Source organism: Canis lupus, chromosome 1, assembly GCF_048164855.1.
Source record: "Canis lupus baileyi chromosome 1, mCanLup2.hap1, whole genome shotgun sequence".
NCBI classification, from domain to species: domain Eukaryota; kingdom Metazoa; phylum Chordata; class Mammalia; order Carnivora; family Canidae; genus Canis; species Canis lupus.
The window spans coordinates 11,123,431-11,195,519 of NC_132838.1; the positions used below are offsets into that span (position 1 = coordinate 11,123,431).

The 72,089-nt window shown below is 35.5% G+C and overlaps 1 long non-coding RNA gene across 1 annotated transcript; it reads right to left on the minus strand.

The window, feature by feature from the left end:
* Positions 1-5,215: 5,215 nt before the first annotated feature.
* LOC140611840 (uncharacterized) lies at positions 5,216-26,655 on the minus strand. The gene is made up of 4 exons (XR_012013107.1): positions 26,444-26,655; positions 14,062-14,290; positions 9,120-9,240; positions 5,216-5,613 (listed from the first exon to the last, which is right to left on the minus strand). It is a non-coding gene; the product is annotated as an uncharacterized lncRNA (long non-coding RNA).
* Between the last annotated feature and the right edge of the window lie 45,434 nt (positions 26,656-72,089).

The following is a 72,089-nucleotide window of genomic DNA, read 5'->3' on the forward strand; positions in this document are numbered from 1 at the left end:
GGAACTTATGAATAATTAAACAATTACAGGCATCTGTATTTAATTATACAAGTTGCTGCCTGATTTTTACTCAAATGGGTGTTAATGAGTAATCGATTAATGAAATGTTGGAAAACTACTATTTAAAACATAATTGAGGACATTATTTCTTTTATGGGAAAAGTTCCAAAGAAATTATGTATTAAAATATTAGATTATATAAAGTGTAAATATACATAGTTTCTATATGGAATTCATTTACTCATTCTACAAATTTGAAAGGAACACCTACTACGTGGGAGAAGTTGTAAATACCTGGGATATATTAGTAATCAGACAAAATTTCTTCCTTTACTCTAGAAGATTGGGAAATTAGCAATAGACCATGTAAGTAAATTATGTCGTGTGTTAATAGATGATGAAAACCAAGGTCAGAGTGTTTACAAGCAAAGGTATGGGATTTGCTTCAAGTTTAAATAATGAATGCCATACCAATGTCATTCAGAGACAGAGGCCAATGAATTGTTTCCAACATACACCAATAATCATCAATGAGAAATGCAGAAAATGAGGTACACATTTTTTCTCCTGGTTTCATTCAATATTCATGAATAAAGAAAAACATTGGTTTTAAATTTAAATCTCTCTAAACTTGGCTGAGTACTACAGGCCATTACTTTGAGAGTAAATTCCATTCTAAAGAAAATTCAAGTTAGGAAAAGCCTTAAAGACATCATCATCATCATTTCTAGGTGAGCCAAGCAAATGCCAGACTGACTGACATTCAGGGAAGGTTTAAACTCCTCTCTTTCACTAATATTTTCATATTAGCTAGTTACATAAGACCAAATAATCCCTCCCACAAGGTGTAGAAATTTAAAAGTAACGAGTAATATTATCTCAGCTGGAAGAGATCTTTAAAAGGAGCCATCCCAGACCAGAAAATTAAATCACTTGTTGGCTCTCACTTCTCAGGCTCACTCTCTGACCAGTACTTGCCCAGAGAGAAATGGGTGTGAAGAAAAGAGATGCACCCTTCTCTGCCTTCTCATGTCTCCTCTGTCCATTCCGTTCTTTGTTTTGACTGGACCTCCTCTTCATTTGTCCAGCTCACCCTCATCTTTCACCCCCTTAATATTCTCTCTTCTGATACTTTTTCAAATTTAGTATTTTATGTTTGCCACCTCTTCTCTTTAGTTAATCCTCAAATAGTAAAGGAGTAAAATAATGAGAGAGAAGAGGAAACCAGACATAATTTAATGTTAATGTTCTAGTACTGGGCAAGGCCATGGCTTCAGATATTCAACATATTAATTTTAAGAACTAAAAAGAGAAGAAGGGAGTGAAAGGAGGAAGAGAAAGACAGAAAAGGAAAGAAGGAAGGAAGGAAGGAAGGAAGGAAGGAAGGAAGGAAGGAAGGAAGGAAGGAAGGAAGGAAGGAAGGGCCATGTGAGGACTAATGACAGTTTGTCATAAAACAAGAATTGTTATTGTCAATAATAATATGTATCCAAGGTAATTTATAAGAAGGAAGGAGAAAAGGATGAAGAAGAGAAAGAGGAAGAAACTAGTCTGTTGAAACACAAGACTAATTTTATCTTAAGAAATGGGCAGCAACAACATGGTTATTGATATTGAGTGATCAATAGCAATGTTGAAGTTCAGTAGGAAATATATCACGGTTAGAACTAAAGATGTTGGGTTGATTTAACTTGAAAGTTTTCACTGTTTTCTCATATTGGTATGCAAATCTAGTGGGCAATTACAGGAAGTAGCTATGGAGTTTTACAAAGCAGTAGAATAAATTTGAAAAGCTTTCAAAATCTCTTTGCCAACTGAATCAAAGAGCTTTAATCATTTTTCTTAACTGCAATACAGAACAAATCATTCTGTCAATTGAAATGACTCTCATACCATTTCTGCTTAATTATGGCATAAGCCCAGTAGACTGGACTTACTAAAGTCTTGCTTTTTCGTGTTTTTCTTAATAAAAACTATTAGTATTTGCATTAACCATCAATGAATTTAATATATTAAATGTATTCCACATTATCCAAATATTTTGTGTCTTGGCAATCACTTTCAGAATCTCCATCAAGCAATCATGCTCACCAGAGGATACAAGGTGAAGCAATACCTCTCTGTTTATTTTGCACCATTTATCATCATCAGTTTAATGCAGAACCTTATAAATGATAGATTATGTATCTCGTTTTTAATTGCCTAATTTCACAATACAAAGTTTTAATATCCCTTAGGTTTTGCAGTTTATACTAAGTTTCTTGCATAAAACTTTTTAATCATCTCTAAATTCTCTCTGATTTTCTTTAATCATGTAGATGAAAGAATGAATACACATTAAGTTTATCAGTTACCTATTGACCTCAAGAAAGTTAAAGTGGTTAAACTTAACAGTCTGACTAAAGACAGAATATTTAGAATTTGAAAAACTATTAGAGCTTTTTAAATGTATATATTTGGTTTAAATATATTTTTTATTATTTTACTATTTTTAATTTCAGAAAGGAACATGTCAAGAAATCTATAAATGCATTATGGTTCCAAGAGTTCTGTTAATTAAAAAATATATGTTGGGCAGCCCCGGTGGCACAGCGGTTTAGCGCTGCCTGCAGCCCGGGGTGTGATCCTGGGGACCCGGGGTCGAGTCCCACGTCGGGCTCCCTGCATGGAGCCTGCTTCTCCCTCTGCCTGTGTCTCTGCCTCTCTCTCGCTCTCTCTGAATAAATAAATAAATTTTAAAAAAATTAAAAAAAAAATATTTGATGGTGAAACTTATTGACCTGATCATTTGAGCCAAGATGAGCAAAGACAGGACACTGTGTCTTGAACTTTCCACAATAAAAAAAGGGAAGCATACTATATGATAGGCTTCTTTGAGTTCTGGAGACTTCATGTTTCACATTTATTTAGATGTGTGCCTGACCTACATGATGGGTGATGTGAAAGGCTGCCGGCTTTCAGCGGAACAAGACCCGGATATACTCCACGGCAGGGCTACACTGTAGCTTGGACCAGATGGTATATACCCCATGTTACTGACACTATCAATCATGGGGAAAGATGCCACACATAGTAAGACCCAATGGAATAAATCACAGCATGGATCATGAGAGTTTTGATTTAGAACGTGACATCCACAATAGAGTTGAGTACCTTTTGAAAGAAAAAAATAGTTCTTGCCATGTTGCTGGGCCTGGGAAGAATCAAAGATTTTTGGCCATGTGGCATACTTCAAATTTTAAAATATATTACTGAGTTTTATTAAAGGACAAAATAAATCGCAAACCATATCAAAGATATTTAAAGGCATTTTCCATAGAAGAAAAAGAGAAACAATCTCTTTTACATTTCTTTAACCTTTATTTTATAGGTAATCATGTTGCAGTCAGTGGTTTCTGAGCCTTTATATCTGAGCTGCTCATATTTCCATGAAGCCCTACAGTGAATGTCACAATTCAATTTTTAACATGCATTGATGGTCATGAATGTATAATTGATACCATTGAAATGGTGACCCTTCTGCTCCTTCAAAGCTCTTTCTTGTTATAAAACATGTAGAAGGATATTATAGTTTATTAGCGATCATTTTCTACTTTAAAAATTTAACACTATCTAGAGGAAATTTCATGTGAAACTAGTAGCAGTGAAATCCTTCCACAAGGATAACTAAACTTTCTTTCATTATAATTGCCTTTTATTTCCTACGCTTAAAAATCATGATCAGCAAACTATACCAGGAGAAAACTTTAGCATACATTAAAATAGCATCTGCCATTTAAGTATTTAAACTATCAAATTTGATAGGAAGTAATTAAACAATTTTCTTTTCCCAGTGACATTTTGGTTCTCTGTAAAAGTTGTACATTCTTCCTTGTGAGGACTTCATTTTGTTCCCACAAAAACAACTTTAAAAAGTCTAACACAAGGCCAGAGGCAAAGTTTTATTTGGTAACTTAGGAGTCCACCTAGATAAGGGTTATAAAAAGAATAAGAAAAATCCATTTTAGGGCAAATAATGGACTTTGAAGAATCTCATATCGATCCGCAGGCTTCAGGACACAGCCAGGTGCTCTGATGAGTTAAAAGATCTGGTAGGTAATTAGAAGTTAAGGGATTTCCATTTACTAAAAATATAGTCTTTGATATGGATGGAAGATTTCTATATCCTAAGTCCCTAGAATCAGATCTGGTCTACGGAGCACTCGATCTATGAGTGTTAATATATTTTTAAAAATTTAGAAAAACAAGCTCTTGGGCACCTGGGTGGCTCAGTCGATTAAGCATCTGTCGTCAGCTCAGGTCATGATTCTGGGTTCCTGGCATCAAGCATCATGCTCTCCACTCAGTGGGGAATTTGCTGCTCCCTCTACCTCTGCCTGCCAGTTCCCCTGTTGTGCTCTCTCACTCTTGTCAAATAAATAAATAAAATCTTAAAAAAAAAAAAGAAAAACAAATTCATTCTTCCCATCCTCAGAGATGATTCTAGTAATTTCACTCTCCTGAGCTATTGCTAGGCACCAATATTAAAAAATAGCATAGTTAAGTTTTATTAACTTCACAAATAATACTTTTAAGAAACAAAGAAACAATTGGTTCTCAGTTTTGTACTCGTTCACATATCTCCTTTTCCTTTTAAATGTTTGATATACCATGGTCATTACTATGTATAAAATTGATATTCTTAGAAATCGTTTCTACTACGTATTGTTTATTTCACTTAAAAAAGTTTTCATCCCTTTGAGTTCCTTGTTGGAGTGCTGGAGGGGTCAAGCTACTAGGTCCACAAAACAACTTTTCTGAATCCTGAGTTGGCATTGAAGAATGTAATTGTCCACATAGATAATCCAGAAGCTACAAAAGAGATGCAATTAACTTTAGGAGCTGTAATATATGGTTTCTTGATGTCATCATAACGGTCATTGCTACAGCCCAAGAATCAGTGTATTCCCTTTATGCAGAACAAGAATGGTTGTTAACGCAGAAATATTATTGGCAAAGTTAGTGAAACTTTATATTATTTTTAATACTGGCACTTCAAATAGCTCAGTAAAGTGAAATTACTATAGTGATTTTCTCTAGTAAGGCTTACACCTAAGGAAGGAATTTTTAGTAATAATGTGAAAAAAAGGCAAAGTCAGAGGTATATAATCTTAAAACACAGTAAAGAGGAAATGTATGACTAAAGGTATGTATATATATATATATTTTACTGTACAGCAAACGAGAGTGCAGCATAGAGGAGAATACTTTTCCAGTGGTTTTAGGGGAACCTCTATGTGGTACTCCTATGCATTTTCCAAATATCTTGTGTTAGTAGTTCATTTCTATGCACACCGATTGCTTCTAAACTTCTCCAAACAAGTTTAAGATGTGGAGTAGGTGCAACTTCCAATTCTTGTTGGATGTGTGGTTGAGAAATAGGTATCCAAGGAACAACTTCTCATTATTTAACTTCTGTATTGGAGACAGGAGTCATTGATAAGGTCTTTTCCAGCAGGTTTGAAGGTAATCTCTCTTTGGTGGTTTCTCCAGGATATTGGTTCATCTGGTCTTAGGTAATGTGAGGGGCTGGTTCGGTGATTTTTGAGGAAAAGCAACCTCTACCTGTTAATACTAGGACCAATTATATTTGATTATCCCTCTACAATGATTAATAAGATCAAAATTTAAGTTATTGGAATCCAATATGACTGGCAATATTTCTATTGCAGGGGCCTGCTTTTGACTGACTTATGAATAGATGATCAATCTATGAACACCCAAAAGGCAAGGCCACAGGGTCACATGAGTTAAGGGTAGCAATTTAGGCCATGGAAATTCAATAGTATCTGATCAGTTAGCTAATTTTAGTTTAAACATTTATTTTTTTCCACTTTTTGGCAGTATCGGGAGTGATAGGACAATAAAGTTTTTGAGAGAGTGATAAATCTTTTCATAGTTTATAAACAACTGTCACAGTAAACTATGTACCTCTCTCACCAGGTAGATACATTTGAATGTCCCAGCTAGGAAACATAAAATCTTTTTTTAGGCAGTGGGGTGGGGGTGGGGGTTAGCCATTGTGAGCATAGTAGTTTTACTTGGCCAGAGTAGCCTATTTAGCATGATAATATGCTCAAATATTGTGTCTCAACTCCACATTCTCTTTTTTGTTATTGACCTTTACATTACTGACAAAAGACATCATCACATAATTATTACTGCAAATATGTTTACTTTCAGTGTTTATACTTATTCTTTTATTTATAGCAAATTGACATACTGTAGAAAGGGCCAACTTTTGACCATTCAAACCCATTTTGTTCCTGGTTAGGAATTGAATTCTACAAGAGTCTAACTATGTGTAGCGAGGTTGGTATCAACTCATTTTATTTTTAAGATAATTACCATGAAGAAACACCTATGTTGGTGTGCTGACAAACACATCTTTCTCTACAAAATCACGATCATGATATTCTTCTTTGTATAAGATTTATAGAGTTGCTTGATTAAAAGTATTACAAAAAGTGAATGGTAATATGAGAAAAAATATAATCATCATTTATAATTAATTAATTAGAAAAAAAGTTGTGCATTTTTCAATAGCCACAAAATTCATTAAATATACAAGATTTGGAATTAAAGATGATCCTAGTAGTAGACATGAAAATGCTTTGACTAATTTAGTGGAGGATTCTAATTGCTCTGAAGCAAGAAGTGGAAATTTTGGCTATTGGATCAAGGATCAGTTTTCATAGACATTGGGTCTTTGATGTGGGCCTTGAGTTAATGCCCTAAGAGAATAATATAAACTTCCTTATATTCATACAAAAATAAAGATTTACATTAATCTAAGAAGAATCAATCTGGATTCTTATGGTGTTCTGTTCCATTTATTCTATCTATGCCCATTAGCTTTTTCCCCCCGGGATTCTGGGATCCTGGGTAATTTTTTGCTCATTTTTTTTGGTCTCATACATAATGTAAGCATTCTAATTCCTAGATCAGCTATAATCTGATTATGTGCAGATAAATTAAAGGAAGTTCTAATATATTTTATCTGGCAGTTCTATTTGCAGAGTAAATCCTGCTTATTAAATTTTTACAGGTTATATCAAAAAGAAGAAAGGAATACTCTTTTGATAATAGTCCTCAAATTGAAGATCCATGTTAGAAATTGAAAATATTTTGGATTGTTAGGAAATTCTATTACTTGAGTGGTTCTAGTAAACTAGAGAAAATAAAGTTAGCGTCTACAGGTTTATTTCTCCCCACACTTTCTATACGCAAAAATTTGTCACTTGCTCTTTTCCTGTATTTTCTGGTACAGATAGATATTTTACTTTAAAACAAACTTAACTCTCTTTTCTCCTTTTATACTTATTATAATTTGTCTTCATTCTTAGTTCTTCTAAACAATCAGCATAGTCTTTAAACCATACACTAATCTATAAAATGCATATTAATTGTGGACAGCGTGAACTCTAAACTCATGAATATATTGTCATATGTCTATATTTGTAGACAATGCCATTTGGAAGTTAAGAAAAATGACAAGAAGTTTTTTGAGTACTAATATTTTCCTCAAAGGGATGTAACTGAATAGTTTTTGATGGTCATCCAAGTGTTTCTTATCAATATCATAAACCGGATCGTCTAATAGCCCTTTTATTGCAATAAATTCACATATATCCTCATCTCTTGGCTCTTAATGTTTAGAAGAGGAAATTTGGTATTATATTTCATGTATAAGCTGATTGTGTTCCCTAGAGTTAAAAGCTGTTTACTTTTTAATAAGGATCTCTAAAGTTTTGGTTATTTTCCAAATTGTAAATTGCATTTCAATTTATATTTTTCTGACTAAATTTTTTTTCACACTTGAGTTCATTCGTGAAAAGAGTGCACCTGTTTCCTTTTAATTAAGCTGCTGAATCTACCTGAGCTTTGAGTCTACCCGAAGTCTAGTTTTTAATCTTTATTGAGTTTATTTTTGAGTCATTGTTTGGTCTTTGCAAAACGAACAAACAAAAAAATGCTTCCTTCTTCTTAACACTACATTATGTAGTGATTTGCTTTCCTTTGTAGGCAACAAATAATTTTATACAATTAGATTATTTAAATCTTACTTCTACAATTCTGCTTTTAACATTCTTTTCTTTGAGTCTCACTAACTAGACTAGTTGCTTTATATCTATAATGCAAAATAATACATCTCCAATAAAATCCTGAATTCTGCAGCAAAATTCTGTATTTTTTCTTGTGGCTTAGGAAAATTTGTAATTACAGTCCTTGGTTTGACTTGATGCTCTGAGTTCCAGCAGACATTTTATTATCAGAGAATAACCTTTGGCTTATAAGCAAAATACTAACGATATTAGAGGAGAAAAATAGAAAAGTCTTTGGTTAATGACTTCACAGTGTTCCCTATAATACCAGCCTTTGATCAGTTACCTCTGGGCTCCCTTTACATGATAGAATAAACGTGATTTCTGAAGTCACCAAAATTGGGCCAATTCACTAGCAATTGAATCTGAATTCTAACAATACAAAATTTAAAAATAATTATAAGTAAATGTAAAGTGAATATAAGCAAGAATGGCAGGTTAATAAGTTTAAAACACAACAAAACAGCAACAGCAACAAAACAGACATCCTTTGGGCAGCATACATGAAAAGAACAGATAAATTGCTCAGGTTACTTCATATCTAGTGGGGGAATTGCATGAAGGAGTGAAGAAAAATCCATCCTAGCAAAATACATAGAAAGAGTCTGCAACTGGAAATATTTCAGTGATGCTCATCTTTCCATGGGTGAGAACACTGTTGCAAAGTATAAACAGAAGTGAAGATATGAATCTTTGCTTTCCTTTTTTTTTTTTTTGAATCTTTGCTTTCCCTAATGAAATGAGAAGCTCTTTTTTAAAGAAAGTGTCTTTCTTTATCATTTTTTTTAAGATTATGAATGGGATATGTCTGAATATTTTTGAAAATCTTCATTCAGTGTCCTGGAGTAGTTGAAAAATTAGGAGAACTTAACAAACTTCGCTCTGTGATGTACAGTATGCAATGAAATGAAAATCATAATTTCTCTCTTTTTCTTCTTGCTCCTTGTCCCCCATTCTTGTTAATAAGATGCTTACCTTAGTTATGTGATTTCCTTTTAGGTTGATAACTGTTTCTTAATTGTAAATTACAGATTTGAACAAATTGATCTTCTTGAACTCCTCTAGTTCTGACATTTTATAATGTTACGTTCCATATCTACAATTGTGATAAAATATGAAAATATTATCGTAAGTAATAATTAGAAAAAAGACTTCTTTAAAATTTATAGGATATAATGGAAACTGTAGCCCCTCCTCTTATGCATTACTAAGTTAGAATGAGTGGTGATAAGGTACTTTTTTAGATGGGGCACTTTTTTATATGGATTTTGCCATAAATCTAATTTAAATAGATTTGATTTAAATAAAACCACTTGGTATGCTTTTTAAATACTATATATATATATATATATATATATATGCTATATATGTGTGTGTATATATACACATACACACTATTATATAGTTTTTAACCACTACATGTGTTATATAGAATGTAATATGTTGTATATATGACACATATATGCTATATATTTATATATATATTTAGTATATATTTAAAATTCATTTATTCATTAACAAATGCAAATTAAACACTTCCTGTGCCCTGGATACTATTCTTTGCATATTAGTCACTTTTGTAGAAAGGAACACTTTAGGACCTCTAGATAATTTCATAGTAGTTTTTAAAAGCTTTCTGGACTTTTTTCTTATTGGAAAGGCATTGAAAACCTCCAGTACTTGTGTTCATTTCCTTCCACTTTCTGGACAGGTAACTGCCCTTCTCTTTGCCCAGACACATCCATCTCTGTGACCTCTTATACACCTTTTTCGATAATTCTTGCTTTCCTGTTCAAGTGAAGAATTCATCTTCTATTCTATAAATAAAGAATGACAGTCTCTTAAAAATAATCCTAAATAGTCCCACCTACACCTTTTTGATTACCTGAGGAGAAGAATATTAATATAGTTACTTTTATTTTAATCATCACAAGCACATCGTTAGTATACTGCTCTTTCATTAAGTCAATCTTGCATCACAAAAGAAAAGAGCAAAGTGTTGGTACATTCCTGGTTACATATTTAATATGTTTTAAGGATTTTATTTATTCATGAGAGGCAGAGAGAGAGAAGCAGGTTCCCTGCAGGGAGCCCGATGTAGAACTTTATCCAGGACCCTAGGATCACGACCTGAGCCAAAGGCAGATGCTCAACCACTGAGCCCCCCAGGCATCCCACATATTTAATATTTTTAAGGAAATTAATTTTATCAAAACTTAAAATATTTTCCATATTTAAATTTGTTATTCAAAGTGTTCTTTTGTAGTCCTATTTCCTGATCAAAATGCACAGATAAAAAAGGAATGAGTGTCTGGGGTGAGGTGTGTGTATGTGTGTACATTTGTATGAAAGTTGTGCTTTTGTTTTGTTCACATTTTCTTCACACAGGCTTTGCTAGTCTCCTTAGATATGCACACTTTTTCAGAGAGTTTCTATAATTCTTAACTTTTGAAGTCTTAGAAAAGAAGGAAAAATAATATACTTTAAAAGTAGCCTATTTCTTAGAGACCTTTTAGATGCCTATCTAAGTCCTATGACCATATTTTTTGCTACATTATAAAGTTCCATAATTTATTCATTTCAAAGTTCTAGGATTTAAGTAGTATTTTTGTCAAAATAAGAAGAATTATTAGATTGCATACCCATTAACAGTGAATCTTCAGTAATGGAACTCTTTGTAGTAGATCCATCTATCATTTGCATAGATTTCTACAAAGCTTCCTAACTTTGTTGGTTTTTTTTTTTGGGGGGGGGCGGTTTTATTTTGTTTTGTTGTTTTTTTAAGTAGGCTCCATGCCCAGGGTGGAGCCCAACAATGGGCTTGAACTCACAACTCCGAGATCAAGACCTGAACTAAATAAGATCAAGAGTTGGAAGCTTAACAGATTGAACCACCCAAGGACCCCATAACTTTTTAAAAAAACAATAGGCTATGAAACTACTAAAACTTACCAAAGTGACACACATAAAACTTTAATGAATTCTACATTTATGCTGCTGTAATGCCTTTTTATTTCACAAAGTCGACTTTAAGATATTAATTTCTAAGGGGAAACCATTAAGCTTTGGACTGAAGTTGTGGTTTTCTACACTATTACAGATAGGTCTTCATAAATACTCAGGCTTTACTAGTCTCTAGGAACTAATGAAGTCCAATTAAAATTAATGAGCAGATTGCATTGGATAACTGCAATTTTCAAACTTATCCCTACTAGGACTTCCAGGAAACCAGTAGAGTTTTGCATCAGAGTGCGTGGTTCCCTTCTGCCACCAGTCTGCCGTTAATTCCCGATCCCAGACTACTTTTTGATTCTGCATTTCTTAGCAAAAATATAGAATACAGGTTCAGATCCTTGGTAGTCATTATGCCTACCAAGACTTTCAATGCTGAGACTGACCAGAGCTATGGCAAATTGAGCAGGAGAATAATTATCTTTCTTTTTTTTTAATAATTGTCTTTCTTTTGTGTCTCCCTATTGAAAGGGTACACGGTGTCACTCAATTTAGGAGACAATTCTTTTAGATTTGCTTTCACTTATTCTTCCCAAGACACATACACACTTCTGAGGTGGCAGTGCTGGACAGCGTTCAGAGAGCAGTAGCTAGGTTGTCAAAATATCAGCCTGTTCTGTGTTCCATAAATTTTATTGCTGAATCCTATTTAATTTTGGCCAATTTCTTGCCTTATAATAAAATCTTTTTTTGAGAGGCACCTGGGTGGCTCAGTTGTTGAGCATTTGCCTTCAGCTCAGGGTGTGATCCTGGGGTCCTGGGATCAAGTCCCACATCAAGCTCCCTGCAGGGAGCCTGTTTCTCCCTCTGCCTATGTCTATCCCTCTCTCTGTGTGTCTCTCATGAATAAATAAATTAAAAAAAAAAAGTCTTATGAAACCGAGTTTCTGTCACTCTGCTCCTCCATTTTTCCAAGTGATTCCCAATTATAGATCTACCTTTCCATTGCTAATTTTGTTCATACATCTGTTCCTCTGGTGAGTGTGTTTACATATTATATTTTTTGTAGGACCATATGAATTAAAGTCAATTGTTTCATAAATTATCTCTTTTATGTATGCATGTATGTACTCATATACTATTTTAAAAGTGTGCATGTGAGAGAAAGACAATAAGATAATTTTAGGTGCTAGTTCACATACAAGTGTGTGTATGTGCATGTGTATGTATGTCTGTGTATTTTCTATTATTCTATTCTAGGAAAACACAGGTTCTCTAAATGAAATCAACAATAACTAAATATAGTAGTTTCACAAATTAGCTGGCTGTAGTATCTTTTTATTAAAACATCTATTGTTTTTGGTTATTTATGTTTAGATTGCATTTCAAGAGAAATTCAGATTTCTACGTAACATATAGTATTTGAGGTCCCAATTTCCAATTAATAACCCCTCAAAATATAAGTATGTTTCTCACTTTGTAAAAACTCATTATTACTCTTGTGAAAATGAGGCACAAATTTTAATGTTTTTAAGTAAAGTCTATCCACAACATGGGGCTCAAGCTCACAACTGAGATGGTGCATGCTCTACCAACTGAGTCAGCCAGGCACCACAAGTTTTTTTTTTTTCTTTTTTTTTTATTATTCATGAAAGACACAGAGAGGCAGAGACACAGGCAGAGGGAGAAGCAGGCTCCCTGTGAGGAGCCCCATGTGGGACTCGATCCCCGGACCCTGGGATCACGACCTGAGCCAAAGGCAGATGCTTAACCACTGAGCTACCCAGACATCCCCAGGCACCACAAGTTTTTTGTTTTTTTTTCTTTTTGAGAGAGAGAGAGAGAGAGAATGGCTTGAGAGGCACAGAAAAGGAGAGGGAATCAAGCAGGCTCCAAACGCAGCATGGAGCATGATGCAGAGCTCCATCTAACCACCCTGAGATCATGATCTGAGCCCAAATCAAGAGATGAATGCTTAATCAACTGAGCCCTCCAGGTGCCCCTCACAAGTTTTGATTTTTCAAAAATATCTTCCAACAGCTAATTCTCAATAAAAAATGTTAGGGATATTGTGTGTATTCTAGTTTAAAGCCGCAGGAACCAAGAAAAATGAAACAAAATAAAATATTTTTATTACTTCTTCAATAGAAACAGTATATCCATTAAAAACGTTTATTTCTGCCAACAAATCCTTCATTAGATTTTGAGTCTCTGTCTTAATATTAGCCAGTAACCTATTTGAATGCAAAAAATGATAAAACTTTTTGGCCAACTTTGATTCCTCAAGGTGAATCACGTGGGTAGAGACCCCCAGTTTATACACTAAAATTTTCATTCTGTAACAGCTAAGAATACACACACACGCACACACACACACGCACACACACACACACACAAACACCACCCCATATCAATTTGGAAGATCTGCAATCTGGTAATCAGAAATTATTCACAGCTTTGAGAGTACATCAAGTTTAGCTCCTGACACATATTCATAGTCAGGTAAAGTATCCTTGAATAGAATCCTGCTTCCAGCACAGATTCCAGCACTCTGTAAAAGCAAAAGAAACTTTCCCCGTAGACCTTTTTATTTCAATGCCTTTCAATATTGAAATTTCCCTTTATCCCTGGAAAACACACAAACAATATTTAGATTTTAAAAAATAATATCATATTCCCGAATGATTAAAAAAACTTATGAGAAGTATGGAAATAACAAAAAATATACAACTTCTTTGCTATCCTGTACTCAAAAAATTCTAATGCCCCGGTATTAATTATTTTTTAGATTATCTAAACTTAGACATTCATGTAAAACAAATGAGATAAGGCATATCATTTTTCCAGCTTCATTGAGATATGACATACAACAAAGTGTCAATTTAAGATGTACAACATGTTGATTTGATACACTTACAGGTTACAATATAATTACCATTTTAGAATCAGCTAACATTTTCCTCACCTCACATCACTACCATTACTTTCTTGTAGTAAAAATATTTAGGATTTTCACTCTTTGAAATCTTCAAGTAGGAGCACCTGGGTGGCTCAGTCGATTAAGTGTCTTCCTTCAGCTCCGGTCATGGTTCCAGGGATCAAGGGTCCTGGGATCAAGCCCCACATGAGGCTCCCTGGTTGGTGGGGGGCCTCCTCTTCCCTCTCTTTTGTGGTCACTCTTGCTCTTGCTCTTTCTCTCAAATAAATAAATAAAATATTTTTAAAAAAAGGAACTTCAAGTGCTGTTGTTATCTATAATCACAATGCTGCACATTAGATTACCCCAGAAGTTTTTCATCATCTAACTGGAAGTTTGTACTCATTGAGCAACACCTCCCCATTTCCACCTCCCAGCAGCCCCTGGGAACCACTTTTCCACTCTCTGTTTTAATGAGCTAGAGTTTTTTCAAGTTTTCATCTGCAAGTGATATTATGCAATATTTGTCTCTCTCTGACTTAATCTGCTTAGCACAATGCCCTAAGCTCCATCTATGTTGTTGCAAATGGTAGAATTTTGTTCTCTCCCAGGACTTAATACCATTCCATTGTCTGTGTGTATGTGTGTGTACTAAAATAGTACAAATTCAGGTCTAAGAATTGGAAATAACATTTAATATATTATTGGTTATTGCTGCTTGAAATGATTAAAAGGTACCTTTAGATCTATCGCTCTAGAGATAGTTTTCTGTTTAATATATGAGATTTCACTGAAGAGAGCCGGGGTGGAGTAGTATTCTCTGGTTAAAAAATTGTTCAGTTTTGTGATTATATTTTTAATTTAGTAAGACATAATCTCAGAAAAAATTAAACAACTCTGACAGAGTAGAAGAAACTTCCAAATTAATGGAAATATTTGAAAATCTCTTGAGCTGTAAATTGGAAAGAGGTAGATAACCATTTGCATAATAAACTTTGTGTATGTTTACTTTTTAAAAAAAAATCAAATATATATAAAATAATGTTTGATGTTCAAAAGTAATCAGCCATAAGTTTGGGAAAGATAAAGCCAGTGATAGCTGATTTTATCATCATCTTTTTCTCCACTGGGTTAAATATAGGAATAAGTAAGTCTATGGGGACAGAGGCTTCTCATGCAGTTATATTCTTTTGACTTCTTCGGAAATTTACCACAAATTGACTTCAACTTGGTTAAGAGCCCTTTGGACAATATGATTGTTCCTTTAATGTAGCTCAAATATTATTTCCCTTAGCTCTTCCTAATAGTGATAAAATCAGGCCCAGAATACACAAAAGGAACTATATGTATATACAGATATATACATAGATCATTAGGTGTGGGGAGTTTTGAATTGTGTTCTTTATCGAAGGACAAATTAAAAGTGAAACCTCTTCCCTAGCTCTCTCCAATCAGAAAAGTACATGTGTCCTCCATGTCTCTGTGCTGACGATGAGCATGTCATGAGCAAGTCAGCTAGGTCTTCTCTAACCACTTTTACCCGTTGGCATAGGCATGTTTGGAAATGAGCCTGCCTTCATTTTCTGTACCATACATTAGAGGATGCAGTTTTATGAAGGTCATTGTATGAGTTTTGTGCCAAATTTTTATAGATTCCAGCAGCAATTGACACTTAAAAATAACTCCCCACTAGCCCAAATCCATTGATCTATCTTTGGTCATAAAGAAGGTGGCATTCAGACAAGTGCCTTTGATAAGGAAATGAAGTAATGCAGGGGATGAAAACGTTTTATCGTAGAATAATTAAATGAATGAATATTCAAAATTGGACTAATATGCTAATGGAAATTTTCACTTCTAAAAAAGTGGCATAACTTGCTTTTATGCTATAGGGCTTTTGCTGAAAACTCTTGGATTTGACAGTACCTTGGCTACTACTAACAAGGAAATTGTCTGGGGTTCATTGCCTTGTTATTTCTGCTGAGAAATTTAAAAAATACATAAATAAAGAAAAAAATAAGTGATGTTCTTGACCTTCATCAAATCATTCAATGTTTTGCATTTAATGAAAATTTCTGAGAATGTCCTATTTTATACTTTACTAGTTTTGCATTATGGTACCCCTCTGGGGCATTTCAAAGAACACATTCTCTTCTAAGGTTTTGTCCTTTTTATTCACTAACTTTAAAAGACTGATTTCATATTATGAAACTCATCCAAGACTTGAAAACCCTTAAAGAAGACTCTCTATGTATGCATTGTATGCTTCTTTGAAGCTAAATTTTGCCTTTGAAGATGTTTGCATCTTTGAACATAGACCTTGCTAATATATTTGTAATCAAAAGAGATTGAAAGTGTTGGGTGTCTTTCATCATGGGAGACTTTCCACTAAGAATTACTTTATTGAGACTATATACTAAATTTATGGTTTAAATTTTTCATTAGTCGCCTGGATTCCGTTTTTAAAAAGTATTCCCCCCGACATGCCATGGAGAATGCAAATTTATATATTGCTTTTTTTCCCCTCTGCCTAATATCAATCCATCACTCATTTTTAAATTAACTTGTTAGAAGATATTAACTAGGGCCACTCAGTGTCACAGTTTTAGCTGAAAATAAAGAAGACAGGTATAAGGAGTAGTTGCAGATGACAAAGGCAAAGAAACAGAAAATTGCAAAACAGTGCATAAGGTTTACTCGACTTGGGTATGCGCAGGATGCTACATGAATAGAAAAGAGTTGAACATTCTCTGTGGACCTCTTAAGTTTCTGCACATCTTGCAAAGACTGCCTCTGTTTTCGATCACCTTTTCAAGGCTACTTGCAAAGCAAACATCCTTGTAAATTAGAAACTGTCTCCTTCTGGAGTAAAGGGCAGGCTATTTGATGTCTAAATATAAAAATACTAGGTTAAAAGTCAGGCATGCTTACTACTGAGTATGTAAGATTTGGGTTCTCTAAACTCAGGGATCTTGTCCTGTAACCCAGCTCACTGTATATGCAGGTGTCTTCCAGGCCTACTTGTTTCATTTTATTAGAAAATGGCTGTGGCTATCATATTGTCTTTCATCTCTGGGATCTCATGTCTTCTGCCAGTATCCAGGGACCTCAGGCAGACTAACATGTTATCCTGCAAGTACGGCAACACATATCTGACCCTTCACAGCTTTTGACAACAGAGCATAGATCCTTAAATTCTGCTGTTCTTGAATCTGGAAGTCAATAATGGCTGCTGAATCCCATCTGCTGTTATTAAATTTGTATTATACACTTTTGAAATAGAAATAAATTGAGTATGCACAAATTTCTTTCTTTTTTGTCACCTGAAATTCAGCTTAAAACATTTACAAAGGGAGTATGGTTAAACATTGAGTTTTAATCCTTAATTTGTGTTGAAAACACAACTAGTTTAAAATCTTTTTTAAAGCATTTTTTAAAAATCAAATTAGGATGCATGTAATAAAATGTTAAGGCATTGAAAATGGCAGCAGACAGTTACATTGATATTTCATTCTCATTTTGGCTAATACCTGAGTTTTTCTTCAAAATACTTTTTTCACATTGCTTTTAATTTTGGTAGAAATATTAATCAGACTATCTTTCTGGAATTTATACCATCAGCATAATTATTCAAGACCCTAAGCTAATTCATTTGCATATTGCCATCCTGAAGAATTAATTACCTATTGTTCCTTAGAAATTGTTTCTTATGCCAAATATAGAATAATTTCTTAATTCCTGGCCTTTCTGTTACTTGCCTGGTCAGCTTTCTCTTTTCAGTAAAGTAAATCTATTATTATTCCAATAAATACCAGCTGTTCCCTTCCCCCTGCTTTTTTTTTTTTTTTTTTAAGTTGACCACATTGATTTTAAATGGTTTTTAACCAAAGATTCTTAAGTGACACATTGGGAATTTCTCAAAGTTCTGTTTGTGTTATCTTACTCTGATAAATTATAAAAAGAATAAATTAGAAACTGAACATGAATTTCAATTATGATAGGAAAGATATACTTAAAGCCCAGTACTAATTATTTAGAAGCTAATAACAAATTCTTTTGCTCTCAGTGTTTTTAAACTTCATCCCCCTAGGGTAGACAACACTTTTGAGCCCAATTAGTGTCATGTTTCTAAAATGAGGAATTTAGGAGTAAATAAGTCAATGAGAACTCACATACCTGTTTCTATTGTAAAACTACTTGGAGATGTAACAGCAAGATTCAGCAGGTGCTTCAGAAAATAGAACTGGAGTCGAGGAGGGGGGATGATGACATGTGAATGGAACTAAGGTGACAGTTACTGCTATAACACCCTGCTTGTTTGTATGAGACTGATACCCAACTACATTATGTATCTTTTCCACTTTAAATAATCACCAAAACCTTGATCCTGAAGATGCTGCTAGTATTTTATCAAGTACTTAAAGGATAAGACCTAAAATTAGAATGGAGGGGAAAAAATGTTTGGGCATTTGGTACCACTGTTTTCTTCTTTGTTCTTTTATATATATATATATATATATATATATATATATATATATAATAAGACACTTTTTCTTTATAAAATCTTGGGATTAAAAATGTTCAATTTGGAATGCCTGGGTGGCTTAGCGATGAGCATTATCCTTTGGCTTGGGGTGTAATCCCAGGGTCTCTATAAAGGTATAAACACAATATTTCTTTCTACGGTTAGCCCCATTTCTTTCCCAAAGATAATCATGGTCGGGATGCCTGAGTGACTTAGCGGCTGAGCATCTCCCTTTGGCTCAGGGTGTGATCCTGGACTCCAGGGATAAAGTCCCACATAAGGCTTCCTGCATGGAGCTGCTTCTCCCTCTGCCTATGTCTCTGCCTCTCTCTGTGTGTCTCTCATGAATAAATAAATAAAATCTTTTGAAAAAAGATAATCACAGTAAAACTAATTTGGTTTGCATTAATTTTGGCCTATTTATGCAAGTGCCCCAAGAACAGTGATTGACCAGATAACTTTTTTTTTAAAAGACTCTTTTGCTGGAACTTTGTAAGCAATGTACCAGGTCTATTTTTTCCAACAGACTTTATTGACTTCATAAAGTCAAACTTAGTTTTTTAAAACTGCCTGGTTATATCTGAGTTTAGGCATGCCTCTCAAATATAATATTCCAGTCAAAGCCTTAGAAGTATAACTAGTTTCCAATTGTGTCCTGTTATATGGAGAATAGATTCTCATTGAATCTATGTAAATAACTATTTTTCAAAAGAAAAAAAAAAGAATACTCAAGATTTGCTGAATTGTGGAGAGATCAGGTGGGGAGAAAAAGTAAATGTTCCCTCTTTGTTTACATGGGTATACTTACTAAATTGTTGTGAGTCAGACATAGCTTAAGAGAAGTTTTCTTAAATTTGGAAAAACAACACATTCAGCAATATTTCAAACAAGAAGCTGCAAATATTCTATCCTACGCTTCAGCTCATTCAGCCCCATATTATTAATTTTCATTCTGTTTGAAACAAGTTTTGCCCATTAGTTCTAGGGATTCTTATCCAGTTTACTTATATGATCTTAAAGGGCCCTGGATTTACCAGTTATCCCTTCCATAAATTTCCTTGAAGAAACACCTTTGCGGGAGTATTTTTGCAGAAACATCTGAGTAAAATATCACTGCCTGTAAATAACAAAAAGACTCTTTTAAAAATCTATCATTCAGTATTTAATTAGGGTTCATTATAATGGACTTGAGAAGAACTTTGGTTATTTCCGTGACAGTTCACATTAGAAAATAACTGGAATTAGGATGATAACATTATACTAGAATATATTGGACTTTAGGAATTTCATACAGTTTCTGGAACAGTTATGTATCTATACAAATACAACCACGTGCCACCACACAGTCCCCAGAGCCTTTGGAGAGTTCTAGGTATAATAAATTGGGTTTAAGAGCTCTCCCACAGGACATGTGAAGATATAGGTTGTATGTCTTAGGTTTGCCATTTATCTCTGCTTTGGCTGAAGACATTATCATTGGGGGAGAAATATATGCAGGTGGGTATATATTTTTCTCCAAACCAATCTATATATTGATTTGAATTAAACATTTGTATTGTATTGTATTAAGATTTTATTTATTTATTCATGAGAGACCCAGAGAGAGAGAGGCAGAGACACAGGCAGAGGGAGAAGCAGGCTTCCTGCAGGGAGTCCAATGTGGGACTTGATCCCAGGAGTCCAGGATCACACCCTGAGCCAAAGGGAGATGCTCAGCCACTAAGTCACTCAGGCATCCCGACCGTGATTATCTTTGGGAAAGAAATGGGGCTAACCGTAGAAAGAAATATTGTGTTTATACCTTTATAGAGACTAGATTCAAATCCTGTTAATTGTCTTTGAGGTTTTGTAATATGCCTGTAAACTGAACTTGATCTTGAATTCTTCCAGATTCCTCAAATATTCAGCTACAATCCCAAACTGTTTCCAATTTTCTCCCACTCTTCTGATCTGAAATCTGAAAACAAAGACAACCCTTAAACCTTAAAAGGGAGGATACCAGCTTTCCTCTCTACCCACATAGCATCCAAATTTCATGGACTAGAACCTCAGACATGGAATTTACAGTGAAAGAAGGTTTTGCCTGACATCTGGTCCCATGCAGACCCAGGAGACCTTCACTTCAAATTGACAAGGAAGAGAAATAGCTGACATCCATGTAGACCACTTCCTCCAAGACATGGAATCAAGACTCCATAATTTAAACCTTAAAACATTTGTTCTTTTATGTCTTGTCTTTCTTTACACAGGCATTTCCCTGAAAGATACCACCATCGTCTGTATGTCAAGACCATTGTTAAGGTGTGGGTGTGGGGTGTGTGGGGGCAAACTTTTATATTGCAGGATTTTTCGTCAAAAATGCTAATCTGTCCATGATGCTAGAGACCCCCTGTTCCATTTCCCTGTCTCTGTTAACAACTCCAAACCTGGGGAGATTTGTACCCAGGCTCTGTACAAAGAAAAGAACATAGGCAAGGGTAACTAGAGCGAAGCTAGAGACCCTTGAATTTTACTGACCTCCATGGTTGTCACCTTTCCAGTCCCTAGTCAAAGACTCAAAACAGGAATTACCAGGAGGCATTTATGATTCAAAATTAGTTTCCTTTGGTAGATCACTGCTCCCCTGGCTGGGAATAAATGTGAAGGAGGCTATGATCAGAAACCTCTCCTTAACTTTTGAAAGCATTGTGGAATTTGCTAATAAAACAACAGCTGTTCAACAAAAATCCTTAGGCTTTCTGGCCAAAATTGTTCTTGATAATAAAACAGCCTTTAATTATCTTGTAGCTGAGCAAGAAGCTGTCTGTGGTATAGCCAGCACAACCTGCTGCACCTGGATTAACCCTTGTGAGGAAGTTGAAACTCAGTTCCATAAGATCACTGAGCAAGCCATTTGGACGAAAAGGGTGACTCCTTTGATATTTATTATTATTATTATTATTTATTTATTTATTTTTCCTAAATTATTTATTTATTTATTTTTAAATTTTTTATTTATTTATTTATGACAGTCACAGAGAGAGAGAGAGAGGCAGAGACACAGGCAGAGGGAGAAGCAGGCTCCATGCACCGGGAGCCCGATGCGGGATTCAATCCCGGGTCTCCAGGATCGTGCCCTGGGCCAAAGGCAGGCGCCAAACCACTGCGCCACCCAGGGATCCCTATTTATTTATTTTTGAGAGACACAGAAAGAGAGGCAGAGACACAGGCAGAAGGAGAACCAGGTTCCCTGCTGGGAGCCTGATGTGGGACCTGATCCCAGGACCCCAGGATCACAACCTGATCCAAAGGCAGATGCTCAACCACTGAGTCACCCAGGTGCCCCCTGACTTATTTAATTTTGACTAGTTTAGGCCTTGGGACCAGAGTTCCAAAGTATACTCCAAACACTAAGAATTATTCTGCTTATAATCATATCAGTCTCCCTGGCATGCCTCATTCTCTTAAAAGCTTTCAATGCACATTTGCAGCCTCTAAATACCAAGCAAATGATCTCCCTAAGATTGAAATGTCATAAAAGGAGGGAAGAGAATGACCAATTTAAAATTGTGAACCTAAAGCTGTGGCCCATGAATATCACAGAGGTTAAGAAAAAATCATTATAACCGGTGAATACCATACAGAGGATCAACAAAAACTGTGAGATCTCCAGAGAGGTAGCTGCTAATGTCTTACATTTGGATCATATCTCTCAGTTAAGCCAAGAGTCTGATCGAAGGGCAGAAACCCTTTTAAAAAAGGAAGAAAAAAAAAAAAAAAAAGAACAGGCCTAAAATGGAGTCAGTTGTGCTAAGCCCCATATCAGCAAACCAAGACTTGCAAACCAAGACCTAACCTAATTGTAGTTTCAACCTCTCCCAGGAATGTAATCTTAAAATATAAATCTGGAAATTCCTGGTCAGCACCAAGAAGGTAATCCACCCAACAGACCCCTGCCAAGCCCCAAAGAAAGAGGAGGGAATCTGATCTTTCCTTTCCCTGCCCCATTATGCCTATAAAAGTCTTTCATTTGTTCAACTCTTCAGAGCTCCTTTCTACTTGCCCATGGGATGCTGCCCAACTCATGAATCATTGAAGAAAGCCAATTTGATCTTTAAATTTACTCAGTTGACTTTTGTTTTAAAGCAATATCCTCTATTATTTATTTTGAAGCTGCTTTTTGTTGCCTTTGTAAAGGAACCGTCTAAAGGCTAAGGTTTGGTAGGGTAGTCTCAAAACAGAAAATGAAATCAGATTCTTTCCAGGCAGGCAGCTCTCTTAATAAATATTAAATTGCCTTTGGGTACAAGCCCTGTTGCTTTTTGTTCATGAAAAAAAGAGTGTCCTCTGGCGGGATCCCGTTTTTCTGGCTGTGTCTTTCTCTTCTTCTAGGTCTTTGTTTAAATACACCCTGTGAATTAGACCCCCTCACTGTTATGCTCTATCAGAGCATTGTACTTACAATTATTAATTATTTTAATAATCATAAATTGATGCTCCCACTTCCACCCCCCGCCAACACACACACTTTGAAATGTAAGCCCTAGGGACACCTGAGTGGCTCAGCAGTTGAGGGTCTGCCTCTGGCTCAGGGCATGATTCTGGAGTCCTGGGATTGAGTCCCACTCCTCCTGCATGAGCCTGCTTCTCCCTCTGCCTGTGTCTCTGCCTCTCGTGTCTCTCATGAATAAATAAATAAATAATATCTTTAAAAAAATAAATGTAAGCCCTAGGAGAAGAGAAACCACCTCTCTTCTGTCCTTCATTCTCCCTAGGCCTCAGGGATGTGCCTGGAAACCTGTTAGGTGTTCAATACATATTTACTCAACACTTAAATGAATGAAATACTTTCAGAATATTTTTCTATTTTAACACCAATTACTTTATAAAGCAATTTAGTCATGTGATTCCCACATTTTGTTAATCTAGCTGCTCCTATAATTAACTACTATTTTCAATATGAGAGTTTTCTTTATATAAATGATACTATATTACTTATTTTCTTGGCATTTTTGTTGAGAGCTCTCCTTCAAGAATCTTCTGTTATCTGGTGGTTGTACAATGAATTATAAGCAAAAGTTGAGGTGGGGGGCTTGGGCCATAATATAATCTCTTTCTAGAGAACTTTCCATCTTTGTTTCAATGAATCAACAAGGCATTACATCATATCCAGATTTAATTATGCATTTTAGCTAATTGGATATAACGTGTGAACATTTATAGAGATTTACTAAATCATTGCTATTAGTATTAGTAAAGATTTAATTGAACATATAATTAAGCTAATGCTTGCAAATTAAATGCATGAAAAAAGACATTCTGTATTTTTTCCTATAGAAATAAGTTTCCCATAGTAAAAATTAACATGTTTGGGGAAAGAAATTCTTATTATTTTACCATGAACAATAATATGGCTAATATTTTCCCAAACTTGGGGGTCTGTTGAAACTCTTCAGAACAGACATTTATGCCTTCCATTTTTTATAACCAGTTTACAATCCATACAATACATTTTACCTAATAGGCACCTAAAACAACAACAACAACAACAACAAAAAAAAAACAAAAAAAAAAAAAACAAAGAATCACTGAATAAGTGTCAATCAAGAGAGTAGCTTTCCTTCTTAGGTTATACATATTGTATTAGGCAGGCGATTGTTGTATCTGCCTAATTCAATAAGGAATTTAAAATGTTACGTTTAAACAGAGGCAAAATAAAGCCAGCTGTCAAGCAAGTTAAGTTTTTTTTTTTCTTTTTTCTTTTAATCATCACATAGGAAAGACTTAGAAGAATAAAAGCAGCAGAGGTTGGTGTTTGAATCCACAGCATGGTAATTCAGTAAACAACAAAATTGAAATTTGACATTGTTGACTTAAGATTACTGGTCCTCAGCTAGAGGGGAAAAAAAACAGTATGTAACATGTTTCCCTACCTGACTTATGGTTCTAGCTCCTGTAAAATGTCAAATTGACAGTGATGAGGAGCAAGCTTCCTACTCCAAAATGTAACAAGAAAAGGCTCAGCCATGTGGCCTACAAAGATTTGCAGAACATCATTTTTACTGACAGCATAACAGACTTTTGTTTTGTTTTCATAAAGCCAAATCCAAATAAACCTATTGAATTTTTATTACATTTATTTTCAAAAAGTCAAGTTTACTGTTAATATCTTTTTGGGATATAGCTGTTACTCTATATTAACATATATATGAGATATTTGCCTCAATAGAGGAACCCATCTAATACTGATTTAATAGACTGTAAGGGAGCAATAGTTCAGCTATTTTGACAAATAATTTTTTTCAAGGTGGTTTAGAACACATTCTTCCTAAACATATTTGTTTTGTTTTGTTTCACTTATTCCTCCAGAAAAAGAAAAAAAAAAAAAAGAGAGAGAAGAGTCACTTGGTATGTGCTAAGCTTTGCACAGATCTGCGGCAAAAAAAAATAATGTAATAAGAGGAAGTCCCTGTCATTAAGACACTGTTTGCTTAAGGAAAAATGTTATCACAAGACAGAGTAATAAATACTTAAACAGGGACATATGTGAGCACTGAGGAAGGACATTTACTTCCATGGTGTGTGAGGGAAAGCTTCCCACAGTAATGCCAGATTTAGAGAGTAATCATGAGCTTTGCCAGCAGAGCAGCTACCTAAATAAATTATCCCCTGTAAGCCTAGACCTTTTTTTTTCATTATTTTGTAATTATTGAATGTTTAGTGATCAGCTATATTTTGACAATTTAATGGTCTGTATTATGAACTAGCATATTAAGAACTTTGTCCTACAATGATCTGAGGAATTGTTGTTGTTGTTGTTGTTGTTTTTTAATATATTTAGAAAATAAGGTCAGCCATCTAGTTAACAAGACACTTTAAGTTAATCTTTTATTTATTCAATTTCCATATTAAAACAGAAATTTTATTGGGTTGGAGAGCATATATACAATTTTTTTTCCTTTTTTCAATTAAACTAGACCTTTTAATTTTAGTTTTATTGGAGAAGATATTGTCTGTGTGTATATATATGCACGCGCACACACATATATATGTATATATATTCCTCTTTCAAATAAACTAAATCACAATACATAGTCTTACATTTAACTTATGGGATGAGGAAGTATAAGCACAGAATGTATCAATTCCTGCTCTACTTTTATACGTAGAAGCAATACTGTCATGTTGGCTTCCCTTCCCCATTGTGTTAACTGCCAAACCCTAGTAAACTAAATGTGAGTCATCTCACTTCAAACAGAATCAGGGAGGATGATGAATCATATACCTGTTTCCAATAAATCCACAAAAGATTCAGCTCTTCCCCACATCTAATTACCCTAGTTTAGGGGATGGATGTGTATAGCCTTCAATCCCTCAGGAACACGGGGGACCTTAGAATCACCTTCAATTATCTTTCCCCCTGAAAGCAGCTGAGGTAGTGCAGAGGGAGGACAGTATACTGGACAGAAGGAGAGAGCAGGTCTGCTCAGTGAGCAGCCCTGACTCACTTCTAATCCTTAGCAGCATGGTGGTTGCTTGCAGTTTAGCTAGTAACTTTCTAATGCTTTTGTTTCTTCCAAAGCCATATATTGAGTAGTTGGTTGGTAACGTGGCCATTCCAGACATCCTGTGTTTTTTACCTTTAGGAGCCCCTTGACTCAACAAGACAAAGACACAGCACTTTCCCCTCTAGGACCTTGGAGTTCTTTCCCTCTAGATATTCAGAGGGACTCTCAGCTTGTTCTTTGGGGAGCTTCCATTAGCACACAATCTGAAGCATCTGCTGTCTCATCAGCATGATAACACCTCTTAAATATATGCCTGGATTCAATTTAAGAGTTGAGGGAATTACCCAGAGGCATCAAATCAACAGCAAGAATTTATCTAGATTTTTGGAATCTAGTTTCTTAATTGCCAGTGGCTCACCTTTGTCAGCCTTGTAAACACAGTCCACCGCACTGAAGCTCAAATGCCAGTCAATGGCTAGTCACAGATGGTTGTACATAGAAATCTGTGTGTTTCTGGGAAATCTTCTGAGAGACTCGTTTCAAAAAAAAAAAAAAAGTCTGAGATATTTTACTGTAACTGGCGAGTACATCCAAGGTTGGCATGGTAGGATGGCAGGAGACGCTGAGCTCCAAGATGGCATCACTGTTGCCATTCCTACACAGCAAGCATCAATCCCCTGCACTGTCTCATTTCTCTATGGAAACACCCAAAATTCTAATAACAAACCTGGTTACTGCCCAGAGTGGCTATGAGTTTCCCTCCGTTCTCAGTGCTCATCTATTTAACATTTCATTTGTTCCTGAATTGGAAGCTTTCTGTCCCTACCCACTAGGATGGATCTTACTACTGTTATTAAAATAGATAGACCCAATGCCACCAGGAAGTTTGGTGAGGAAGTTTTCATTCACCCGAAAGGGAACCAACAACAAGTAGGACAACTGGCAGGTAACTGTCTCAGAAACTACTTTCTCACAGGTAGGAAGATACCTTATTACCTGATTGACCAGACATTTGGGTTAACATGTTTATTACCAATTCTCTTGGACTTTCCTCACTCCAGGTCAACTAGCCCATGAATTCCTCATCCTTTCACTTCTAGAAATTTGTGTTCCTTTCCACATTCCATGCTCACCACCAAAATTGCTAAGAACTGTGGAGGACCAGGATTCTGTTTGATTCATAAGCTGACACGTCAGGCTGCTATAGTTTCATGAATGATGGCAGAAAACAGGAGAGTCCTGTCAAAGACCAAGAACTTTATTACTCAGACGAACAGCCATATCCAAAGTACTAGCACGTCATTGTGCCAGTTCTTGGTGCGCTCAGTCCCAGAGGGTGTTCTAAAGAAGGCCAGGTGAGTCCTGCACACACCGTAGATGTATTACAGAGAAGGAACCCTGAATCTTTGGTAACAGTCATTCAGCCTGACTGTCTTCTCTTCCAGAAGGAGATGTTATATTTATTATACTGGTCAGTAAGCACGCCTACACTGAGCTTCAGAAGGACACTTTTACTTTTCAAGATTGACTCTTTCCTATCAGTTCAGCATGGCATTGAGTTTCTCCTCAACAATGGTATCCTGTATCCCTGTTTTCCTCATCTAAGGTAAACTGTCACCCCTTAAATTCTCTTTAGAGATTAGAGTTTTGGTCGGCCACATTTTTTACCACTGGCCCTCATCTCTTGAGACAACAAATTGTAAGTTGATCTGGTTTCAAAATATCCGTCCAATATGATGGTAACTTTTAGCAAATACTATTAGATCTCCATCCTCTAAAAAAAGAAGAAAGAAAGAAAGAAGAAAGAAAAGAAAGAAAAAGAAAGAAAGAAGAAAGAAAGAAAGAAAGAAAGAAAGAAAGAAAGAAAGAAAGAAAGAAAAATGAGGAACGTGGAGTAAGTTTGAATCAATAGTAGAAAAAGAAGGAAGAAAATGCAAAACAATATGCATGTGAAACCACTTAAAAGCATAAAATTGAACAGAAATCAAAATGGCTGCACTCATGCATCATCGAAGCTTGGTTTTAAAGTAACTGTTGTCATCTCTTCTGCAAATCCCACCTCTTCTTTTCTCAGCCTTTTGTTTCAGGAACCCAGTACCACCCTAGAGACCTAATAAAGGAGTCTGGTGGCACAGGCTCAATTACTGTCAAAACCAGTTAGATGCTGTATTTTCTGTGAGAGCCCCCCCCCCCCCCCACTCCCATCCCCCTGAGGGCTTGCAGTTTTTGGAGGCCTTAGCCTGCTGCAGCTTTGTATGCCTGACAAAGCAATAAAGTCATTGTTCCTCTTTTTCCCAAACTCTGTCTTCATGTTACATGATTACATTCTGGATCCAGAAGCATGGAGGTGGGTTTTTGACAACACATACAATAAAATTTGTGAGTGTTGTGTGTGTGTGTGTTTGTGTGTGTGTTAGAGAGAACAAGACGACAGAAGGGAAGGGGAAGAAAGAAGAGGAAAGGAGAGACAAAGATTGCAAATCTGCTGATGTAAGGAGGACACATAAAGCAAAATCCAGAACTGTGTTGAGCCTTTTGGTTCCTGATTTTCAGATATATTGGATTCTGTAAAGTTAGGTATTTGGTGTGAGCTTGGATTCCCTCAGATGTTTATTTTTATTATTTAAGAATAATAAATTCTTTATTTTTTTAAATGATTATTTTTTTTAAGATTTTATTTATTTATTCATAGAGACACAGGGGGGGAGGGGGCAGAGGCACAGGCAGAGGGAGAAGCAGGCTCCACACAGGGAGCCGGACATGGGACTCCATCCAGGGTCCCCAGAATCAAACCCCGGGCTGCAGGTGGCACTAAATCGCTGAGCCACCGGGGCTGCACAAGAATAATAAATTCTTTAAATGACCTTTTATTATATGATATTAATTAATAAATCACTATTTCTTACAGAAAAAAAAAAAAAAAAAGAGCCTAACATGATGGGCAGCCTGGAGTTACCTTGTTTTTTTGTGATAGTCTAGCTAAAGTTGTTACCGCGGGCATTGAAAGAGAATTGGTGAAATTGTTTACATCACACACTTGCTACATGTAAAAAAAAAAAAAAAAAAAAAAAACAATTAAACACTATTTTTTCCAAAGTCTCTTATGCTTGCATAGCCATCTAAGATTTTTTGTCTTCCTGTTTTATTTCCAGTGTGGAGCCTTTTTTTTTTTTTTTTTTTTTTTTTAATATATATTCTTAGCTCTGTCCTAGATTCTTCACTTTAATAGTTCATGTTCTTGTCTTTGATACTTATACTCAGTTCTTACTCGTTTATTAATCCCAATACTTTAGTATAATTTGTTCTAGGTACTCAGCCAAAGGTGTTTCTAGATTCTTCTTGGAAGGCAGTTGAGAGGTCATTAGTATTACATCAGTCATATGGTGTTGTACATACCCAAAGCATATTGTCACAATATTTCTTCCAAAGCCATACAGTTTTTTCTCAAATAGGAATTTTTGAGGGTGAATTTTTCTTTATGTCATTATTCATAAAAATATATGTAGTTTTGAACTTTTAATGAAATCAGTTTATATTTTAATAAATATGTTTTTATAAACACTATAGTTGATATTTTATAGTTAATATTTAAATATAGTTTATATTTTATGTGGTTTATATTTTGATAAAAATTAAAACTGTATAGTTTATATTAAATAGTATTCATGTTTTAGCATATTTTAATAAAAAATAAAATTTTAATATTTGCAAGGAGTATTTCAAAAGGAGTAAACTCAATGTACTGAGTAGAATAAAAAAAAAAAATCCCCTCATCGGTTCTATACATTTATAACAAGATAAAAATGAATAAAACTGAATAGAGGAACTTGGGAAAAACATTGATGTTGAGACTATTTGACAAAGATGTATTTGAACTGTAAGAGGAAACTAGAATCTGGTGGGATTTCTCCCCTGAGAGAAATGTGTGTTACCATGTTACAGAATACTTTGTAGGAAAAAATGATTACAAAAGAAAATTATTTATTTAAATATTATCTAAGCTAGTTATGTATTTCAATTGACTTAAGAAATGAATACCAGACATGAAAAAGATAGGAAAAAAGTCCCTTTGATTTGGGTGAATGGATGGAAAGGAAGAGAAAAGAACATTACTCTTTTTTTTTTTTTTAAATTTATTTATGATAGTCACACAGAGAGAAAGAGAGGCAGAGACACAGGCAGAGGGAGAAGCAGGCTCCATGCACCGGGAGCCCGACGTGGGATTCGATCCCGGGTCTCCAGGATCGCGCCCTGGGCCAAAGGCAGGCACCAAACCGCTGCGCCACCCAGGGATCCCAGAACATTACTCTTTAACCCTAATCTCCTTCCTTACAATCTACTGTAGAAAAATCTTAACCATCCATGCAGGCATATTCTCTTGGACAGAGACTAGTGTCTGGGGTAATTTTTTATTACTTGCCTAGTTCTAGTGAGGAATACAGTTTGTTAAAAAACAAATAAACAAAACCAAAACACTGCAAGTTACTTAAAATAGCCGCCAACTTTTGGGGCTTCTGGATGGCTCAGTCAATTAAGTGTCTGCCTTCAGCTCAGGTCATGATTTCTACCTCCTGAGATCCAGCCCACACTGGGCTCCCTGCTCAGTGGGGAGCCTGCTTCTCCCTCTGCCCCTCCACTTGGTCCTGTGCCCTCTCTCTCTCCCTCTCAAATAAATAAAACCTTAAAGAAATAGCTGCCAACTTTTTGATTCAAGGGTAACCTCTATTACTGTTGGTCCTCCGAGAAGTGGACCTTAAGGTAGGAATAAATATATAAGAGATTTATTAGAGAAACTCCTGTGAAAGGTAATGTGTGGGGGCCAGAAAGTCAAGGGAAGCCTCTAACCACATATTCTTGGATAGAGAGAGAGAAGGAAGAATTGGTTAGAAAGCTTCAGACCACAGCACATTTCCTAGAAAGTTTTTGGCAGGTGTCTGGGGAGTATCGGAGTGAAGGCTGCCTGTTGGAAGAGTCTCCTGTTGGGATGGGGTGGCCAGTAATAACACTCTTGCTGTGATCCATCAATGGCTAAAAAATCCCAGGCTTAGCTGGAGGCCATCAGTCAGTTTACTCTCAGAAGCAGGTTCCCTTGAAAGAGATCAGAGTGAAGCATATCCATAGCTCCCACAACCCACATCAAGAGCTAGAGCTTTCCCTACCATGTCCTGTTTATTCTATTAGAACTAAGTCTCTCTTATGTGATGTTCTGGCTTCCTTTGCTTCTTGATTTCTAAGATGTTCTGTTTTTTTGGTCAATATCTACAGCGATACAACATAAATCTTAGTCCTTAATCAACTTCAGTATGAACTACAAATGTCATTCACACCAAGCATTTTGGGATTTTTGTAGACTTTACAAAAAGTACTTTTTAATGGTCTTGAAGAAGATTCACTTTTCATGACAATGTCCCTGGGACCATCCCCCTGCCCGCCATATCTATTCTCTACCTCCCCACTTTTAATGGCTTCCCTCCGGGTTGGTGTCCTACATTCTCCTACTTCAATTATCTAGAAAACTGTCTCCTCTCATTGGCACAAACCACAAAAGACTGAGTGATGTTGAAATTCAACCCAAAGCCATTATTAATTTGTGCATCCCAGCAAACTTTTTTTTTCCTAAGAGGACCTCTGTCACAATTGCTAATACTATCATGCTCAACCAGAGACTTGTAACTTTAGAATTCTAATCATACTCATAATTTTCACCTCTGTAAGTTTTGTTCCATTTCATGGCTAATTTAAATTCTTATTCAGAGTTTAGACAGTTTTGGGTCCTAGATGCACATGAAAGCAGAGATAAGCGCACTTTTTGTTGCTCATTTCAGCCTTGAAATAATTATTTTACTAATTAAATTTTTATTTCCAACTGTAAGACCTGTTATTCCATTCCAAATAGCATACATTCTACTCCCTGATGTGGAATATCTGCTGCTCCTGTTGCTTCCTAAAACATATAATCCACAAGAAATAATAAGAATGAAATTAAACATTCCTGTTGGTTCATCATGGAGGAAAGCAGAGGTTCACTTCAGTCATTGGAGATTTGTAAAAACGAAGTATCATCGTTAGTTGCTTGGCAACCCATCTTGATATTGAAGTACTGCATGTGTAGCATATTCACGTTTCAGTTCTTGTTTGCTACAGAAGAATCTCTCCTATGGATGGAGGTTTAAAATCCATACTTTTTAATATAAGTGGATTATGAAAGTCATGGAGAAAAATAAGCTTCTCACCATTTCCTGTTCTTCAAAGACTGAGGACAGTTAAGTTCTTTTACCCTGGACAGTCAAAACAAGCAGAGTTATGGTGACATTGGGAAATCATCGACATGGCACCACTGATGTGACTCCTCATTCTGGCATACTTTGGTGATTGTTAGGGTGGGACTACCAGACAGAGAAAGAGACAGTCCCATGTTCCTTAGTTGCTCACTGTTTCCTAGAACCAACGGTTCTTTTTTTTGAAGATGGAAAAGGGAGAGAAACATTTGATGAGGGAAGAGACTTTTTCAGTACAAAAAGAAACAAAATCCCACTACACTGTCCTCTTACTCTCTCAAAGTTAATAGAATCAAGAAAAGAAAATATTTTTGGATGTTTTATTTAATTAAAGTTAACCAGCTAAAGGTCAGAGTTAGGAAAATTTTTAAAATCAGATGTGTTCTAAAATAGTACTACACAACTGTCAATTTCTATATTAATGTTGATAACTTAGAATTCTCTGTTATTGTAACAACAGCTTTTCCTCCTTTGGTGTCATTATTCATTTCTCGTGGGAGCAAAATTACCATTTACCTAAAAGAAAATTCAAACAATGAATAATTCCCTCAAAATTGAAGCCTACGTCAGAAACAGTCTTGCTCATACAGTTAATATACATCGATGCCATCATTATTTACTATAGATTCATAGTTTTAATATGGAAAATTATTTTTAAAAACTTACTAAAATAATTGTTACAAGTAAACTTCAGATATCATATTATTTTCTACTTATGATAATAAAAGATATGTTGCCTCCATGGTTGAACAATATTTGGACATGTGACAGATATTTGAATGCCTCCATGATGCTCAGAGGATATACTTCCCCACTGGCCATGAGGCAAGTGCCAGAAAAATCATAGCCTGAATATTGCTTATCTCCTGGAGATGTGATCTTATTATCATGCATGTTACTTGAGAATGGAATTGATAAATGTCTCCTTCACAGACTATTCTTTAATTTAGAAAATCAAACAGAAAATCTTAATAAATTCTCCACTTTAAGAAAATTACATAATTCTAAAATCTGAACTCACATCTACCAAATACATTTTAAGCACCATGTCAGAGTGGAAATATCCATTTTGGGCACTGGAGTAGTAGGTTTGAGTGAGAATGTATTTCAGGCAGCAATGGAAGTGTGAACTGGAGTGGAAAAGGTGATGTTCAGGACCCAATGTTTGGGTGAAAATAAGTGTGTCTGGACCATAATTTCAGACAAGAAATAGCCTTATAACTGTCATGTCATTCAATCACCCACTTTAGAGGTGAAGAAATTGAAAGAGTCTAGAATTAAGGTATGAGCCCAAGATCATTATAATTAGTTATTGCCAGAAAGGAATCCAATCAGACTCCTTGACTCTCACTGTAGGGCACAATTCTGAAAACTAATGTCTTTGTGCATGTGGAAAAATCATCTCCAACCTATCTCTCAGTATAGTTATATTAAAAAATGGTTTCTTATCAAGACAACAGTACTTATTGAATGACAAAATGTTTTATTTAGATTTCAAGAAGGGTATACATTCTCAGCATTTAGGAACTTGAAACTGGTTTTAGAGTCACCAGGCTAGAAATTAGGTGGCAGATTAGGGCAGAGGAGAAGGTGGAGTTCGCTATAAAGGGAATAAATGAGACAGTAGGAGAGGGAACAACACATATTCCCAAAATACTGGAATAGCTATACTATAGCACTTATGATAGAGACCAAGAGAGGGAAGGCATCCACAGGGAGTGGAGTTGATGGGATAAATAGGGAAAGACACAAACTGAGTTTTTTTCCTAGACTATGTTACAGAATATTTTATAAAAATAATGGAAGCAATTATATACTGCTTTCAGGAAAACTACTTTATAATACTTAACAGAAATATGATAGTAGCATTATTTCCACCATGAGTCAATATCATTCTGTAAATGTAGACAGTGCAATAAACCAGGATAATGTTGAAATGTAGAAGATACAGCATTATTTTTATCAGATGATAAAACTGTTTACCGGACAATAATGAAAAGTGATGTAAAACTGTTAGAACTAGAGAGGGTTTAGTAGTCAGATATAAATAGTAAATAAATCAATAAATAACCAAAAATGTCCTCCAAGTTCTTTAAAGCTCAATAGGAAAATAATTAAAACAAAAATTTTATTCATACTAGAAACAGATATAGAAATCCCTAAAATAAACCTAACATGCGGCTTTAGTAAATTGAGAAAATATTTTATTGGTTAATAAAATTTAATATAATAATATATAGGTTAATCTCAAAGTGGTAAGTAAAAGAAGAGCAAAATATAAGAAAATTTCAAAAAATGTTAAATAAAAATGATACCACTATACACCTATTAGAATGGCCAAAAACCAACGTCAAATGCATGTGGAAATTCTCATTTATTGCTAATATGAATGCAAGATGGTACAGCCACTTTGAAAGAGAGTTTGGTGGTTTCTTACAAAACTAAATATACTCATCATACAATCTGACAGTCACTCCTTGGTATTTATCCAAAGGAGTTGAAAACTTATTTCCACACAAAAACCTGTACACAGATGTTTATAGCAGCTTTATTTATAGTTGCTCAAACTTGGAAGCAACCAAAGTGTCCTACAGTCAGTGAATGAATAGTGTTATGTCCAGACAATGAAATAGCATTGAGTTCTAAAAAAAAAGGAGCTATCAAGCCATGAAAAGATGTAGAGTAAACTTAAATACTTATTAATAGATGGAAGATGCCAAAAGTTACGATACAATGTTAAGGGAAGCATTATTAATTGTGATTTTTATTATAACATACCTTTATGAGATGTGAGCAAAAGAATCAGTTTGCCAGCATTATGTAAATTACTATACATTTTTTTTGTAAAGTGAGATATACTAAAATAATAAACATTGTTATCTTTGGGTAGAAATTGTAAGTGTGGAGTTTTCTATCATTCTGTTTCTTGACCTGCAATTCTCTCCCCTTAAATCAAACACGTACTGCTTTTATATCAGAATTATGCATTTTAAATTAAAAGTAGTTTTATTTGACTTATCTATTGAGAAACTAAGTGAGGTCACTTGAAGAAAAGCTTTAGGTATTCATAAGGGATCTAATATTAACTAAAGAGAAATATTCATGATACAGAGATGCTGGTGGGTGTTCTAGGTGAGAAAACTTTTAAAAAAAAAGTTGAATTATGGAAGCTTGGCAGAAGCAATAATATCAACAGGAAAAAATCCTCCATTACACTCAATTTTAATGAGCATATATCACCCATAACATCTGAGGTATAGTAGTTAGAATTCTAAGTAATATAATATGCAAGATGAAAATTATTTTTTTAAGATTTTATTTATTTATTCATAAGAAACACAGCGAGAGAGAGAGAGAGAGAGAGAAAGAGAGGCAGAGACACAGGCAGAGGGAGAAGCAGGCTCCATGCAGGGAGCCTGACATGGGACTCGATCCTGGGTCTCCAGGACCAGGCCCTGGGCTGAAGGTGGCGCTAAACCCCTGAGCCACCCGGGCTGCCCCTGAAAATCATTTTAGATAAATAAGATAATAGTTGAAGATAGCTAGTAATTTGTATCCAAGCAATATCACAGATTTAGACAAATACCATACTAGAGTCTGACCAACAAACCAATACGTCAGTGGAAATTGAATATATTATAAAGCATTATTCAAGGGTGTTTGGATTAGAAACAAACAAACAGCAGTGGAGTTCATAAATATCCAGTTCTACACACTCAAAGATAAACTTGATACCTCATTTTATCACTGATGTTAATTAAGTGCCAATTACTCTGCTCATTCCCATTTAAACATAGGTTTCTTCAAATACTGATTTCCACCACCTGCAGCCTAAATCAAGCACTCTTCTGGCAGTTTGTTTTCTCTTTTAAATGGGAATCAATCGTTTCTGTACTGGAAATGGTTATTTACTACAGGGCCGGGAATAGGGTGAGACAAATAAGGCAGTCACGTTGGGAACAAAATTTTAAGGGCTACCAAAAAACTCCGTAATCAAGGGAGCTGATATATATATATATATATATATATATATATATATATATATATATATATATATTTTTTTTTTTAGGGGGTGAGGACCAGAAGAAGGAGAAAGAGAATCTGTTTTAACTTTCATGTATTTATTTGAGAGAAAGAGAGAGAGAGAGAGCACAAGAGCTGAGGGTCAGACAGAGAGAGAGGGAGAAGCAGGCTCTCCACAGGGAGACCAACCTATGTGGGACTCGATCCCAGGACCCAGGGACCATGGCCTGAGCCAAAGGCAGACACCCAATCATTTGACCCACCCAAGCACCCAGAAAGAGAATCTTAAAGCAGGTTCCACACTGAGCCCCACGGGCTCAATCTCACAACCCTGAGATCAAGACCTGAGCTGAATTCAAGAGTCAGATGCTTAACAGATTGAGCCATCCAAGCGCTCCCAAGTAAATGATATTTTAATTCATTTTTTAAAAATCTAAATTGAGGTAAATCTCTATAATGAACAAAATATCAACATTTCAAATAAACTATTAGCAAGTGCAGATAGTTCTGATGCCTTTCCAGTTTTCTTAACGGAAACTGCTTTCATTTCAGTGGCTAAAGAAACACTGCAAAGAGAGGCTCCCACTTATTTAGACGAGTCTGTAGCCGAGCATGTGCTGGAACTTTAAAGTACCAGGGGAGAGAGCAAGCACATCTCCCCTAATACGCGTACTTGCCACTCTGTAATGGGATTCCTTGTAGCATCACAGTTGCACATATCTGTGTTCTGTTATTTACCACATGATCAGGCCTAGGGCAGGCTGTGCTCTGTCCCCACCTACATGTTCTCTAGCAAATTGATAAGTATATCAAGAAAGAGAGATCTGTGGACAAATTTTGCATATATACATACTCATGGATTAAAATTACATCTAAGTTATAAGAGCTTAGAAAAAATTAGCAACCACCTCACCAAAACTTCAAATCCATCACCGGAAATAACAATATTCACAAGAAGCAAATTGGCATAACAAAGGTTGAACATAATCAACCTCTGAGTAACTCACTGAGAAAGTAACCTTAGCTTTATTATTAAAATTGACATTAATTTTCAATCTAATTTTTACCTCATATGTAATTAATTGAAAATAGTCTAGTATGTAGACATGGATACATTTTTTTTTAAAGATTTCATTTATTTATTCATGAGAGACACACACACACAGAGAGAGAGAGAGAGAGAGAGAGAGAGAGGCAGAGACACAGGCAGAGGGAGAAGCAGGCTCCATGCAGGGAGCCCGACGTGGGACTCTATCCTGGGTCTCCAAGATCAGGTCCTGGGCCTAAGGTGGTGCTAAACCATTGAGCCACCTGGGCTGCCCAACATGGATACATTTTTAATAGATGCATCAAAATGATGCAATCGAAGGTCATTCTTAAATTATTCTGATGCTCTATTGTTTGAAATTAGCGATAATTCACTTTTTATCTTCTCTTTACACACAACTTATCTAGGAGAAAGTTAAAATATTTAGCATAACACATTCCAATTATTGAGTCATTAAAGTATCAGAAGCTTATTCTGAAGAATAAATTAGTTCTCTTTACAATATTTATATTTTTAATATATTTTATTTATTATTTTTTAACGGTTTTATTCCTTTATTTCACAGAAAGAGGGAGAGCACAAGTAGGCAGAGCCACAAGCAGAGAAAGAGGGAAAAGCAGGCTCCCCACTGAGCAGAGAGCCCAATGCAGGGCTTGAGTCCAGGACCCTGGGATCATGACCTGAGCCCAAGGCAGATGCTTAAACGACTGAGCCACCGAGGACCCTTCATCTGTATTTTTTAAAAATTCTCACTTTCATGGATGCTTCCACCATTTTGAGAAATATTTACATATTTAAAAAAGCATTTGTTTAATAAAACAGATTTCCTTTTTGTCTCAATGCTTTCAGTAGTCTCCAGAATCTCACTTTAAGTTTTCTTTCACTAATTAGATATAAAATAACACTTAATTCCTCCAAAAATTACACAAGGAGTATCTGTAGATGAGTTAAATGACCTAATGGACACGGAAGAATGATATGTCGTTAAATTATTATATGATATTCAGTGGCTTTTTTGCAGAACCCCAAAGGCATTCTAAGACTTTTGAGAGTAAAACCTGTCATGAATGAAACAGGATGGTAAATTCTATAACTTCATAATTCATTTGAAAACCTGATTTTGTTAAACAAAAGTGTTGTGACAAATGGTTCAGTTCAACCTGTGAGGAAATGCCAGGGACTGCCTGTCTTGATCTATATCTCTGCATCGGGTTTTTATCTTACAAAGGTAATAGAACTGGACTTTGATTATTTATATCTCCTACTTGTTCCTGCTTTTAAATAAATCTCTATCTTGGTTCTGTCTCTTGTTTGTGATTCTTCCCATAAACTAAAGGTAATGCATTTGAAATGTTTCTTTCATGTCCTGGGAACTCCAGTGTGGGCTTTCCCTTCCAGGATTCCCCACATTGGACACTTTCCAGTGTGTGTGAAAACCTCAGTTCACACTTTGGCACAACAGAACTAAGTCATGGAAATAGTTATATTTGAAACTGTCTCACTCAATTTGAGGTAGAGATTTATGGGTTTGGGGGCCATCTTTGGCTGCACCTATGGAACTGTGTGGTTAGAATGATATATATGTGTTTTGTAGACGGCAGTGAAAGTGTTGAAAATGATATTAATATTCATTTTTAAAAGCTTTATTTACCCTTTGAATCTAGGAGGGCTGCTCCTCAAGAAGTGACCCTTTATCGTTTCCTCATTGGTTTAGAAGCTGTGGAACTTTGGTTATTTTGTTATTGTTAAGAGCTTCAAAAATTCATGACCCTGGTCTAGGACCAGTCATATAATGCCATTGTCATCTTGCTCACTAAAGTGGTTCTCTACAGTGTTCAAAGCAGTCTGGCCAAAATGATGATCTTCATGAAGTTGTAAACATCAAGTCTATCCATCCTGCTGAATTCTACCAGAAGACAAGTCTTCCTTCTCAGAAAGCTTCTCTGCCACATGATATTGAGGATGATAACAATTTTGGTGTCTTGGAAGGTGATAAGATTGTCTAGTGGTTCCAGTATGGCATAGTAGACAAGTTGGATCAACTGAGCCACAAGCCAGGGCCCCACAGCTACATATCTTAGGACCCAGACTTGCCTGCTCTGGATGGAGGACTTGGGGCACAAGCCAGAGTGGAGCAGCACTCTCAGCATGCCTGCATCGATGGCCACCTGGGTCTGGTGATCCATCCCAGTGACTATGTTTCCTGTGGTGTGGACAAAGGGGGTTAAGACATCAAGTTCTAAGAGCTGTTTATTAGTTGGCCAGCCCAGGCAGGACCCTGTGCCAAATACTTGACCAAGCACTCATTGAAGCCATTGGTGAAGTGGCACAGGGGCCAGCAAGTGTCAAGAGGATGTTGCTGTTGTAGTTGTGCAGATGATGGAAGAGGATTGGAAAAATTTGCTTCAGTGATTTTTTGAAAGACTTTGTGTTCTTACTGCGACACAGGACTGATATAGAGTCTATGAAATTTTCCACAGAAACATGATTGGTGTGGTTGCTGACCACAGGGTCAGCAAATGAAGGACAGGATTGCTTGAGACCACATCTCTGTACTCTGAGCTATCTTCTGCCATGTTACCAACAACCCACGTTGCCTGTGAACATACAGAGTCCCCTGGAGGGAAGACAGCAGCTCCATGAAGGACCCTCTTCCACAATGGCTAACGTCTGCTATGAAGTCCCTGAAGCAATGCTGGTCACAGTTCAAACTATAAGCGGAGGTGAAGTGATGACTTCAGGAACTTCGCCAGGCCTAGGAATGAGTCCTCCTTCAACAGTCCATTTTAGAAGAGGGTTCCTTTCCCAGGACAGAATTTTACTAGCTGCCTGGGTGGCCTAGAAACGTAATTCTAGATGTGAGGCATTCACACTGTTGATTACTTCACACATGATAAGGCTGACTGGTTTGGCTGGCTCTTCAGAAGCTGCCTCAGGGGAGAGATTGCTAATTCTCCTTCTCTTTAAAACCTCTTCACCCTTCTTGGCCTTCTACAGCTTCAGGCTGACAGCTGTCTGCTGTTGCCACCTCACACATGTATCTCTGCCTTTGTACTTCTGTTTTCTTAGCCTCTCTTCTGGAGCTTCTGAAGTCAGCAATACTGAGAGGACGAAGTAAACCACCTGTCAGGAGGCTGCTGAGATTGATGATATAAAAAGAAAGCAAAATATTCAAAGCCCAAAATCCAAGTTCCAATTTATAACTGAAAATCTAAATCTAGATTATAGATTTTAATATCATCTACAATGTTACTTAACTTTCTTAGGTGTCAGTTCTTTTGTCTATGGATTAGTGGTAATACTTGACTCTTAAGTTCAAGGCTACTTTGAAAGAAGAAAATTATTAATGCATTAAAAAACTTTAAAAATGTATAATTCCTATTAATAGTCCTTAATTCCCTTTAATTCCTTTTTTTGTTTTTTAAAATTTGTCCTTATTTTTATTATTTATAAAGTAATAAAACCCATGAAACTATAAAGTAAAATTATAGAGCAAAAAGTTATTGTCCTCTTACTGTAGTCCTCATCATACACACACATCCAAATTTAAACAAAAAATACACACACACACAGACATACACACAGGATTCATATTCATAATACTAGTCACATGCATTTTTCTCATTTATCATAAACATCTTTTCATTATAAAATGTCTTTTAGTAGCATCATACTTTTCATTAGTATTTATTTTGTATATTTTTTTTATTGGAGTTCGATTTGCCAGCGTATAGTATAATACCCAGTGCTCATCCCATCAAGTGCCCCGCTCAGTGCCCATCATCTACTAATAGTCCATTAGTAGGCAGGGCAACGCATTTTTATGATTATGTCAGCAAAAATTCTTTGAACTAGATATGCTAAGAGTGAATGACCCCAGAAAAGAAAGGTATCCTCTTACAGTGAGATTTTTGAGTTTTTCAGAAGTCTGTCAGGGGCAGTACTTGGGGACTTAGTATTTACACTTGCACTTATGTATACATATTCTCTCATGTCCCATTAAATATTGATTAAGCATTTATATTTATTGAGTAAAGTAATACATAATTCTAACAGTAGTATCGATTTTTCAGAAAGATCATAATTTACATGTGAGATTGTACTGCCAGTCATTATACAGCCAATGACATTTTCTAAATTTAGTGCAGCAAATATATTAATGATTGCTCAGCTATGCCAGTTAGCAATCTCTCTTCTCTGTTTTCTCTGAGACCATCCATGCCTCATAATTCTAGAATAGCTATGATTTTATGCTCTACTTGTTATTTGGACATGTGATCAATACTCAGGATATTTCAGAGCACATGGGAGGAGAAAAATGGTAAAAGCATATATGGAAAAGTCTGTCCAGCAGAAAATTGAACATTGAAGATAAATAAAGAGCCAGAAGAATATAGATAATGGAAGAGAGTTTTCATTCAGTTAGTTAGTTTGTTTATTTTGTTTTATTTGAATTCAATTAGCCAACATATAGTATATCATTGTTTCAGATGTAGTTGTAAATAATTCATCAGTTGCATATAACACTCGGACTCCTTAGTGTCCATCACCCAGTTACCCCATCCCCCCACTCTCCTCCCCTTCAGCAACCCAGAGTTAAAGGCCTCTCGTGGTTTGTCTTCCTTTCTGTTTTTTCCCATTCTGGTTTCCCCTCCTTTGCTTGTGATTTATTTTTATATTGGGTTTAAGTATATTTAAAAGTGAATGGACTATAAGTAGATGATCAACTAAGATGAATCATCATAAACATGAAAAAGAGAAGGATGGATTCCTTTGTGTCAGGAAGGGAAAGGAAATAAGTAGGGAAAAATGATTGCCCATTTAGAAAATTGTTGACAGGAAAGAGAGGTCACAGTTGATGTGCCCTGCAGAGAGGTGGAGAAGATCTGAAAAGAACACACAGGTTTTACATCTACCCAAATGGAGAATGGAAGATAGGTTGGCTGGAAAACATGGTGGGCCTGGCCAAGCACAAAAGGCTAAACTGAAATTGCCACCTCTCCATGTATAGAGGAACTGAGCTGTCTGGTTTGTTGTTTTTCTTCAATAAAACTCAATACATATGGAAATATTGAATAGTGGTATTTATTCAAGGGTGATGCATGTGGACATTAGGTCAGGAGATGTGAAGTAGGCCATTAATTTGACCTTGGGCAGAAAGAACGTGAAGATCTGAAGGCTCCTACTAGAAGTGTTGAAGGCAGCTGTGGGAGCTCTCCACCAGGACCGCCCTTTATGGAAGAGCAGTCGGACAAGTCCTTGCAGACAGCAGTACCAGAGGCAGAGGAACCTGAAGAGCATAGAAGGAAAGCTGCTAAGCATTGCAGAGTTCAGTAATGTGTTCTCATGGGAATGAACCATTTTTTCCTATTGTGTGTTGGGGGCCTTTTTAATTCTGTTTATGTGTTCAAAGAATAAATAATTATATTGAAAAAAAACATAGGACACAAGCCCTAATCCTGCTATTTAACTTCTTTGCAAACACTGCTATGAAAGAGTTAATTAAAAAAAAAAAAAAACCTCTCCAAGTTTAAAAAGCAAGCAGTCAATATATTAAGCCAGAAATTCATCTATTATCACTCTTTGTAAACTATAGGCTTTTTCACTGAAAATAATTTAAAGCAGTTTTAAAAATTATTTTAAAGCGATCTGATCACTTAAAGTCTTTTGTTTTACTGACATTTAATTTATCCTCTTAAACTGTAGAAATATTTACAAACCCAAAGTTAAAGGCATATTAGTCAGAATTGTCCTTTTCCAATATCACTCAGTTTTTACAATGAGCTATGGAAGAACAGATCTTGCTTTGTCTCAAAGGGATTTTTCTGACATTAAAAAAAAGCTGGCATATTTTATCAGTTTCAGTGTCATTTTTCCATAACAGCTGTTTCAAGAAATATCAACTGAGTTCACTTGAAATATTTTGCCTTCCAGCTTCAGAAAGCACCAGGAGGATCTTTCTCTGTCAGGGTGCTTGACTGAAAATATGAACTGGTGCCAATACTCCAAGGAAAAGAATGGTGTCCTAAGAATTGGAGCCAATATTCTCATCCTGGCTCCACTATTGAGAGGAAAGACTACATTCAAGCCAAATAATAGCATGACATTCCATAGGCTAATGATATTTTACCATACACCTGTAGCTCATATAGCTTTATATGGCAGGAGAGACAACTATGGCTAGGTTCTTGGATTCTGATGGGGTCTGCCTTTGGGCATATGTTACTCCCTCCACCGGTCTTGGAATTCCAATCCTTGATGGTGTTCTATTGCCAAGAAGTCTGCTTTTGAATTCCCAAGCCAACTCAAAGAACAGGTTTCCAAAGCCCATAAAGGACAAAGGAAGCATGTATTTACATGAGGAATGAGATCAAAAGTTCTAGTACAAAAACTAGAGAAAATTGCCCATTTCGCTGAAGCACCCTCTGAATCATCAGCACAGTACAACATACCCAATTATAAGTAGATTCATATAATCTGAGCCAGGCCTTCACACATACAAAATATTTTTTCTGGTTGGAAATAAAAATGCAAAACAAGTTAAGAAGGTTGGTTCCAAGAATTCCAGAGGAAACATGTTTTCCAATTACAGAAATGTGTTTTTTTTTCCTTTTTGTTTACAAATATGGTCAACATATTATATTAGCTTCAGATGTACAACATAGTGATTTGACAATTATATATATATTACAAAATGTTCACCAAGTTAAGTGTAGTTACCATCTGTTACCAGGTGAAGCTATTGCAATATTATTGACTATATTCCCTATGCTGTACTTTTCATCTCTATGACTTATTTATTCTATGGAAATATAACTTCTTAAGTTCTCTTGTTTATTCTTTACACATGCAATAAACCTAACAAGTGTTTAAACCAACTCAGAGGGCAGCCCAGTGGCTCAGCGGTTTAGCGCCGCCTTCTCTCTCCTGGAGACACGGTATCGAGTCCCAACATCGGGCTCCCTGCATGGAGCCTGCTTCTCCCTCTGCCTGTGTCTCTGTCTCGCTCTCTCTCTGTCTCTGTCTCTCATGAATAAATAAATAAAATCTTTAAAAAATAGAAAAAATAAACCAACTCAGAAAATACGCTCTTGTGATATCAGCAAAAATGCAAATAAAATGTGTATTTTTATACAAAGGAAATAGTGATCCCAAGGTTCTGATATTTGTTGGATTTTTGTGATGCTGTCAGTTAAATGTATTAAGTAAGATGTCAGAGGTAATTACAGGCAGCCTGGGGTGAGTCAATTTATTGCAATTTTATTTAGCCTTTATATTTTAAATCCTTGAATTAGAATGCAAAATATATATTTTATATACGTCACCTTACCACAGAAATAAACACGTAATGGACTAATCGACCTCTAATAATTTGCCTTTTTTGATTGCCTGATGCTCAAGATTCTGAGTGTTTGTTCTTTCAGAACTCTATCTCCTGCTGGGACAGTAATTTAACACATTATACCCTAATTTATATAATGTCAAAAAGATTAACTGTTACCAAGTCTGTAATGATAACCACAGCACTTTTTTTTTTTAAGATTTTATTTATTTATTCATGAGAGACACAGAGAGACAGAGAGAGAGAGAGGCAGAGACACAGGCAGAGGGAGAAGCAGGCTCCATGCAGGGAGCCTGATGTGGGACTCGATCCCGGGTCTCCAGGATCACACCCCGGGCAGAAGGCGGCGCTAAACTGCTGAGCCACCCGGGCTGCCCGACAACCTGTTTTTGAAGCATCTTGTGGCAATTACCATTTTGTCAGAAATTTCCTATCAATTTTGAAAGGAGAAGGCATTTGACTTTCATCATGTTATTCCTGGTTTTAAGAGGAATATTTGCATTATTGATAAGGACACACAGAAACACATGCACACATTAAGTAAAATCTGATGTTGGAGCATCATTGCTTCATTAAAAAAGATGAAGCCATTTATTTTGGTCACACTGTTATTACCATTAACATGTGAGGTAATCTGAGTAAAGCAAAACTTCAGACAGTATGAAGAGCCCACTTTACAGATATTAGTGACATTCACTTAAAAATGGAATAGGCACCTTAAACCGAGGGCTTATTTGATATTATTTGCAGAGGTGGGAAGGGGTATATTTAAAGAGTTTAATTCCCTCAAAGTGACCTTTATGGAACTATCCTCTGGAGAAGTGGGCAACGGGTTGCCTTTTATGTCTAAGTAGTGTAAATTGCACCAACATTGACTCCAGCTGCCTCACAAGAATTGTCGAAATCTATTCCTCTTGGGTGGCCCTTCTCATTTAATCCCTGCTTAAAACAGGGTGCTACTGGCCAGTCTGATAGGAAGCGGTACATTTCTTCAGGTTTTAACATAAATAGTGTGCATTCTCATATGTAGGTTTGTATGTATATAAATACACATAAAAATCTATATTTTAATGAAGATTTTGACTACCATTCCGCCATATAGAAACCATAGACTGACATATTCTTCAGTTTTCATGCCCTGAGAGAGTCTGATGTCTATGCACTTCAGAGTCCAAAGGCACTGCACTAAGTGTATTCAGTTCTAATGATTAAGATCTTTCTACACATGAAGAGATGAGGGTTCGTTTGCTACTATATTTATGGCACTAACTATTATAAAACCACTGAGATCTATGTAACATTGCAAAATGAAAGTGATAGTGGCATACAAATTATTTTGGTTTAATCTCTTGTATTTGCAGTCCCAAATCTCTAAATAACTACTCATTCTCTGCCAGTTTCCTTGCTAATACTGTTTGCCTCTGGATCGCTCCACAAAGTTCTACTCATATTATCGATGTGCATTTATTGCACATGTATGCAGGATTTCCAAAGTGTCAAAAGCTGGGCAAGGAAATGTGAAATAAAGTGTTGAGCAAAATAGTCAGTCTTTTGAAGAAAAACTCATAGAATGAACATCTTACATCCAGTGTCCCAATTGCTTATCCCTTTTTTGACCATGTAGGTAGGCAAATTATTTTCTTCTTCCCTGATTCTCCCAGAAGGATTCTTGGGAATTGAAATATTAGAGAGATACTAACCTTATGAGATACACGATTTGCAAAGATTTTTTTTTTTCCCATTCTGTGAGTTACCTTTCATTCTGGGGCTCATTTTCTTTGCTTGCAGAAGCCTTTTAGCTGGATGCCATCCCATTGACCTATTTTTGTTTTGTTGCCTGTGCTTTTCAGTTACACCCTTGCCAGTCCAATGTCAATAAGCTTTTTCCTTGCTTTCTTCTAGTAGATCTATGATTTCGGCCTTACATTTAAATCTTTAATTCATTTCAAGCTACATTTTGTGTTTGGTGTAAGATTAAATTCATAAGTGTTTCTTCCATGGTGATAAACTCATCTTTTTTTTTTTTCTACTTTCTTCTTTCCCCTTGCTAGAAGTCATCCATATGAGAATAAGTAACTTACTCTTTTGCTCAAGTTTTCAGAAAAATCGTAATTATCAAAGTTATGATCATTTGGATACTTTATCACTCATATCCAGGGCTATCCAAGACCTTTATATCTTAGGGACTACAGTAAAGCTCTGGTCAAACTTGGAAATGACCTCAGGTCGTGACTCCTTTTTTTTTTTTTTCTTTTTAGTTAAGAATTGTTTTCTCGGCAACCATGTGCAATTGCAGGGTTTCCTTCACTGTCTAGGATAATTGGTATAACAATCTAGATTATAATTATGACAAATTGCTATTTCCATAGCTTTTAAAAGCTATATATCTTTTCTTCAAAAGGCTCTAAGACAGTTTTACCATAACACCACACCATAAGTGGCATGAAATATGTAAACATTTATTGAAAATATTTGAGTCATTCAATAAGATGAATATAGCCTATAATATATCATAAATATTCTTGTATCTTTCATATTTTCCAATAGTAGAAATGCAAGATTTCCTGCTCTGAATGAGATGATGAGAATTAAGATGAGAACTTCAGAAAAATAATAAGGTTTGGAATAATGTTAATAATAATAATAATGTTTCTAGCACAAAATAAAAATACCCATCCAATGTCAAAATTCAGGATCCATGAGGTACTGCACAATTGTAAAATCTTCAAAATCTTCAAAATGAGTTGCACATTACTCATAAATGGTATTTTGGAGATGATTCAAACATAAAAGAGAGCCTGACCTCATAAACTTCCTAGTGTCTTGGAACACTTTGATTCTTTAATTATCGGAATAAAACACTCTCTTCATGGCCCCTTGGCTTTGCATCAATGTGTAAGTGTTAAAATCTCTAATTCCAATATATGCCAGATGGTACTCATGGGATCATTTCCTAATTAACCTGCTTCTTACATAGCGTTCATTCATTTTTGGTTTTACTGACATTTTATCAGCTAAAACACATTTTATATTTAAATGGCTTATGAGCTGCATTTTAGGTAAACCGGTACAACAAAGATCATATTTCTAATTCATAATGAAGGACTAATACATTTTTGTACTTCCATTTCAACCTACATAATTGCTGCAATGGTAAAGATGAACAGTCTATATGTTCAAAGGTTTTATCGTTGCCAATCTAGATGGCTTAGTTCACAAGTTCTGAACATTTTATATTTAAAACAAATTAAAATCACTGAGTGTTGAAATTACAACTTTTATAATCACATGTATAATTTAATTCAGGAGAAATAGAACAGGGAATAAGGAATCTAAATCAGTCAAGAAGAAATCAGCTCCCTTCTAGCCAGGCAGTGTGGTGTAGTGATCACAGCCTCCACATAGTGTATGTTAGAGTCTCCTTCAGTCTTAGTATTTTTTTCTTTCTACTAATGAGAAGAATGATAGAACTTTCCTCATTCAACTCTTGAGGGTATTACTTGAATGATGCAGTTCAAATACTTAGTATCGTGTCAGATACAACAGCAATCACTCAATAAACATTATCTGGGAAATGTCCTAGAAAAGCAATATGAAATCTTGCCTTTCTTTGATTTAGTTCTAAAGTGAGCAATAGTACAAAGCTAGATCAGCCCTAAGCTGGGTTACTTGGAAGTAGAAGCCAGGGAATCTGTACTTCAGCAATACTCTGTGCCATCCTCTGTCAGAGATAACCTTGAAAGATTGTGTGAAGGCAGAAGTTAGTGTTTCTCCATCACTAGGACAAAGATTTGCCACCAGGCACCTACCAAGTTTGATGCTAGCTCCCTCCTCCCCAGACGTTCTCGTAGGACTACACAAGGCTTCTCTGACTATTCAAAGGAATTTTTAGTGTGCTCTGTGATACCTCATGTCTGGAAGTATCACTCTCCTTAAGGAACTTTATGAAGAATTATGTGCAGAAATTGCTGCAGGTGTTTACTAAGTGGGAATATAAAGGATTTTGAAGTCAACATCACTGAAGTTCCCATTAATGACTATACAGGGATTGTGGACTCTATGGGACTACTGACAGAATTTCAGAAAAAAAATTAATTATAAATTTAAATCCATGTAGAATGTCTTTTACAAACAAATCTTACACTGTATTTTCTTAAAATGTCATGTTTCCAGAGTGTAATTTATAATGAAGAAATGTATACTCTACTGAGAGTTTGAAATCAGTTATTAAGGGTTATAATTAACAATCCACAAAGAACTAACTCTCCTTTCTGCATTGTTAGAACAGACAGATGATATATTAGAAATTCCCAGGCTTATAGATAGAAAGTAATTATTCACCTGAATTCATTTATTTCAGAGTAGTGCCATTTCTCTAAATATAGTTCACTTTCACATCTGTATGCCGACATTGTAATTTAGCAGCCATCAAAGTATTATAAGTGCAAGGGTTTTTAATTTGATTTAAAAATGATTTTGGATTATTTTTGTGGAAAGCAGACTAAGTAAAAGTGAATCATGTATGAACCGTGGAGCATTTGTGAGGGTGTTATAGAAGCCCTGCTGAGCTTTGGCTGAAATGTTAGCTCAGTCATTCGCTGCCAAATGTTGATCAATCGATTAAATTAGTCATTATTCAATGAGAAATAAGAAAATAGCTATTTTTGTAAAAAGAAATCTTCACATTCAAGTGGTATACAAGTTTATAAATTAAATTCAACATGTTCATATAAGCATTAGATATTATGCTAGCACTGTCAATATGGATATGAATAAGACATGGGACAATCCCTGGTACAGTACAGAGGGAAGAGACTTCAAAGTCAGAAAAAAATTGATTTAGGGTTGATTACTTTATTCTGTGGTCTAGATGTTTAATCTATCTATGTTGAATGCCTTAGTCTAGAAAACACAGAAAATTATTATAATACCACTGTGATAATGGTATAGATGCCCAAGAAATTATGAACCTGCTTAGTATTATGAGAGAGAGAAGAATCTGAGCCTGAGGCATAGGTCCTGACATATTGAGAATCCAGTTGGCACAATACATATGATCCTAGAAGACAATGTATCTGCAAATCTGATACCTTTCATTTACGTGACACCTTTCATCCATAAACTTCCCATCACCCTCCTACCTGTTTTGTGCTCCTTGGGTACACATATGTTTCCATCGCTGCACCATTCCTTCTGATGTTTCAGAACAGAGTACCCTCAAACATCACTCATGTCTGCATAAATGTCTGCATATACATCCCTTCTAAGTCTTGTCACCATGATTCTGTCTCCTTTTGCATTAAGCTTTCCCATGCCAGCAGACTATAAAGACATAAATTCTGGCTAAAGCCTTGACACTTGCTAGTCTCTTGATCTCAGGTGGAAAGTGTGTAGTTGAAAAGCAGCAGACTGAATCCCGATATGTTTGAGAGTTCAGATTTCAGGACTTGCTGACAGATTGGCTTTAAGAGGTAAAGGAAAGAGAAAGATAGGAAGACTCTGATTTTGGCTTCAGAACTATGTGGATGGTGGAGCCATTTACTGAACAGGGAAGAGTAGAAGATCACAAGTCTGGATGACAGGGGAGATTTATGAATTGCAGTTTATACAGACGATGTTTGACATGGCTCATATATACTGAGCTGAGAGAAGGTGTGTGGCAACACAATTTACAGAATAAGCAAACATTCTTTAGGAGTTAGCCTGAAGAAAATTCATTCCTAATGCAATATTAGTCTTAGAACAGAAAGATATCCTGCCATTTGCAGGTGGATGAATCTGGACGGTATTATGCAAAGTGAAATAACCCAGAGGAAGACAGATACTGCAAGCTATCACTTATATGTGAAATGTAAGGGAAAAAAAAAGTCAGACTTATAGAAACAGAGAGTAAATGGAGGCTGCCAAGGGCTGGCAAGAGGGGGAAATGGGGAGAAGTTGGTAAACTTTCAGCTATAAGATGAATAAAATCTGAGGATGTATGGTGTGATGACTGACTACAGTTAATACTGTATAATCACTATAGTTAATACTATATTCCATAATTGAAATTTTCTAAAACAATAGATTGTAAACATTCTTACCCCCTCCAAAAGGTAAATGTGTGAGGTGATGGATGTGTTAATTAGCTTGACTGTGGATCACCGTGTATACTTTAAACATATTACAATTTTGCTTGTCACTTATACCTCAATAAAGGGGAAAACAATTTTAATGCAAGTAATAGGTGCGCCTCACATATTTATTTTATTTAGGTTTGCACCTCTATAAAACATTCTTAACCTCAGTGATTATGAAAGTAATACTTGTGATCTTAGACAAATTTTTCCTTTTTTCACTATTTTCTTGGAAATATCTTCTGCTCAGCAAAGTCGATAGCTGTTGTTTATTCAAAAACAAGTTAATTGAGAAATTCATTAACAGTTTGTACTAAAGGTATCATGGTTTTTAAACTATGATAAATACCAGAAAAATACCATTATTAGAAACTCAGTCCTAAAACTTAATGCAATTGAACTGAACTATCGAGTTCATTGTGAGCAATCTTGTTTGGGACATGAACATTCCATTCAGATTTAACAAGGACCATTTTTCCAGTTTGTACGCATTGATGAAGGTCATTGTTTCTTTCATTATAAATGGCGTGATTGTTGTTCCTAAGTACCATTCTTCCTGATGCTAGTTCTAATTTAATAGTATATCACTTATTAACTTAAATAAATTATCATGTAAAGGATATACAGATTTCCTTCAGCAGAATCACTTGCCTTAGTTAGTGATGATAAGAAGAAGTACTGTAGGGGCTCCTGGGTGGCTCAGTGGTTGAGCATCTGCCTTTGGCTCAGGTCATGAGATCAAGTCCCACATCAGGCTTCCCACAAGGAGCCTGCTTCTCCCTCTGCCTGTGTCTCTGCCTCTATCTCTGTGTCTCTCACGAATAAATAAATATAATCCTAAAAAAATAAGAAGTATTGTTAAGTAATAGGGTGGGATAATTAGGAGAGGTTATGTGATAGAGGGTGCAAGGACAAGAGTCCTAAAATCTGTGCCTACAGGAGATCGTTTTCCAACATTTTCTTAATTGGTTGAGCATTAGACCAACACACTTTTAAGTATATACACTAGTACACAAGCGATACTTTGGGGGAATTTTTCATGTGGCATTATGATAAATCATAAAATTTAATGTCGTCAGGAAAATCATAAGTGTGGAATGATTAAGTACTAGACCCAAGAGCTGCTACTGATGGGAATGTGTTAAAACAAAAGCATCAAGGCCAAGAGGAAGCTTAGTGGTTAAAGCTTCAGGTTTTAAAGCCAGACTGCCTGGTTTTGGATCTTTGTTAGTAAGCTGATCTTGGACAATTTAATTAATAGCCCCATGTCTCAGTTTACTAATCCCTAAAACAGGGATAGTAATTGGACCAATTTTGTAAAGTTGTGGAGAGGGTTAAAATATGTTAATATACATTTGAAAAAATAAGAACTATGTCTAGTTAAGTGCTTTACATGTTTCACGCAGTCCTATTATTACCATAAAGCCCTTTCATTCCATCCACTTAAAAAGCTTTCTGTATTTCTTTAATCTGAATATTCTCAGACGGTGTCTGTGTGATGAATTCTACTTATTTTGTTGCCTGGATGGGTTTTGTTAATGAGAAGGATGATTTATTCCAGTATACTACTACTGTGTTGAGTAATTATAGTGATGGTGGGTATCATAATTATTCTTGATTTTAATGGAATTTCTTCCAACCTTTCATCATTAAGTATTTTGTTTACAGCAATTTCTGGTAGATAATTTTCAGCAAGTCAAGAAAATATCTTTCCATTTATAGAAAATTAAGAGTTCTTTCCGTGTTTAATCAGAAATGAATACTCAATTTTAACAATATCTTATTCATTGGTCCATCTTTGAGTTTCTTAAATGAGGGTGGCATTCTATTTTTAGATGGTTGTTTTACATATTCCAGACACAGTTTTTTCTCTAACATAGATACACTTAATAATTTTCACCCCTTCTACAATGTAAATTCAGACCTATTAAACCACCCTCCTCTGAATTGCAGCCCCAATTTCCCACCTTGGCAGAATGGTTCTGACATTTTTTGTTTGCTTGTGTGGCAGGACCAACAAAAGCCAGGGAGATTAAAGGCAATCTCTCTGTAAACACAGTGATATAATACCATGTATAAATATGCATTCATAGTTTTTACCTAATTTAAGCTTTTGAAATTATGAATTGTATAATATATCTCCTGTCCCACTTTGTCTTCTCCACTCTTCACATCAAGGCTTAACCTCCTTCTCGCCCAAGAACACCTGCCCTATCTCCTCTGACAACACCTCTTGAGGGGCTGCATAACTTTTAAAGAAAGCACAGAGAAATAACAAAAAAATAATTTGGAATTTTGCTTTGTCCATCATCTTATCTTTATCACACTGTGATTCTTTTAGCACCACTACCCAAACTACTTACTAAGTCAAGCCTTGAAAGTCAAAACTAAATCCCTTAATTTTCCTAAGATCCTCACACATCTCCATCTCCACGGCAGCACATCAAGAAGCTTGGTGATTTAATCCAAAATTTATTCTGAACCTAATCACATATTTCTCCCTACACTACCCCAGTACACTCTAATACTTCATCCCCCAATGCCTCCCTACTCCCACACCTCCATCTGGACTCCTGCAAGAGGCCTACACTGCCCTCTTTGGTTCCTTTCCATCCAGTCTATAGAGCAACAAAGCCATCAACTTGGATGAATCAGTCGATGTCTCTAGTCTGCTTAAAACTTTTCTTACCGCTTATCCAGGCCAGCCAAACCTGGTCTCTACATAAACATTTAACTTCATCTCTGCCTTTTTTATTCATTTGGATCATAATTCTCATTTATAACAAACCATAGACTTTGGTGTATGCATCCTACCACTTTAAAATGTATTATATTTTATTTTTCGTTCCGGGCTGCCTTTATCCTGTACTTACTCTTTTTGGCACTCTCCCACACACATCCCCCTTATATATTACACTTCCCACTGGTATTACATTTTATACTTGACATTGTATTTTTGAAATCTGCTCATATTTATATTGGAATATTTGAATTTGTTACTTTTTAAACTGCATATATTTTATCATTTGTATATGGCAAATTTTCTACGAAATATTCTTCTTGATCAGATCATATTCTTTCCTGAGTCAGGTCCTGTATGTTTACCTTTCTGTCTTCCTGGAATCCAGTCTGTTCAGAGAGACTGCTCTGGTTAAGAGAAATTATGGTCAAGGCACTAATCTCTACCATTAATTACAATTAGATACATTGTCAGAAAGTCATTCTTATAATGTTAAAAATGCAGTCCTATCCTAGTGCAAGGACCATGCCAAAATTTCACATTAGATATTACATTAGATATTGCACTTTTAGTAGTTTCTATTATGCACATGTATTTGTATATTTCAAAGCTAGGAAATTGAAACCAAGAAATTTATCTTCACCAGGTTTTGCTTACAGAAATTTTAATGTGGGTGAATTTTTCACTTTGCATATACCCAAAGCTGCTGTTTCTGTTGTGCCAGAAAGTGACTTTCCTTTGAATGCTTCAAGCCACAAAAGATATGCTATACCAGTTTCCTCAAAGGACCTCATAGACACTGGTCCCACTAAGGATTTACAATAATATGCATAATCATTAGTTTTTCAAAAGAAACTTATTTTCAAATAGAATCCTCATCCTTGGTTGTACAATTGATGTGTCTAGTCATAACCTGGCCTAAAAAGGGGTATATTCTTATTGAATGCATGCAAATTACTACCTTACTGTGAAAAACGAAGTAACTTGGAAGTATCTTGTGAAATCAGTGAGAACAAAGTATGAATCACGTGGTGTTTCATGTCCATTTATACAAGCAAAGTCTACTAAAGTTAGAAACAGATCAGGTAAATGATGTCCTCAGATGCTTCTGAGAGAATGGACAGTAGCACAATAACAATAATATTCCAAAAACAGATAATCAAAATTGTATTCTCCCATTATTACTATTAGTATTAGTTCATGTAGTTATCTATTTTTCAGGAAGATGTTGGATTCACAATCAGCTTCATTATGTCTTCTATTTTAAAGTTGTAAAAGATTTCCAGGGAAATCCTCACTCAGGCCCTTGAATAATTCTGGACCATCTACTGAAAAGCTGTTGCCATTCACAGAGAAGTCTTTATCAATGAGCTCACTCCTGGGATGCCTGGGTGGCTCAGAAGTTGAGCATCTGCCTTTGGCTCAGGTCATGATCCTGTGGTCCTGGGATTGAGTCCCACATCAGGCTCCCTGTGCCTGTGTTCTCCCTCTGCCTGTGTCTCTGCCTCTCTCTCTGTGTCTCTCATGAATAAATAAGTAAAATATATTTTAAAAAATGAGCCCATTCCTTGTGGTTTGATAATGACAAGTACTTTGTTATGGGCCTTTAGGTCTCTGAGATTACCCTTTCTCATTTGGAAGAAAACAGATGACACATATTGATTAAAAAATTGATGGCTCTGGTTAACCTATTAGAGCAACTAGTAATATCTGAATGGAAATTAGTACAATTTCTATATGGAGAAGAGAGAACAGGAGATGAAATTAAATACTCAAATTCTGTTTGAAAAATTTTGCTGTGAGGGAGAGTAAAGAGTTCTAAAGGTAACAACAGGAAGGGAAGGGTTAAAAAAACAGTTTAGATGCTCTGCTGCTTTTCTCCTTGGTTGCAGCAAGTTTAATAACAGGTGGGAAAGAACTACTTGAAAGGCTTAAACTGTATAACAGATAAGGGATACACTTTGGGTAAGGTCTATGAAAGAGAGAAAGATACAAGTTCCTGAGCAAAGGGATTAGTCTTTGATAGGAAGAAAAACTCCATTACTTTATCAAGTGAAAAGGAAAATAGGTTTCTATATTTGGTATCATAAAGTGAGAGCACTCCTGTCTGGGCCATCCATTTTTCTCTATGCAGTGAGAAATGAGGTCATTTTCTGTGAAAAATAGATGAGAAGGTTTAGAACTTTAAGGAGAGTAGGGAAGGCTTGAAATGGTCTGTGTAGATGTTTGGTGAGTGAACTAAAAGGCAGAGATTAGAGAGTCAGTCAGAGGGGAGTGTGGGAACTCAAGTGAGTTTTATAATTATGAAATTTCAAATACAGGTAGAATATTCATATGTCTTTCATAAATAAAATGTAAGTGATGAAAACAAGTCTCAATATATTTAAATACATTAATATCATCTAGAGTAAGGTCTTTGACTAAATGAAATACAATTAGAAATAAATAAAATAAAAAAATAGAAATAAATAAAATGATACACAAAAGATAACTGAATACTTAGAAATTAAACAATATGACTCTCTATAACATGTGACTAAAAGGGGGACTCACTCAGTAAATTAGTAATATTTTAGTCAAATGAGAATAAAAACGCGATACATCAAAATTCATATAATGGAGATAAGGTAGTGGTTAGAGGGAAATTGTTCCATCTGATACTTATATTAGAAAGCAAGAAATCTAAAATATTTTTATCTAAATTTTGACCTTAAGATGCAAGGCAAATAAGAGAAAATTAAACCTAAAGTATAATGTAGAAAATAGTAAATCAAAGAGTAAAAATCAATAAAACATAAAAGAGAAAGATAGAATTAATAAACTCAAAAGATGTTTCTATTGAAAGATCAATAAATATGATAAAGAACTTGATGCAGGATTTTTTTTTTAGTAGGGTAATGTCAATATCAGAAAAGAAAACATCCCTAAACATTTTATAACTATTAGAGTTATAATAAAAAATTTATAAAAAACTTTATGGCAATAAATTCAACAACTCAGAAGACAGAAAATTACTTTAAAAGTAGAAATTTTTAAACTGACACAAGAAGAAATAGAAACTTTGTGTATCTTTATATTTTAAAGAAATTGAATTTCTAATGAAACCTTTTCACTGAGAAACTTGGCACAATGACTTCACTGCTGAATTATATAAAATATTTTTAAAAGGTATAATATGAGGCTTACACAAATGCATTAAAAATAAGTAATTGCATCTTTAAGAAATTTATTTCCAGGGATGCCTGGGTGGCTCAGTGGTTAAGCGTCTGCCTTTAGCTCAGGGCATTATCCTGGAGTCCAGTGATCGAGTCCCACATCAAGCTCCCTGTATGGAGCCTGCTTCTACCTCTGCTTATGTCTGCCTCTCTCTCTCTCTCTCTCTCTCTCTCTCTGTGTGTGTGTGTGTGTCTCTCATGAGTAAATAAATAAAATCTTAAAAAAAAAAAAGAAATTTATTTCCAATGAAGCTCCCATTATGAGGTACTGTGGGTTAGGACTTCAGCATATCTTTTAGGAGGGCACAATTCAACCATGACTGGTAGCTACACTGTTACCATTTTATAGAAAACAAAATATAAAATGTGAAAGATAAAATATAAAGTTCAATCTCTTTAAAAGAATGCAGAGCAATCAGACAAAATCTCTAGGGAGATATAAAATGAGATGTAAGCCAGCTGCCCTGGGCAGGTTCAGTTGAAATCTACTGGGCATTCTCATGTACTTTTGGTCAGTTGACAGACTGGAGCTGCATAATCTAAGATGGCCTATTCTCTGGTGTGGCACTTGGTCACTATCCAGCATGCTAGCCAGCCTGGCTTCTTCTGACAGCAATAGGCTCCCAAGAGAAGGTGAGTCCAGCAGTGCATTTTTCAAGCTTCTGCTTGCTTTACATTTGCTGTTATTTCATTGGCCAAAGCAAGCAAATAGAATAGAGCCCAGAATTGACCCAAAGGACTACATGAAGAGGTGAAAACAAATCAGTGGCCTGAGGTAGACTCACTCTGAGGTGAAACCAAATGAATCCCACCCCGGACTATCCACCACTTGAAGATATGTGACTACATTCTAACCAAAAGAACCTGGAAAGGATGATAAAATGACACCTCCTTGATAGTTTATCTTATATGACAAGTTTGATCACTGCCATGATTACTTGTCTTATCTGATGAGACAGGAACATTTTCCTGTTCTGGAAGAATCAAATGGCCATTTTAAGAACTATGAAGAGGGTCCCTGAACAAGGGACAGTAGATGACCTCAGGACTTGAGGCTGGCATCCAGTAAGAAGGCAGGACTCCCAGACATAGAATTGCAAGACAAAAGATTTTCCCAGCAACTTGAATGAGGTTGGAGGTCAATGCCTCCCTATGTGGAGACTCCAGATAGGCCCACAGCCTTGCTAATATCTTGACTACAGCCCTGTGAGATGGCAAGTGGATGGCCTTCATAAACTACACCCAGACTCCTGCGTCACAGAAACTTTGAGCTAATAAACTGTGTTGCTTTATGTCACTAAATGTATGGTGAATTGCTACAGAACAGTAAGAAAATAATACAAGAATATTAATAAAAAATATCCATGATATTTATCAATGCAATCCTCTATCATTATCTGTATCTGTACCTTTGATCTTCTGTAAGTCTTGCCCTGTCGTTTTCACCTGGCTCTTCACAAAAACTGCAGCTCACTGAGCAGCCTTAGTCTAGTGAGGGCTGTCTTCCCTCCCTCATACTCATTAGGTTCCATGTACATAAGCCTGGGTAAAATTTATTATTCTTTTTCCACACATGCAACTGGAAAGAAAAAAAAATCTTGCTAATTGTGATCATAATTAATTCATGAATATCAACAGCAAGAGAGCTCTTAAAGAAGCCCAGTGATACTACATTTCTACCATCTACTCACGCCTCTGCATTCCCAGGTCTACTATTTCATAGTGGCTCTTGTTTTTAAACACCCAACACCCTCTCCTCCATTTCCCCTCTCTGCTGGTGACTTGTGTCCTGCTTCATTGAGAAAACAAAGCAATTAAAAGTTCTTTTATAAGTTCCCATTTCCAGAATCTGTGCATATATACTCTACTCCTGAGAAAAATTAACCCCACACAGTGCCTCTATGTGATTCAGAATCTCCTTTAAGCAAAGTTGGTTTTTGTTTTGTTTTGTTTTTAATTAGGAATATTGTTCATTTTTAATGATACCAATTATGGTAAACATAGAACATTTACATTTTTTGGATTAAATCAGTAAGTACAAATAACAAATCTAAAATTTGAATCAGCATTTTAATCTTCATAGTTGATTTGGAAATTCAACTCATTGGGGTATATTATTTTTTTACAAAATACATTTATGGATGTTAAATTGCCTATATGTTCTTAGAAAAAAGTAATAAAAGAGGCCATGACTCAGGAACAGCAAACTACAATGAGTTTTTATTTGCTTTTTTCCAGCCTTATGCTATACTCAGTAGTTACTTTTTATTATTTGCAGTAACTTTTTCATGCTACAGTAGAGGGACATTTGCAAAGGTATCAAGGGCTATGTGAGTATTTGATATCTCAGAGGTCTGGTCTGAAACCTTTTTGGTGGAAAATTCATTAGCAGTTGCTTAGCAACCAAGGTATTTGGATGTACTAAGAATCACTTGACATGTTTTCAGTGAAAAATATTGCCACAGGGAGTAAAAATTTGAGATTTGGGATTTATCTCTGAAATTTGAAAAAAAAACATTAATTGTTCCCTGCTAGTAAAATATTATACTTGAAAGACATTTTGAAAAGAAGATATCTAAAACTGAGCATATTGGATACATATGCACACACACACACACACACACACACAACCAAACCAAAAAAATTAATTGTCAAATAAAAAAGAAAAACACATACTTGCGTATGAACCTCTTGAATCTATATATAATATCAGGTTATTTTTGTAGAAAATAATATCTTCAAATTCAAAATATAATAGGGAAGAGTTACTGATTTAGATAGATGATGGCTGTTATTTCACATAAAACCAATGGCCACCAAAAGGGTGGAATCTCTCTGTAAATAAATTAGAAAGAAATAAACCTCATTGTCAGGAAATACCAGATCTTGATATATATAAACACACAACACATATATGTATCTCACTTAGAACTTGTTTCTTAGAATAGATAAATATATCTATCACACTTAGAAACAAATTAATCACCTTGGAAAATTAGTTTGAGGAGAATAGAAATACAGAATTAAGGCCCTCAACTTGGAAAGAAAGTTTGAAAAAAATGCGGAATCTCTTAAAAATTCATGATTTGAGTCCCTTACATAGATGTGCTAATGAAAAATAGATACTATTCTAAAGTATGCTTTGTCCTTAACTTCTAACCTGTCACAGTACTGGCAGAGTCAGAAGAGAGAGAAAACAAGCAAGTTCAAATTACCCATTAGGAGAAAAAATAAGCACTGTTTCCAGCAGGACTATCATTTGATCTCGTACTGTAGGCTTGTACAAAGTGTGAGGGGAAGTCCAGATAACCTGAACAAAAGAAGAAAAGAATAGAGGTGCTGTGATTTAACAAAAATCATTTCCAGAAAGAGAAAGTCATCTAAGTATGAAAATGCCAGAAATAGTTGTGGTAGATTGGATCACTAACTACAGGAAAACACCTAACAGTACAGGGAATCAAAGAGGCAGTCATGCAAAGGCATCAATTCTCAGACTTTAAGTAAAAGCTAAATGGTAATATGAAAGGGAGAAAAACAATGAAGAAGGCACAACATCCCTCCTCATTGTCCATGAAATGGGTTGAATTCAGAAAACTGAATCTTCTACACCAATAGGATGAAATACTCTTTTTTTAATATTCTTGAGTAAGAATCTTGTACTACCAATTCTTGTCCATAGCATGCAAATACAAAAATACAGACACATGAACAGTCTTCACTTATACAAAGCTAGTATGAGAAGAAATTAGAAAATAAGAATTAAAGCACTTGAGACAGTAAAATTACCTTTTCCCTCCTACAAAAAAAAAAATGGAGAAGAAAGAAATAACAAGAAAACTTTAAATATTATTTTAAAATGTTGGAGATATGAAAGAAACCTTGAGCCAGAATTTCCGAATTGAAAATAGAAATGTAAAATAAAAGAAAAATGAAATGAGATTGAGTGAATTTAGGAACCATGCAGCAGAAAGGACCAACATAATTTAAAAAATGAAGATAATGTCCAGGGTGCCCAAGGGAGAATAGAATTAGCTGCATATTTGGTAAGGGAAAATGAAGAAAGCCAGGGAGGGAAAACAGAAAGCAAGGAAGTAAAAATGAAGAAAATAAAGAATTAAAATATTTGAGAAGAAAATGGTTAAAATGAAGACAAATAAAAGGATACTCTAAATGGAGTATTCAACGAAATTGAAATAATTCTATTAATATTTACAATCAATTAACTTTTTAAAGATAAAGGACTCCAAATCCACATTTTGAGAAAAAGACTGGAAACACTTTTCCAGACTATCCCATTTCCTTCAAGGATATCTATATAGCATACAATTTGGAAGTTAAATATGATGTCTCTTCACAGAGCAGGTCAGATATGCTTACTGCCCATTATACAATATTTTCTCAGGTTTCTCTCCTGTAATAGAACCCACTGGAACATGTAGGTGCCATGGGGCCTCTTTGTGTCACTCCACAGGCACTGTGGCTGTGGGAAACAGTATAAAAATATTGATACTCTGCCTACTGCTATTCCTGTGAGTAATGAATTGCCCTTCATATCTGACCCAATAATCTTGTCTTCTGCTAGCATCCAAGAAACTGTAGCAATCTAATTCATCAGCAAGCATGCAAATAGGGTAATATCTTAGAACGTTTAGAGTTCTTGGTATAATATTTGTAAAACTATAAATATGAGGGGGATAATTTCAATGCCTTAAAAGATGAAATGAATCCCAGATATGCAAAGTCGATTTAATATAAATTACCATATTAAGAAACCTAAGAAAATATATATGATTTTCCGCAGATACTGAAGAATGTCCTAGCACCAGCATTTTTTCTTAATGGAAATACAGTAGATGAATGTCCATCTTCTATGCTACAATTGAACATTTCAAGGGGAAGGGTTATTAAGTGATGGAATTAAGCAAGATAAATCAAATAGTAACATAGTATTTTGAAGAGGAAAAAAATCATCACCTTTTGTGGATATATTTACTTCAAAAATATTGAGCTGGAAGGATATAAATTAATGTATAAAAATTGATAGTCTTCATATGCATAAGCAGTAACCAATTAGAGAAGATAATGGTAGAAAAACCCCATTTCCAAAGGCAACAAAGCACGTTAATACTTAGTAATAAGTTTAAGGAGAATGTTCAAAATCCATAGGAAGAAAATATCAAAACACTACTGATAGACAAAAAGTAGTGATGAACAATTAGAAAGACATAACTGGTTCTTCAATAGGATGGCGCAACATCATAAATGAGTTTATATTTCCCAAGTTTACTTATAAATTTAATATAATCTCAATAATTTATACCAGACTTACTAGGTAGCAGGAAGTGGTGAAAAGAATGTGGATCCCAGTCTGCTCTTGTGAGTCTGAACTCATTGTTATAGGTCCTGGTTTGTCTTTTTCCCACTTCAGAACCTTCTCGTTTTTGATGGCCTGCTCAGCTGATTTCAGTCCCTATTACCCAGTGCAGAAGCAGGGTTAAACACAAGACTGTTTAACCAGTTTTCACAATTGCATAAGTTCTAATCATATCGTAAAATCTTCTTGTATATCACATTTCATGATTCTGCTTCTCTGATCACACCCTGACTGATACAGCCATAATTGTACAACAGTGAAAAGGTTTGCATTCATTAAATGACCAAATCAAAATTGCTCTCAATATTTATAATATTGATCATATAATATTTATATGCTGATTGTACAATATTATTATAGGAAGTGTTTGAGAAATCCACAATAGCCATCTTCTCCTTGTGAATTTATAATCCATAAGCATATTCATTTTACAGTGCAGGTGGCGATGATATTTTTCCATATGACTTAATTTGCATCAAATTAATTATTTTTTCTAAATTTCATGTGTTTATACTTTAATTGCACCTGATATTTTCCAGTCTTTCTCAAGTAACAATTTCTGAAACAATAAAAGATTACTCATTTCATCATTACTTAACAATCAAGATTCTAGGGAAGTTCTTAGAAATAAAGCTGAGCAGGAAGATGGAGTCTAGGAGGATCCTAGGCTTATCCTGTCCCACGAACATAAGCAGGTAACTATCATATCATTCTAAAGACCCCAGAAATCAACCTGAAGACTGTCAGAACAAATTGCCCAACTAAAGGGAGAGAAGAGGTCACATTCCCAAGAAGGTAGGAAGTGCAAAGACATGGTTTAGGGAAGGAACAGATCATGGCTACTGCAGGGTCATGAAAAAGAGAGAGAGAGAGAGAGAAAGAGAGAGAATGAGGAGCACACAGGGGAACACACAAGGGGAATATTTCCCCAAAGCCATTGGCTTGGGAAACTAGAAGGACTGAATTTTGTGAGTTCTTACAACCAGTGAGGTTTAAAACCTGGAGTTTTAAAGGTCAGCAGGCTTGGCTGGGATAGAGCCCAGAGATCACTGTGCTACACCTGAAAAGAAGGCAGACAAACAACCCAGAGGCAGACAGCCTATAAACAGCAATCTGAAGAGCACTTGGGGCACACAGTGGGAAGATTATTTGCTCTTCTGGGAGCACATCCTGAGAGATACTTCTCTAGGAACAAAATTGCTGGCCATACCATTTCCCTCTTCTACCCCTCAGTGTAAACACAGAACCACCTCTGGGAAGCAACACAGTGTGGACACTGGCTACCTAACTTCCTTAAACTAAGACCCACCCCCCTGCACTCTGGTGGAATTGCCCTTTTCAGTCATGATTGCCTCAGTCCTGGTGAAGCAGGATGCTTCCCTGAGGACCAGCACAAATCCCAGCCTACACCTTGTCTCCTCACCAGAGAGTTTTGCATGTCTTCAGTTTCCAGTGGAGGTGGTAATATGTCTCATTTCATAAGCAGACTAGAGCACACCTTGTTAAAATTCACCACATTCAGGCCAGGGACCAAACACTGCCCACAAAAGGCCAGGAAAGCTTCTGCAGGTAACTGGCCTGTAGGATAAAGCAGCCAGAACACAACAGCAGGGCACATTTAGCACACACCAGAAACACTCCCTGAAGCACCAGGCCTTGGGCACTACATGATCTCTTCTTCATAAGGCCACTACTGATTTCCAAATTGTATGCTATATAGATATCGCAGATGAAAGAACAAGATAAGGGACACCTGGGTGACTCAGTGGTTGAGCATCTGCCTTTGGTTCAGGTTGTGATGCTGGGGTTCTGGGATTGAGTCCGGCATCAGGCTTTTCTGCAGGGAGCCTTCTCCCTCTGCCTATGTCTCTGTGTGTCTCATGAATAAATAAAATATTTAAAAAGGAAAGAAGGAAGGAAGGAAGGAAGGAAGGAAGGAAGGAAGGAAGGAAGAAAGAAAGAAAGAAGAAAGAAAGAAAGAAAGAAAGAAAGAAAGAAAGAAAGAAAGAAAAGAAAAGAAAAGAAAAGAAAAGAAAAAAAGAAAAGTAAAGAAAGCACAAGATAAGGCCAGTGAACCAGATATAAATAAGTATCATGTCTGATGGAAAAGCAATGATAAAATCATTGGTAAAGCAATGACCATAATGATACTCACTGGGCTTGAGAAAAAAGTTGAAGACATCAGTGAGATCCTTACCACAGAGATAAAACAGTTAAAAAAATAATAATCAGAGATGAAGAGTGTGATATATGATTTTTGAAACATGCTTAATGCAATGAACAGTAAGCTGGAAGAAGTAGAGGAACAAATTAATGACCTAGAACACAAAGTAATGGGAAACAATGAAGCTAAACAAAAAAGGGAAAGAATAATTATTGAAAATGAGAAAAGACTTAGTGATTCTATCAAACATAAAAACATCTGTATTATAGGAGTCCCAGAAGAAGAAGAGAGAAAAGGGGACAGAAAATTTATTTGAGGAAATAAAAGCTGAAAATTTTCTTGATCTGAGGAAGGAAACAGACATCCATATCCAAGAGGTACAGAGAATTCCCATCAAAATAAACAAAAGCAGCCAACACCAAGATATATTGTAATTAAATCTGCAAAATATAGTGATAAAGAAAAATATTAAAACCTGCAAGACAAAAAAAAAAAAAAAATCCTTAACTTACAAGGAAAACCCATGAGGCTAGCTGGAGATTTTTCAGTAGAAACTTGGCCAATCCGAAAGGAGTGGCATGATATATCCAAAGTGTTGGATTAGAAAAATCTGCCACCAAGAATATTCTAACCAGCAAGGCTATTATTCAGAATAGATGGAGAGATAAAGAGTTTCCCAGACAAAAAGTAAAGGAGTTTGTGACCACAAATCAGCTCTGCAAGAAATATTAAAGGGGACTCTGGGTGGAAAGGAGAGAGACCAAAAGTGACAGTATAAAGGCAAGAAACACAAAAGCAGTAAAAATGAAAATTTCTGTGACAATCATCCAAGGAACTAATTTTCAAAAAAAAAAAAAAAAGATTCCAAATATAATAATATATATAAAAAATGTAGGAGAGGAGAAAAAAATGAGTTCAAACTTGAACAACCATCAACAATATAGATTGCTATTTGTAGAAGTTATATACAAACCTAATAATAACCATATATCAAAAACCACTAGTAAACATGCAAAGAATAAAGAGAATGGAGCCAAATATATCACAAAAGAAAATGAGCTGAGCAAATAATGAAAGAGAGAGAAAAGAGAGGATCAGAGAAAATCTCCAGAAACCACTACAAAACAAGGAATAAAATGGCACAAAATGATTATCTAACAATCATCATTTGAATGTAAATGGACTAAATGCTCCAATGAAAAGACAGAGGGTGTCAAATGGATTAAAAACATCTATATGCTGCTTACAAGGGACGGATTTTAAACCTAAAGACAACTGAAGATTAAAAGTAAGGAGATAGAGAAGCATTTTTCAAGCAATTAGATGTCAAAAGAAAGCTCGAGTAACCATATTTGTATTAGACAAAATAGACTTCAAAACAAAGACTATAACAAGAGACAAAGAAAAGTGCCATATTAATCCAACAAGAAGATATAACAATTGTAAATATTTATGCACCCAACATTGGAGCACCAAAATATATAAAACAATTAATAATAAACATAAAGGAACTAGACAATAATAATATGATAATAGTAGGGGACTTTAACACCTCACTTACATCAATGGACAGATTATCTAAAAAGAAAATAAGCAAGGGAACAATGACTTTGAATGAGACACTGGATCAGATAGATTTAACAGATATATTCAGAACATTCCACCCTAAAACAGCAGAATACATATTCTTTTTGAGTACACATGGCACATTTTCCAGAATAGATCACATATGAAGTCACAAATCAGGCTTTACAAATACAAAATGAATGAAGTTATACCATGCTCCTTTTCTGACTGCAACACTAGAAGTTAACTAGAAGTTAACCACAAGAAAGAAATTTAAAAAAAAAAATGGAAACAGATGAAAATGAAAACACAATGGTCCAAAACTTTCAGGATGCAGCAAAGGAGTCCTAAGAGCCCCACTGTTTATAGCAATACAGGTCTACCTCAAGAAACAAGAAAAATCTGAAATATACAACCTAATCATACACCTAAAGGAGCTAGAAAAAGAACAGCAAATTAAGCCTAAAACCAATAGAAGAAAGAAAATAATGAAGATCAGAGTATAAATGAATGATTAGAAACCAAAAGAAGTAACAATAGAACAGATCAATGAAACCAGAGTTGGTTCTTTGAAAAAATAAAATAAAATTGACAAATAAATAAGTAAATAATAAATAATTTTAAATAAATAAAAAATGATTCATGATTAAAACCCACAGCTAATATCATCCTACATAGGGAGAAACAGAACTTTACTGTCACGAACTAGACAGGGATCTCTACTCTCGCCACTGTTGTTCAACATAGTACTGGAAGTCCTAATCACGGCAATCAGATAACAAAAAGAAATAAAAGGCATTCTAACTGGCAAGGAAGAAGTAAAACTTTCACTATTTGTATATGATATGATACTATATATTAAAAAAAGAGTCTCCACCAAAACCTGCTAGAATTGATAAATGAATTAATTACAGTTGCAGTATACTAAATCAACATGCAGAAATCTGTTGCATTTCTATACACCAATAATGAAACAGCAGAAGGAGAAATTAAGGAATGAATCACATTTATAATTGTACCAAAACAATAAGACATCTAGTAATAAAGCCAACCAGAGAGGTGAAAGATTCATACTCTAAAAGCTGTAAAACGCTGATGAAAGAAATCGAAGATGACACAAAGAAATGGAAAGACATTCCATGCTCATGGATTAGAAGATCACATATTGTTAAAGTGTCTATACTACACAAAGCAACCTACACATTTAATATCATCTCTATCAAAATGCCAACAGCATTTTTCACAGCTCTAGGACAAACAATCCTGAAATGTGTATGGAACCACAAAAGACACCAAGTAGCCAAAGCAACCTTGAATAACAAACGCAAACCTGGAGGCTTCACAATTCTGCACCACAAGTTACATTACAAAGCTATAGTGATTCATACAGTATGGCACTGGCTCCAATATAGGCACATAGATCAATAGGATACAATAGAAAACCCAGAAATAAACCCACAGTTATATGGTCAACTAATCTCCAGCAAAAGAGGAAAGACTATCCAATAGGAAAAAGAATGTCTCTTCAACAAGTAGTATTGGGAAAACTGGACAGCATCATGCAAAATAATGAAACTGGACCACTTTCTTACACCATACACAAAATTTAAAATGGATTAAATACCTAAATGTGAGACCTGAACCCATAAAAATCCTAGAAGAGAACATAGGCAGCAACTTCTTTGACATCAGCCATAGCAACTTCTTCCTAGATATGTTTCCTAAGGTAAGGGACATAAAATAAAAAATAAACTACAATGACCAAATAAAAAGCTTTTGCACAACAAAGGAAATAATCAACAAAACTAAGAGGCAGCCTACATAATGGGAGAAGATACTTGCAGACGACACATCTGATAAAGGGTTAGTATCTTGGGTGGCTCAGTGGTTGAGCCTCTGCCTTTGGCTCAAGTCGTGGTCCTGGGGTTCCTGGATCGAGTCCCGCATCAGGCTCACATGGGGAGCCTGCTTCTCTCTCTGCCTATGTCCCTACCTTTCTCTGTGTCTCTCATGAATAAACAAATAAAATCTTTTTTAAAAAGGGTTAGTATCCAAAATCTATAAAGAATTTATAACACTCAACACCCAGAAGACAGGAATAGACATTTATCTAAAGAAGACATACAGGCGGCCAACAGACACATAAAAAGATAATCAACATCAGTCATCACTGGGGACATGTAAATCAAAACTACAATGAGATATCACTTCACACCTGTCAGAATGGATAAAATTAATGACATAAGAAACAAGAGGTGTTGGTGAGAATGTAGAGAAAGGGGACCCTTTGCACTGTTGATGGGAATTCAAACTGGTACAGCCACTCTGGACAACAGTAGAGGTTCTTGAAAAAGTAAACGTAGAACTACCCTATGACCCAGCAATCACACTACTAGGTACCCAAAGAAAACAAAAATACTAAATTAAAGGGGCAAAAGCACCCTGATATTTACAGCAGCATTATCTACAATAGCCAAATTATGGAAATAGCCCAAGTGTCCATCGAGTGATGAATGGAAAAAGTAGATGTGATATATATACATACACTGTGTAATATTACTCAGCCATAAAAAGAATGAAATCTTGCTTGCAAACAACATGGATGGAGCTAGAGTATTACGCTAAGTGAAATAAGTCAGAGAAAGAAACATAATTTCACTCATATATGGAATTTAAGAAACAAAACAAATGGACAAAGGGGGATAAAAAGAAAAAAGAGAGAAAGGCAAACCAGGAAACAGACTCCTAACTATAGAGAACAAACTGATGGTTACCAGAGGGGAGGTCGGTGGGAGGAAGGGTTAAATAGGTGATGGGGATCAAGGTCTGCACTTGTAATGTTGCATGAAAGTGTTGAATCATTATATTGTATGCCTGAAACTAATATTATTACATTGTATGTTGAGTAATGGGTATTTAAATAAATTTTTTAAATGAAAAAAGAATTCTTAGAAATTAACAGTTATTTTAGTATTTACAGTTTTTCTTTTTCTTTTTTTTTAAAGATTTATTTTATTTATTTATTCATGATAGACACACACAGAGAGAGAGAGAGAGAGAGAGGCAGAGACACAGAAGGAGGGAGAAGCAGGCTCCATGCCGGGAGCCCGACGTGGGACTCGATTCCGGGACCTCAGGATCGCGCTCTGGGCCAAAGGCAGGCGCTAAACCGCTGAGCCACCCAGGGATCCCCCAGTTTTTCTTTTTGAGGACTAATCTTTCCCCAATATTTTATATGTAAAGTTTTATACTTTAATATTATCCATAACTGATCATAGCTATGTAGCTATAAATTATAAATAATAATGTGGTTTATAGTTACTGAAATTCAAATAATCCCCCAATTTATGTATATCTTACTACTGTTCAAGGAGAATAACAAAATGTCCTACACTCCGAACACTGCTCTAAATTACCTGGTTATCTTACTTTATTTAGCCACCCCCATGTCTCCTCAAGTGGACATTGCCATTGGTGCTATGCTGATTGAACTGAGTTTAGAGAAATTAGTAAATTGCCCAAGATGAGATAGCTAATATGTTGTAAGTTTGGCATTTGGGCCAAGGTCCAAAAAAAGCTTAAAAAGCTTTAAAAGCTTTGCTCTTAACCTCTTCAGTATAAAGCATTCTTAAAAATAGACTCCGATCCTAACACCTGTAAACAATTCCTTTGACTCTCCTTAGATACTTTCAGTAATGTTTCTCTCCTGGTCAATACCAATTATTAAAAAATACTTTTGCTAAAGTATGTTTGCTGTAACTTCTTCCCGAATTTCTTCTCACTGCCCTCTGAAGCATCACAGAACATCCACTCGACCTATGCACCTGTGAGCGTTCCAAAGGCTATGGGCGTGCTCCGTTTCCCTTTCTCTTCTGTAAATAATTATCATCACTTCTTCGGATGCTCATTTCCACCTCTAATGTCTATAATCCTCACCATCAAAATTGTAGCCTGCACTTCGATTCTCACCTCTTCTAACAAACTGGTAATAAAAGTAGAAATAAACAAATGCAACAATAATTTAATGGTCTCTGATTATTCTTTAGGACAGCAATTGCCACTGTTTAAAGCAGAATCAGCCTGCTTATGGATGCTATTGTCATTACTCTGTGTGACTACCCATGAGGCATGGTGTCCCCAGGGCCCAGCTGAGACCATGAATCATAGTAAATATGTATTAATTGACATTAAAAACAAGACTACACATTCATTGAAAATAATTTTTAGAGAAACTTTTTATGAAGAGCTGCATCCGATAGAGTTTATTTCCTGTAGTTTGGAAATCTCTCCCATCTGTCTGGTCAGTGCCTGGCCTGGAGCTTTTATTTAGCATTCAAGTAGAACTGTCTTCATGAAAGTATGATATTGTCTTTCACTTGTCTTAGAGTATTACCTTGGGCACCATCACCCTCCATTTCAACCACTTTATCTCTACTATGTTACATGGGGTTTCTGTGCAACTGTTTCACAATGGATTTTCATTGTTCTCTTAATTTTTTTCTCTTCATAGCTCTGGAAAACTATCTTTCAAATCACACCTGATAAATGCAGCAAAGCTTAGGAGTTATAATTACCCAACATCTGCATTTACTCTGGGCATCTGGCCAGTTGAGCCCTGTGTGCATGTGTGACTCCTGTCGCCTGTGAGTCTGACATATTACAGTGCCATACTTCAGTGGCATGCGTGCCTCTTTCCATGCTTCCCATGCTTCTTCAAAATTCACAACATTCTAGGCACTAGTGGCAGCCGTATTTTCCAATTTATTCAACACACATTTTTCTTATCACCTTATTCTTGAAATCGTACGGATCAGGGGAAAGAGAGTCACTCTTACAGAGGTATTATTGCTCTTCTTTGTGAAAACCTCAGAACTTTATAAGTTTAGAAATTTCTTTTCAGAGACAATCTCAGGCGGAATCATGTAACAGCTGTCATCAGAAATCCTATATGCCTCTCAATCATGTTTAACACACTCACTGTACTACTCTCCGTGGCCACCCAAGAACCCCTACAGAAGGCTTACACCTGACACATAGTTAATGCTTTAAATTCCAAATGCCCTCTTTAAAATTTGTTTCTCTCATATTTGGTTTTCTCATGACTCTGTTCTTTCCTGAAAATTTTAGTTTTGTTCAAAGTTAATATATTGCTTGAAAATAATGTTTGAAATAATTATTCCACTAAGGTCAAATCATCTGACTTTAAATGACTGAAAATTAATGTTGAAAGTGTAGATCTCATGGGGAAATAACAAGGTTGTCCTGGATGCCAGAGTCTTGCAACGTTCCTCCTGAAATTCTCTATGGCTGTTCAGCATCTACTTTAGACATACATGGTCTGCATTAGTGCTGTTATCCCAAATGATTATTGATTGTGATAGTTTAATATTCCATAATTACTCCTCCCTACATATAGAACCATACACTCACATGTCCTCTTATTTTAAGATGAACTCAGTCACTTACTGGAAGAGTATGTTATATATGTGTGTGTATGTGTGTCTATATTAATTTAGATATCTCTTCTTCATGCCTTTCTGCTTGCACGGGAGAATTTGAGGATTAAAGACTCTGCTGCCAAGTTATATTCATCCATGTGAGGAGCAGTGGTCAGATTTTATAATGATGTTCTTTGCCTCTAATTGCTTGTTTTTCCATACACTAATCACCCTTTGCCTGAGGACATTTTTCATGAACTCCCTTGGTGTACTCTCTTTTCTTAGCTTTAGCTCCAGTTCATGGCCTCTTATTTTTCAGTCCATTACCTCTTCAAATAATTTGTGGCTTACCACTTTATATGTCCTTCAAAATTTTATACAACTCAAATAACATTTTTCTTATTTTATATAGATTTGTTTCAAGGTTCTCTTATTTTCCTTGGGTAATTCTTACCTATAGATAAGGAATTAACTTTCATATTTTATTCACTTTCATGATATATATATAATATATATATATAATATATATATATATATAAAGATATTATGTAATATCATGATTTGGTACTGGTTCAATGTCTGCGATGCAGTCAGTAGGGATGTGAACAAGACTTAAATACTGCCAATGAAATAAGTTAAGGGATCCTAGAGTAAAAAGCTATGTACTTTCTATTATATTTTTATTTTGTTTTGTTTTAGGAGGTAGGAAACTAGAATTACAGTAAAAGCATGCGACCCTATGAACATACTTAGGTGGGGA